Genomic DNA, 72,089 nt, shown 5'->3' with positions numbered 1-72,089 from the left:
TTATAAAAAAAAAAAAAAAAAAAAAAAAATTTAAAATAAGGAAGAAATTCTGTATCATTTAGAGACGAAAATTGTGCTTATAGATATACATGTGCTTATTCGCTTACATTTATAGTTTAATGGTTTACAGCTGTAGAAGCGAAGCAGATAGGAGACTGAGTTTCCTGTGCGAGTGTATATTTATATATATATTATGTATGTGTTTCTGTCTATATTATGTGAATGTAAACGTGTGTATATGCATATGTATACGCATCTATAATAAATTAATTTGATGGAAAATATATGTATGTGCATGTGTGTATATGCATATATCATATGTATATGTATGCAAAGTATGTGTATATTTTTTGTAAATTAATTAATTATTCTTTTATTTATAATTTTTTTTTTTTTTTTTTTTTTTTTTTTTGTTGTTTCTCTCCCGTTGTTTTTTTTACGAAATTTTAATTATATATTTAGAGTCCTGACTTAAAAGGAACGAACACATATACATACATATATGCATAAATACGTTATACACGTACATGCATTGCATTTACATATACTTTTAAGATACAAGAATATATATACGCATTTTTTAAAGTGAAATTTGAGTTCGCATTTTTATAATTTTTTTTTTTTCCTCCTTTTTTTATTGCTAATTATAAATACATATGTTTTTTATGTTTGTACATGCACTGTATATATTCATACAAATTACATTTGTACATGGGGATACTTAATAGACGCTAAACTGCATGAGGAGTGTAGATGTTCTGTTCAAATATATGAATATATAAATATTTTCCATATTTATTTATCAATATCCCTTATCCATTTAATCATTTATGCACATATACACAAACCATATAATTGGCAAGATTTTATATCAGTATATTATTGATCGCTCCACGTATTATACACCTTTTTTGTACCTTTGGGTTTACATGCATCGGTTGATAACCAAAAAGTGAAGATAGAGAAGTTACATCAACAAGAGTGCGTGTATCCAAAATATACCATTTTTCACATCGAGTGAGGATTTATCGCTTATCATATTACTTCATTAAACGTTTGTAAGAACAAATTTAGAACAAAATATATACAATGGTAGATGTTTATAAGAAACCAAAGAATATGTACTTAGGATTGTATTACGGAAAAGAGTATTATAGCAGAAGAAGAAATAATAACTATTACAGAAATAGCAACAAGTATAGAGGTTATAATTATAATTATAAGCTACATAATTATAAGAAATGGAATTGTTATAAGTTGCAAGATGAAGAGGAGCACAAACAGCAAGGAGTGTTGTTAGTAGATATACAGAAGGAAACCAAGAAAAGCGTCGTGGAAAAAGAAGAGATCAAAGAGGTGTTGAAGAATGAGATGAACAAGGAATCTATGAAAAAAGACTTGGACAAAGGAGAAAATTCGAAAAATGCAGAAAAAAAAAATGAACATAATAAACACAGGGACAGCACAATAAAAACAGAATGCAAAAAACGAAAAGCCGAAAAAGGAAATGAAAAAGATGAAATGGAAGGTAGAGAAAAGAAAAAAGAAATGAACAGGAAAAAATGTATTATAAAAATACTGAAAAGACCAATCGAAGTTGCGAAGAATGATGAAGGAAAGGAGAAATTTTCTGCGATCGAAAGTAAAAATGTTTTAGAGGGAAACCATAAAACGGGAGAGAAAAAGAGAAAAAAAAAAGGAACAGAAAAAGGAAACGAAAAAGGAGAAGGAAAAAGAGAAGAAAATACCAAACAAAGTGATATAGAAAAAAAGAACAAAACGAAAAAATCGGACAAAAATATAACCAAGGCCAAAAAAGTAAAGGAAGCATTCAAATTTACATCTACACAAGAATTGTTTAATTTACTTTTGAGAGATGTTAAGAATCATTCTGTTGACGAAGAGGAAAAAAAGATTACTACGAATAATGATACAGCAGCAGCAACACCAACTGATAGTTCAAAATTGGAGAACGAAAATGATATCCAGAGGAAAATCATCAAAAAGGGGAAAACCAATTCTAATAAGAAGAGTACAGGATGTGCAAACGCAAGTGAAAGTGAAAAGTATAATAATTTTCATGGTAATAGTGATCATGTCCAAAATCATCGAGAAGGAGATATAAGTATTGGTGGAAATGATCAAGGAAAAAGTACTAATAAGAACAAGGAACACAAGAGTAATTCTACACGGAAGAATGATAAAAACATTGTGGCAGAAGATGAATGCACAAGTGGCAACAATATGAAGAGTGTTACAATTTCTGTAACGAATAATATTTCTTTAAATACATCGGATAAACACTGCACCAATCAAACGAAGAAGAAGGGGTTACATAACAATAATAATATTAAGGAAAATTGTATAATATTAAAAAACAAAAGAATTGTCAGTAGTACAAGCAAGTACCACAATATAATGAATATTGGAAGTAATACAAGCAGAGGTAGAAAATTATTAAAAATAATTAAAAATGCAGAAAATGGGAAATGCCATTATGCTGGTAGGAAAACTCTCATGGAAGGAAGTAGTAGTAGAAATATCCCAAAAGTTTATGATTCCATCGATTATAATTTGAAATATGCCACTTCGAAGTATCCGAATTTTACAACTAGTGCTAATTTGTTAAATCACGTATATAAGGAAGAACTATGCAAATATAATAGTTTAAAAAATGACGATACTAGGAAAGCAATTAAGAAGGATGAGGAAGAAGGTTTCTTTGCGATTCCCATATACATGAGATCCCCCAAGCCCGAGCAAATTCCTATTCCTGCTTATCTGTCAGAGATAGTCAACAATAAAGAGGAAGCGAAGGATAGTAGCGATCACACAAATGACAATTCAAGCGGAAATACGAGTGGAGATAGCTCCAAAACGATTAAGACTAAGGAAACAAAGGCTCATGACAAAAAGACCATAAGTCACACAAGAAATGCAAAAGAAGTGGGAAATGAAAATATACGTAAAGAGAACGATAAAGGATCAAATTTTACAAACAGAAATGTAGAAAAAAAAAAAAAAAAAAAAAATATTTTTTTGAATAAAAGTTGTATATCTTTTAATGCAGACCAAAATAATAATGGAAAACAAAATTACGATTGGTTGAATGCAGAAAATGTTAAAAATAATAAATTTTATAATATACATTCATCTTATATGAAACCTTCGAATTATAATGGATGTAATGTGTATAGAAGCACAAAGAGTTTCAAGGTTAACAAATATTTTTACAATAGGAATTATAAAGTTAAGGCATATTTGAGTGACAATAACCAGAGGGGGAAAAATTTTAATCCCTTGAAGGAGTTAAAAATTGCTGTGTATTGATGAAGAAAAGAAATAATATACATACCACAATGCAAATTTTTTTGTAATGAATGAAGCTAATTAATAACGCTTGCAACAATTTAGAGCCTACCAGTATGTGTTATATATATGTATACGTACATGCATATGTATATGTGTATGTATATATATATATATATATATATCTATTTTGCGTTGCGTATGACTTTTTTTTTTTTTTTTTTTTATTGTAAGCCATGGGAATATTTATACGTGTAAATACAATAAGGAAAATACCGTAATGTCATGAGGAGAAAAGGAATGCCAACACAAACAGACCGACCGACCCGCCTTCAATGAATTGAAATTTTTTTTAGTTGCATGTATACCCTTATCGCATATGATAACAGAAGATGTATAGAAGAACGGACGTCAGGGAGAGAGAAGAAGACTATGGAAAGTTGAACTATTTTGAGGTGTGTGAACGATAAAACAAAACCGTTATTCATTACGTCCAGTAGGATTCACAACGTTATATACACATATATATGTTCTAGCGAAAGCAAAGAGGGAAAGAGTGTAAAAGTTTTTGTACAGCACTATTTTTCCTCCCCCAATCCGCACTTCTACCCCCCGTTGTTGCGTTTACCGGATTGCTCCCAATCTTATTCTCTATGCTCATGCGTATATACATATATATATATATATATATACATATTTTATTTTTACATCTTATTTTCGTTTTCGCGTTCGCTTTCGTGTTCGTTTTGGTTCTTGTTTTTACGCGCGCTGTTGAATTAGACCATTCGCTCATCGCACTCTCTTAGTCTCCCGTGATCTCACCTACAGCATTTCGGTTAGTGCAACCTGTGCGGATGAATTGCCAAGAGAAAAAGCTGAGGGAAGAAATAGTAGTTGCATCCATATATCTGCATGAAAAGATGACGTAGATGTTTTTCTCCCATATTGATATGAGATTAATCACATGTATTTTTGTTATAAACAGAATATATATTTTATGTGTCAGTTGCATAGCACGCACTGGTTTACACTCTTTATGAAAAACAACTTAAGACCACCGCGGTTCATATGAAAAAAAACATAATCGGAAAAAGAGCCCCATCAAAATAGGGAAGTAACGAAATGGTTTAATAACGAAATAGCTTATTATAATAGCTTATAATAACTTACTAGCTGAATGTATAACATCGTGACGAGTTATACGCGTGTGAAATGAAACTACTGGATATTACACATGTTCAATTAATTATTGTAATTTTTATAATATCGTGTGCATTTGCACATGGTGTTTTTAACTTAGAAAAAGAGAAAAAAGAATAAAAAAAAATGATAAATAAAAAAAAAAAAATAAATAAATAAAAGAAAATAATAAAATAATAACGATAATAAATAAAATACAACATTTAAACAGTTCCTCTTCTCTAACTAGAGCAAGCAAGTGACGTGGGGAAAGCTTCTATTTTGTGTGATTATATTACCTTGCAATAACTGCTCTTCTATGTGCACTTTTCTGTACCCGGAAGCTTACCAGGGATTGTACATTATATACACATATATATATATATATATATATATGTATGTATGTATATACATTTTTGTTTTTTGTTGATTTTTGCGCGCCTTCTGGAGCATCCTTTCCTTCCCCTTTACTTGTTAGACATAACACCACCCCTCGTACGTGTTGTTGTCATATCCAGTATTTTTTGCACATTATTTATATACTTGGTAATTTGTGAATTTAGAATTTCCCAATGGGTGTCATCAAAATGTCTCAAAATGGTAGTTTTCATTTGGACACTTTTATTTATTTGGTCAATTTTGGCCTCAATAACACCACTTCCAATAGCAGCAACTAGAATTTTTTCAATTTTTATAGTTGTAATGTTAAGTTGTTCAGATATATATTGTATATTTTGTACCTTGGCATCTTTAAACAGTGATATAATGGATAATAGATAAATTTTATTTTCTGCAATTTCTAGATCAATGTTATATTTTGTAAAAAACTCGACACCATAGTTATTTTTAAAAGTTAAAAATTCATGAATACTATATTTGTAAAATATTGTTAATAACTGGAAAATAGGCTGATGTTCATGAATATTTTGTAAATTCTGAATAGCGTCCAAAGTTAATAATTCATGAAAATAAATGTTATTATTTAGATTAATCGAATCCACTATTAATTCAATACTTGCATTGATTGTACTTGGATGATTTAAAAATTCCTGTCCTTCTTTTTGGAAATAATAAATGTGTTTTTTTAAATGTTTAAATGAATCTTCATACTTTTTTAACTTCTTTAATTCTTGTGCTATAATCAAATATATTTGTCTCTTTTCACGTGAACTAATATTCCACTCTTTAATCCATTGATCGATAAATTTTATATATGGTAATATAAAATGAAAAATATTATTTTGTGATGAAAATTGTAGTATAGCAATGAATGTTGGAAATCTAAAGGAAAAGTTTACACTGAATGAGTTGTATAATAGTTGTAAAATTTTTAATCTCAATTCTGGAAAAACATTAAAATTTTTAATAGCTTTGATAAAATTATTTGTTGCATTATTTAAATCTTCTACACTTTTAAATTCTAACTGCAAAATGGATATTAAAATAACAAAGTATTCTTCCACTTCCTTGTAAAACTCGTTGAAACTTTTTATGCTTTCCTTATTATCAATTATCACCTTTATCTTGTTCTTCTTTTTTGTTTCTACTAATGTCTCAAATATAAAATCGCTAGCCGATAGTAATAGTGAAAATATCTCTGATCTGTTATTACTCTCTGAGTCTTTGTCCTGCTTCTGATATATGTTCAAAAATTTCTTAAAGAACACTTCGTACTCTTGGATGTTCTTCTGCTTCAGAATCCCTAAAATCCAATCTCCAATTGTCACAGCCGTAACTGTTCCCGACAGGTCATGTGTTAGCTGAATGTACACCGACATTATTCAACTTCTCTTCGATTAATCCCTTTTCTGTTTGTTTACCTTTTCCTTTGTTGAACTTCTCAATGTGCTTCAGGCTTGGTGAGTTCAATATGTAGGCTACCCCTGGAAAGTTACCTTATTATTCTATTATTATACTGCTCTACTGTTTTACCGATTTATACCGATTTATACCGATTTATACCGATTTATCAATTTACCAATTTACCAATTTACCAATTTACTACTCTCTTTTTTCGTTTTTTATTTTTTTTCAAGGGTACTTGCAAGCGCAGAAACGCTGAGTGTGAAAATGATAATCCTTGTCAAGCACCCGAAATGCAAAGATTCTTATACATGTACGTAAAAGAATTGTAGTACACTAATTTCAGAAAAAAAAGGGAAAAAAAATTGTCAAAAATATGCTTTTCTTCGTAATCCTCCAAAAATTTAGGGGTATTATATAACTACATAACATGCTGCGGTTATACACTATTTAAACCCTTAAGTTACTTAAAAAAAAAAAAAAAAAAAAAAGAAAACTGAAAATAATCCCATCTGGTAAGGTCATCTCATATCACTTGCTAACAATGCTTATTTTTTTAATATACATATATATATATATATAATAGATATTTATGCATACTGTATGCTATATATTATATATATACATTCATATACACTATGCATTATCGTGTAAAACTGTTTCAACATTTCAACATGTCAACATCTCAACATCTCAACCTCCTTTTTAGTCACAACTCTTTTGCATAAGGGTTGATATAAATTGTAACACAGTGTACTTTTTTTAAAAGCAAAAAAAAAAATTGTTTCAGTTTTTTTTTTTTTTTTTTTTTTTCTCTAAAAATGATTTCCTTGCCCTACCCTTACTGGGTTAATTTTTATATTCGCCAAACTAGTGCAGTACCTGAGGTGTGGAAGAGTAAGAACTGAGAAATTCGTTGCGCAGGTTCAGCTTGACACAATAATGTTGCTCTATGTATTAACATAAAGATGTACAAATATATATGGGATATGTAAGCATATACCCGTACCACGCATATGAAAAGTGTATATACAATATTAATTATACCTAGCCATCCCCAACAATGCAGTTCATGGTAACTACGTATATATATATATATATAATGCACGAGAATTAAAATGGAAGATTTGTAGCTTTGAAGGTTTCTTTTATTCCTACCTCTTTTTATATTATGCTACAGTATTATCAGTTCAATAATTCTGTGTACGATGTGGTTTGTATAGCGTAGGAGGGATATAGTAAATTTATATAAGTCTGTTTAATCAGTTATAATATGGCATGAATCAAAATTACATTCATGTTATTTATATATTCTTCTTCTTCCACTCAAACTGACACATCCTTATTTTCTTCTATTCTTTCTCTTTCTCTCTTTTTTTTTTTTTTTTTTCGTTGTTTTTCTTATTTCAATTTATACGTATCAGATCATTTAGAGAAATATAGAATAAAAAATTTTATGTCATGTGATAAAAGAAAAACAAAAACGGAGGTATAGAAAAAGTTTGTAATCATTGTAAATATTGCGTTATAAGAACCTTTGAAATAATACCTAACGTCAATTTTGTTGTAAATGTAGCATTATCCAAAAAAAAAAAAAAAAAAAAAAAACTGTTGTTTTGAAGGATTGTTAGCTTCATTTATTTTGTTTTATTATATATATATATATATATATATAAATATTTTTTTTTTTCTTTTATTTTCAATGTTTTACTTTAGTAGTTTTTATGCTCATGCATGTGAATAACTAGATTTATCATGAGGTGTGTATGCAGCTGCATGTTCGAATGACTTATTGGGCTGCTCGAATTTCCGTTACGTGTGTCCTTTTGTGTTTCTCGTTGCGTGCATCCGTAAACACTTCTTCACAACCATGTTAGGTATGTTCCCAAACGCTCACGAATTTTTTATTTTTTTCACCATTTTGACAAAGAGTTCCAATTCTAACTCAGTTGTGTATAGCCCAAGCAACTGCACGGTGTATTACACGAGCAATGGTTTTTTTTTTTTTTTTTTTATATATTTATATTTTTATATATTTCGCGTTTTTTTTTTTTTTTTTTTTTTTTTTTTTCCATTTGTGTATTTTTTTTTTGTCTAATACATTTAGAGGTATAATCGTGTATATGCAGACAATTTTTTTGACACTTAAGGGATTACTTACACGTACGTGCCATTTGAATTGATTCTCTTTTATAATGTTATTCAAGTACACCTTTTTTTTTTTTTTTTTTTTTTTTTTTTTATTTCTCATTCCTCTTCTCAACAGAGAATGCCCATTTGAATGGTTTTCATTTAATGCCACCTTTTGAAGGAGGTGGGTAAACAGAGAATTTTTTATACGTACACAAATGTATGAAAATGTGTCATGGTGGTGTGTTTCTAATGTGTGCACAAAATACAACATCGTGAATATATGACTTAGGCACATATTCACACGTGCAGGTGATGTAGTTTCATCATTCCAGACATACACGTATGCATGTGCATTGATATGCCTGAATTCTGACTCAGAAAGTGAAAGAGGAAGAGAGACATTCTCTCCATATTCGTACGTTTACGAGTGCACGTTAATTTCCTCTATTCCTCATTTGATATATTTTAATGTATTCCACATTCAGTGTGAAGCAAACGGAATTCACGCATTTGAATCATAAAATGGCACAAAATAAAATAAACCAATAAAAGAAAGGATGAAATATGAATGTACTTTGTTTTACTTTATACCTTGTATTTTCTCTCATTTGTGTAACCGTCCCCTTATATGTATAAATAAATGCTCTTTGTCATATCAGTACTTCATCTCAATTATTTTGAAAATTGAGCTTCACATGTATAAATGTAAAATACACGTTTTTCCAGAGAAAAATCTTCTATAGCTTTTTGGTACTTTTCCTTTTCCTTTTTTTTTTTTTTTTTTTTTTTTTTTATAAAGGAATTGAAGTGTGTTCATGTTTACTTATTCCCCATTGAACACATCTCTTTACGCATAATAGCACTTGTACCTTTAAGCATTTGTTTTATTATCTCATTTGTTCACTCTTTTACTTTACCATTTGTTCACTCTTTTACTTTACCATTTGTTCACTCTTCTACTTTACCATTTGTTCACTATTCTACTTAACCATTTATTTAATTTTTTTTTTTTTTTTTTACCTTTACTCTTTTTTTTTTTCGTTTGTCACGTACTTTGAGTGTGCCATACGTTCATACATTTTTATTCATATGCTCTTTGTACACATAGGAGAACTAACATTTTGCAGAAAAATTAAACTCTGGATGATGTAGAGATATGCACAAAAGTTTAGTGTATGTAAAACTACCAATAAGAATTTATGAAAACAAAGAGAGAGGTGAGAACAAAAAAAAAAAAAAAAAAAAAAAAAAAAGGCATAAACAAAAATACCATCTTGTCTATGTATACATTTCCATGCTGCGTTATATTTCATCACATCCTTTCCCCCTTCTCGATTTTATTTTATTTATTTATTCATTTATTTATTCTTTTATTTATTCATTTATTTATTCATTCATTTATTCATTCGTTTATTCATTCGTTTATTCATTCATTTATTTATTTTATTTTTTATCACCCAATAGACCCCATTACCCCTGTCGTGTGTTATCCAAACGATAATTTCCTCATCCGCGTTAAATTATATAGAGAGAAGTATTTGCAAATTCTTTCATTCATAAGAAATATATAAAATAAATTGTTTCATTTGAGAAGGGGAGATGGGAAAATTGTTTTCCTAAACGGAAAATCTACATAAGATGTTTTTTTTTTTTTTTTTTTTTTTTTTTTTTCTCAAAAAAGGAAGTTACATATATGTGCATGCCCATTCGAATATTTTGACACAGGAGGTAGTTATATAATATCTCCCTCTCAGAAAAATATTTTCGAACATTTTGAATACGCTAATTTTTTTTTTGTATGAAAACAAGTTTACCGTGTGCATATTTAATTCATCCATTTTTACATCATTCGGAGATTTAAGAAGAGACTCCTTATGACATTCACAGAAATATATGCAATAGCTCCCAATTCACTTACCTGTGTGTGTAGCACAATATATATACCTACACACATACGTTCGTGAGAAGTGTGGAATTATACATGCATACTAAGCGTAATATTATACATGCGTACCCATATGGAATTTGGATCCCGAGTGAAGAGTCCCTACCTAGTAGACTTTGCTAAGGAGGTACGATCCATATACAACTGTATATGACAAGTATTTAACAAAGCATATTTTACGTGATTTGAATTGACCTTATCTGGTTTTGGCATTCTTTTCCATAAGCACTCACGCAAGAACACACACACACACACACACGTCTACAATGGACAATGGTCTCTACTGGAAACTCAAAAATGATTGCCTATCCCTGGAAGTTATTAAACATATCGAGTCGAACGATATAGAAGGTCTTTTGAATTATGAAGGTTTAATACAAGAAATAAAAACGGAAAATTGTGAATTGATTAATTTTTTAGCAAGAGAAGAGAATTTACGTAAAATAATTAAATACATAACGGAGGAATCTAATGAAAAAAATAATTATGACAAGTCTTATAAATTTCCATACAAATGTCATCAAATATTGAATTCAGAAAATAAGGTAATAATGGATTCACTAGTATATAATGAAAAATTAATGAAATTGTTTTGGAGTTTTATACTAAAAAAAAATCAACTGAACGAAGTTTTATCAGGATATTTTAGCCGATGTGCCATAACAATATATAATAAATATACAAAAGAGGTGGTAAATTTTTTAAAAAAAAAGAAAGAATTATATTTAAAAGGTTTCTTATATCATTTTTATTCCAGAAATATAACTGAATTATTTAAAGTTTTATTATTTGTAAAAATGCCATATCTATGTATATTTGATAATAAAGATATTATGTACTTTATTTTAAGTAATTTAAATGGAAATTTTTCAGATCAAATTTTTATAATATGTGATAGGGAGGATAATATAACATGTCTTATTAGAGATATATTTGTTCGAAAATCAGAAATTTATTATTTTAATTATTTCTTAATTGATTTATCATCTCAGTTATCTTTTTCATATTTAATCAAATGTGTCTTTTCAGATTGCCCATACACAATATCTGCTGCAATTACCATAATTTCAGATTTGCTTCATTACACTGTACTATCCAAATCATACAATAACATTGATTTTTATGAATGTTTAGATTTGTACAATAAAGAACAAGATCAAAAAATGAAACAGTTGAAACAGATAGAGCAATGCAAAAACACAAGGAAAAAAAAAAAAAAAAGGAAATCAAACAAAGTTATAGATGAAGAGGATGTTTACAATTCTTCCAAAGCTCATGCTAGTTGCCTTAACCAAGTACGAGAATCAGATCAATCAATTCTTTTTGGTTCATCAGGTCCTTCCTATGGCTCCTGTGATCAGTATGGTTTGTGTACATCCGATTACACAAATACATCTAATGTTCTTATTTCATCTGATATTGGAATCACATGTAGAAATTACTCTCACCCCATTGCATCTGCTGGTGGTGCAGATACCGGTGAAGAAGAAAAGAGAGAAATCGAAAAAAGTGAAATTGAGAGAGAAAAAGGAGGTGGAGGAGGAGGAAGAAGAAGAAGCAATGGGGGAGAAGTAGCTAGCCAAGGAGACTGTGAAACGGAGAATCAAGATCTACAAGGAATAGACCAAGGGCCAAGTCACATGAACAAGAAAATAGAAGATGAAACGAAGGAAATTGAGACAAATATCATTATGGATAGTGTGCAAGACAGAGAAATTCCAGATGTAGAGAAGGAGAAAATGTATAAAACTTTTCACGCAGGAACAGAAGAAGAAATTAACAAGACCAAATTCGAATCTGAAGCAAGTGCATCGTTTGGAAAAGCTTTTGACATGTGTCTCGGATTGCACCCGGATGTGCATCACCAAGGGGAATGCGATCATTCAGGGGAGAAAAATAACATGAACAAAGGCTTACCAACAAATGAAAATTGTGCAAGGGAGGATGGTGATGGGAGAGACGATGACTGGAGAGATGGTGAATGGAGAGATGGTGAATGGAGAGATGGTGATTGGAGAGATGGTGAATGGAGAGATGGTGAATGGAGAGGTGGTGATTGGAGAGATGGATACCATGAGAGAAGTGAAGAACTTCCGAATCATAACATTCCAAATTCTGAGATCACTTCCAAAGGAGGGGGAAACAATATGTTGTGCATGAACGAGAATTCTGAGGAAAATAAAAGAAACGGAGAATCGATGCATGTGCATGAAGGTTCGTTATCCTATTACTATATGTCTATGAATGCAAATCAGGGAGAAGAGACAAATGTACAAATTGGATCCAACCAAATGAATAACCATAATACACATGTAGAATCGAATTTAGATTCGTATCATTCAGAAATATCGAACATGCACATATTTAATAACAATAAACAGTGTGTCGAGAATTTGAACAATTGCTCGAAGTACAACAGTAAGGAAGCAAAAATTGAAAGAAATAGTGACAATGAGAATTGCTTATCATACGGGTCGGACGTATCTTCATCAGAATCATCAGATGATGAAAATTTCGATCATTTGAAGAAAATAAAATTCGAAGATGTGCTAAATAGAATGAAAAGAATCGCAAGCAGTAGAGTGCATGTGAAGGAAGACCAAGAAGAAATTTCTTCAGATTTACTAGTAGACGATGTATCATTACAAATGTGTGGTGTGGGAGGAATCATTAGCTGTAGTTCGTTGAACTTTGCTCAAAGTAAGGAAAAGAAAAAAATAAAAGAAGATATTTTTGGAATAGAATCGAACAGCTGCTCAGGAAATGTGATAAATGGAAATACAAACGAAGAAGACACATTTCAAATATTCGAAAAAGAAAAAGAAGGAGATATAAATATACCACTAAACAAGTGGGTAGAATATCTTGAGAATAGCACCTTTATAGATATATGTTTTTTTAATTACATAAAAGATATTATGAAACTATATATTAAAAATATAAATAAAAATAAGAATAAAAATATCCTAGGATTTACAACTTTAGAAATTATTCAATTAATAAAAACGTTGATAAAAACCAAGTCGAAAAACATTTTGACAGAAATAATTGATGAAGGGTTTTTCGATATATCCATTGATATATTTTTTAAATATAAATGGAATAATTTATTGCACATATCTGTATGTGATTTATTACAAACTATTATATTTAAAGAAAACGAATATTCCTATCTCTTATATTATATATTAGCTTTGACTACATTTTTACCCAAGTGCTTAAGATATTTTGATGCTGTAAGAAGATGTCGAAACATTAAAAATAAAAAAAAAAGAAAAAAATTCGAAAATTTAATTGATTGTGGATACAAAGCACATTTACTTCATATTTGCCAAATCTTGAGCAACAAATCTTTAGAAATTAAATGGCTTTCAAACTTCTTAGTTACTGTTTCTGGATGGAATGATATAATTATTGAAGAACTGAACCATTATTCTCTATATTTCAATGATGTTAATTATGGGGATGAAAAAAGGGCAGAAGAGGAGAGGGAGGAGGTAGCTCACCATCATCCTGATGATGATATACTGTCAAATAATTTGTGCAATCCAGCAGATAATAATCTGATGTTACATCACCATCTTAATAATACTGGAGAGTTGAACAATCGTGAGAATATTACAAATGATAATGTCAATGGAAATAGTGATAGATGTATGAATCGAAATTACCATTATGATGATGAAGAGGAGGAAGAAGAAGAAGAAGAAGAAGAGGAAGAAGATGAAGAGGAGATCCAAAACAATCACAATAGAAGAAAGGGATTAATCATCCAGAATAATGATGAAAATGAGGTAGGAATTAATAACCACGAAAATAACAATAATAACTGTTTTAGTAACTATGCAAATGTTATTGACATACTGTTTGATGAAAATAAGAATGATTACATCAAGTATGAAGATGATTACCATGAAAACAACGACAGCTATAACCTAAGTTCGAATTGCAATTTTAGCAACAATAACAATTCTGGATCAGATAATGGAAATAATTTCAAAGGTAATTATGACAATCCAAGTGAATATGACCCGAGAGACAATTACCACGGCGATTACAATGTGCATGAAGGTGAAAATTACAGTGAACATTCTAATATGCACCCGAACGAGAACCCGAACGAGAACCCGAATGAAAACCCGAATGAAAACCCGAATGAGCACCTTAATGTGCACCTTAATGTGCACTCGAATGAACATCATCAGGGAAATGACCACTTCTCAGGCCCCACGAATATTTAAATATTCAATTCATTCGATTTTGTTTCAAGTCACATGAACGATAATCCCGATTTGAAAAGCAACACTGATCAGTTCGGAACAAATTAACAATGGGCACCACAGAGGAGACAGAAAAGTGCAAAACTTGAGTGTGTGTCATCTACATACGCCGTGTGTGTATATTCGCACATCATAGGGATCATATTTGAGGGTCATAACTTTAAACGCATAATATTTGCTGCCTTATTTGTCCCCCACACACACACACCCTCTAGGTTTGAGTTGACGTTGTTAAAAGGATGAAGAGAGGTAAAACGTGTAATCTGTGCTGCATAACAAGTTTATATATGTTTGTTCCCTTCTGTGTATTACAAAACTAAATGGAACAAGTGATATTAAAAACCAATTAATAGAAAAAAAAATAATTTAAAAAATAAAATAAGCGATTACATATATAACCACTTTTGCGTTAAATAAAATTTATGAAGATCCAAATCATGTCACATCAAGTTGGTATAGAAAAAGAGTAGATCTGTTTCATATTACCCATATGTGTGCGTTCGATTTGTGATTTTTTTTTTTTTTTTTTTTTTTTTTTTACCCCCTAATCTATTATCTCTTTTTAATGTGCCTGATGATAAAAATTTCTCGTGTAGATGTATACATTTTATTTTCTCATATCTCCATTACCTTGTTATGTCTTTCATTTATTGCTACATTGTGTCTGTGTATGTGTGTATGTGTGTGTGTGTGTGTGTGTGTGTTTTTTTTTTTTTTTTTTTTCTTTTAATTTCATTTTTCTTCGTTCCCAACTTTGGGCATACACATTATCATATTTGTCCATTCCTCCCAAAAGAAAAGACCTATTTTATTTTGCTACATTTTACCATGTTTTGCTTCATTTTTTTTTTTTTTTTTTTTGTATTATTTCAAAAAATAAAACAGATAATCCATCAACACATTTAGTTAGGCCCCCCTTTTTAAGTATGTCCCACATGACACACCCCATAACGGCCCACCCAATACCTCCTTTTTCCCATTTTTCAACGTCCTAATGTTTTTTTTTCTCTTTTTTTTTAATATATATTACACATGTATTTTTCTCCACAAGTGCACTTTATTACTCACACACTTTTCTTTTCTCCCATCCAATTGAACACAAGAGGACAATTTTTTTTTTTTTTTTTTGAACTCTCCATTGTCGAAGTTGTATATGTGTCAAGTTAATGAAAAAAGGGTGGAAAAACAATTCAATATAGCGTGAAAAAAAGAGATAAAAAAAAAAAAAAAAAAAAAAAATACTATCTACCTCCGTACAGGTGAAAAGAAGGGGGGAGGAAGTGGGTAAAAAGTAGCACATATTCACGAGATCCCCGTAGGTTCTTAAAAATAGACACAATGCAACCATATTCAAGAAGTTCAAATTTTAACCATTCCTAATTTCATTCGTCGATTTTGAAATGTCTTCAATGATTATCTGGTTTTTCTTGTTAAATATGCTACTTTCTTTTTTTTCCTGTAATATATGTTTATAAGACGGATGATTCAGGACATATGATATATGCCCAAGACAGGAAACATATACACATGTAAGCGGCTTTTTTCTTTTTCTCTCTTTTTTCTCTCTTTTTCTCTCTTTTTCTCTCTTTTTATTCTATTTTTTTTTTTTTTTTTTTTTTTTTACCTTCTTAAACGAACTGAAGAGAACACTAAACTTCTTCTTGTTCTCGTTAAGGATGTCCTTTATCTTGCTATGTTCCTTCTGAGGGAAGGGAAAGGATATAGAATAATTTTTTCCCACGTCCAATTAAGTAAGAACATATTTAAAATGGAAATATCACCACCCATGTGGATGGTGTGTAAGGACGTGTAAAAGGTGAAATAAATAATTGGATAATATATACTGGGGTGTAAATATTTGTCACTTTTTATCTCGCAGCCTATTTTGGTTGGCCATCCTACCGTTACACAAAGACCTGTGGGAGAGGGTGCATAACGAGAAAAGATAATGTAAGAAAAAATATTTCTTTCTGTTTTAATTAGAAACAAAAAGGAGCTGTTAGTGGACGTAACCCCATTTTTGTTATTCCGGATGATTAAAAATTTATTATGTGTGCCATGCTTCAAGATACCCGATTTGGGTCTAACTTCATAATTCAAAATTTCCTCTTCAAAGTGATTACTACTGTTTAGTTGGTTGTAATTGACGATGTAGGCATCGAAGTATGAATCATTCGTGTGTTTGTAAAAGAGGTTAACTTTTGTTTCACCGCATAGCTTATCATCAACAAAGATGTTTAAGTGCTGCATCGACAAGTTCATGTAATTGAAAATTTCTACGCTTATGTAATTCGTGTCGATTCTTGTCTCTTCATTGTAGTACTCCTCTTGGTACTCCACTTGGCACTTCACTTCCAACTTCTCCACGTCCAACTGGGTCCTTCTTATTAAAACGTCAAAGCTACAATGGAAGGGCAAAAAGGCCAGAAGCTCTAACGCAAGAACGAGATAAGAATTAGTATCCTCCACAATATGAACATATAGATAATCATTCAGAATCTCTTCATTTATTTGAAAAAGGATATTGTTCATTTTTATATTCATCATCATATTTTCACTACCTGTAGTGACATTTAAGTTTTTTAAATTTAATAAAAATATTTTGTAATTATATTTCCCATTTTCTATATTTCTATGAAGTGTGTTATTATTTTCTCTCTTCTTTCTTTTTTCCAGTTCATGTACAAAGTTTGCATAATTTCCTTCTTCCTTCATTTTTGTCTTATCTATGTATATTTTTACATATGTCTTCTTTTTGCAAATACTTTCAATAAATACCTTTCCACTATAAGATTCTACTTCTTTGTTATCATTCCATGAGTAATTAACACATCTTTGACATTTACCTTCATTTATTTCCCTCACCAAGACATTACGATTTTTTATCACCTCTTCATCACAGACGTTCGAGTCGACTGAGTGGTGCTTTTCTTTCTCCAATTCATTCTCATTCGAATCTCCTAGTTTTAACTCTTCATAGAAAAGGTCTGATTTGCTTAATTCGCTTGCATTCAGCGTGAAGTTACTCCTTTCACTACCTGAAAAGGTGTCATCTGAAAAGCAGCTAGTTGAGGGGTAACTAGCTACCGTGTTGCTTGCTTCGGATGGATTCAAGTCGGAAAAACTAGTTCTATAATTTCCAAGCATCTGCTGTCCTGTTTCTGATTTTTCCATTCCCAAATGGCAGATGCAAGATTCATGTGTATGGATCATATTTTTGCACGTGTTTAAGAAGCTCTTATAGACACAGTTTTTGTTTTTCTCCATTTTGGACATGTTACTAGAGCAGCACTCATCAGCACTTATACTATTCTGGTGCACAGAATTATTGGATCTTAAAGTACCATTAATTAAATTTCCCTTCATCAAATTGTTAAATATAAAATCATACTCATAAGTAATAATAGGTGTAATCTCCATACATGTGGCACTGCTACAAAGTGGCTTTAGAATTATTAACAATTTTCTCCTTGAATATGGATCTTTACAAAAGTATGTAATTAGAATGGTAAAATGTTTTCTCATTTGTATTTTAAAATTCTCCCTGTTTAAAATTTTAAAATAATTCTTTTCATTATTTAGTAGAATCCTTTTTTCCTTTTTCAAATAAGCATAACGTTGTTTCCTCACTTTCGCCTTTTTCCTCATCACCTCATCATTAGGGATATTTCTTAACTTGTTATTATTACTTCCACTCATGTGGGTACTTTCTTCTCCTATAAACTTACATTTTACAGCAATTTTACAGTTAAATGGGTTAAACATATTTAGGCTAAAATTGTATAAACAACATGAGTTATACATGACTAATTTTTCTTTTATTTTTTTCTTCACTCTGTATGTTCCAATCATTCTATAAATAAAATCTCCATAACGGTTACTCCTTATAATGACATAACATTCTTGAGATGTTTTTACTGTTGGTCTATACTTAAGAACCACTTGGTTTTCACATTTATCATTATTTAAAATGCTGAAATTGGTTCTGTTACTTATGTAAATGCACTTGAGCTCGTGATTCGTCTTTCTTTTCCCCTTCATTTTTAATGCACTCTTATTACAAATTCGATTATTCCAATTTTTCGAAGATTTTCCGCTTTCCTTTTCTTTCTCCATTTTGTAATTGCACTTATGCAAACCATATGCATTTCCTGCAAGCGGGGTTCCTTCTTCATCCACATCAGCATCCGCATCTACATTAGGGTCTACATCTGCATCTACATTAGGGTCTACATATGCATCTACATTGGGGTCTACATCTGCATCTACATTAGGGTCTACATCTGCATCTACATTGGGGTCTACATCTGCATCTACATTGGGGTCTACATCAATATCAACACCCGCTTGCACATCCTCGTGAGTACTCTGCTGTCTCTCCTCCCCCTGTCGGTGCACCACCTTGGATTTTCCCACCACCCCTTCACCAATTTGGTAGTGATAATTTCCAGAGAGGTGATCCATTTTTTCCCCACACAACAGCCTCACGTACCTCTTATTCTGCATATTAAAATCGAAATGCAAATTTATGATGCAGGATTTTGACAAGGAAGCATAGAATTCTCGCACATCTAACTCATTCCTTAACTTTGCCAGCAATAGTAAAATGTAATAATTTATTCCTTCATTCTTATTATAAATGAAAAAAAAACCAATATTTTGGTTTCTATAATTAAAGTTCACATTAATATACTTTTTGCAATAGTTTATTACCTCTTCGAATATTTTTTTCTCGTTTGGAATAAAAGATTTATATTTCTGCTTTAATATTACACTTTGTTGGTCTAATACTTCTTCAGACTGATGCTCATACTCCTCTATTGTGTACTTTCTAGCTAATACACCTTTGTGATGACCCTCTTCATTCAAATTTCTCCCTTGATCCCTTTTTTCTATTTCTTCCGCTTCACAATCACATCTGTGCATCTGGTTGTTGAAATTGTCATTGAACTTGTGAAGGTTTTCATTATCATCATCATCATCTTCATTCAAGGGAAAGTAAAAATTTTGCAGTTCCTTGGAGATGTTCTCATGCTTCTTTTCAGGAGTTTCTCCTTCCACAAAGTCAGGTGAAAATGGAAAAAAACAATTCATCTGTTCATTTGGCATATGTGCATTATTCAGCTGCGTTTCCCCACTACTTGTAGTAGCACTTTCCCTTGTAAGATCAGGAAAATAATTAGGGATCTTCGGGATGTACTTGATATTATGCACATAAGTATCATTTTTAGGTATTTGAACCTGTCTTCTTTCTATATATTCATTCATGTACGTTAGCAAAAAATACTCCTCATTCTCACTTCCATTATTTTTTAACACAATATCTTTATTAATTTCATCTCCTACATTTGTTTCAAGAAATAAAATTTTTAATGGCTTATTCAACTCAACAGTGATATTTAGCTTATACCAAAAGAAGTAATTTGAAAATGGGAACGTTTGATCATGATGATGAAGAAGCTCCTCCTCTTCCTCTTCTCCTTGCTTACATTTCGAATGAATTCGTTTATAAAACTTAAATATGATACAGCCCATAAATTCTCCTATATGTGCACTTGTGACGAAGAATGTATATATCTTTCTCTGCTTGGGTTGCATTTCAATTTTTTTTGCACCAAATAGAATAAACAAATCTGAGTAAATTTTAAATTCACAATGAAAATCTAACTCATTATAGATCTCTATTTGTGCTGTTTCTTTCATTCGATTTAATAATTTCAAATGAATAGTATCCTTAGGATATGGTTTCATAACATTTGCCTGCACCTTTATTTTTATTTGTTCTTCTTCATTTTTTACATTACATAATGTAATATAACAGAAGCATGTTATTCCAATGATAGAATAGCAACTCACTTCAAAATTAATAAACTCTACATCTTTCTCTATTTCTACATTCTCTTGACAACTAAAAATGTTGTAATTTATTTTTTTATTATTCTGATCGAGTATGTCTGAGTACACGCATCTATATGTCAGATCACTGTTTGTGTAATTATAAACAGGTATAGATTTTTTAACCATTAAATATGCACTAGTATTAAACGTAATAGTATGCATATTATTACTCTCTTCATTATTCACATTTGCAACTATTTTATACATTTTGTAGAAAGGTTCGTGTGTTTTCCCTTGTTCTTTCATATGTGAATTTTTAATCTCTTCATAAGTTAATTCAGTTATACTACGGGGAAAAGTCATTCTGTTTAAAAGAAGACAATTGTATTCGAATACTCCATTACCTTGTTCTTCTATATGCAATGTGCAGAAACAGTTAATGTGCTTTTTTATTATTTCATATAAATATTCTATGTCTTCTAGGTTGTGTGAATTGGGTATATTCTTTACATATTTGTCAAAATCAAAATTTAGACAAGGTATGGAACTCCTTTCTATCTTCATTTTTTCTGTCTTATCACATATAACATAAAAATTGTTCTTTCCTTTTTGAATATCTGCTAAATAACTTTTTAAATATGTGTAAAAGAATTTTTCCTCCATTTTGTTCAAATCGCACAATATAAATTTTATACATTTAAGAAACTCTTTATTCATAGGATTTAATTGCAAATCGTATGAAAACCTATAAATTTTAGAATTCATTTTTATAACTTCTTCTTCCTTCATGTTATTTATATAAAAGAAACAGTTTACTTTGCATGGTGGCATCAAACAATTCGTTTTTTTATCATTTACAATAAATAGTAAGAAACAAAAATAATTTCCTTCTGTAAAGGGGCAAAACTTCAGCTTTATTTTCTTCTTTTCATTTTCTACACAACTGAAATGTGTTTTACTATCTGAACAAAAGCAGCTAAAAAGTTTTTCCACCTTATCGTTCAAGTGATAACTTAAATTGGCATTAACCAAAGAACAAACGGCACATTCATTATACACCCCTTGATTATTGTACCCTTCATTATCTTTACTCCAACTCTTCATTATATCAATTTCAAAGTTTTCCCTTTTTTTTCCTTCCTTTTTTAAGTCCTTTATGTATAAGTGATAAAGGTTTGGATTCACCTGTACCTTTTTCCCAGAATTATTGATCAAATTTATTTCCACGCATTTCCTTTCATATACTTTCCCCCTCAAATTAAAACATTTTATTTCACTATCATTAAGCATAATGTTTAACTGAGAAGAATTCGATGTACGCATTTTATTAATCTCACTCTTCGTTTCTCCATTGTTTACATTCACTTTTATGTCATTACTTTCATTTTGTTTATGCATCACATTGCCTCCATGGGGTCTCAATTCAATCGTTCCCTTTTCATCTCTTTCGATGAGTTTGATACAGATGTATTTCTCACTGTCCTTTTCATCAGGAATACGGTTTCTAACAAAGAGGGGAGGGGAGGAGGGGAAATAAAATAAAAATGTAATTATCTACACACTGGAGTTTGAATTAAAAACATGTTTCACTATATTGAGTACACACCAAAAAAAAAAAAAAAGTCGGAAAAGAGAATGGGAGTAAGGGGGGGGGACAATAAGGATGATACAAAAAATTGTCATTTTATAATAAATAAAATGTATGCACAAATTTGTTGGTTAAATAGACATGACTAGCTAAAATGAATTTTTTTTTTTTTTTTTTTTTTTTTTTTTTTTCGCACTTTTTAGCTAACTCAAGGTAAAAAAAAAAAAAAAAAAAAAAAAAAAAAAAAACTTGCCTTTCTGCTCGTAGAATTAGTATGGAATAATTTTCCCCTAGGTTCGTTTCATTCTCATCATTAAATCTGTCGTCTATTTTTTCATTCTCATCAGAGGTACACTCACAGCTTTCAGAGGAACACGGTGAAACGGAATAATTTTCCTCAAAATGGGATTCTTTTTCATAATGCAGATCATTTTTCTGCTTTTTTTTCTTAAGAGCTGAAAATTTAATGCAAGTATAGCAACTATACTTCACGAAATTTTTGTCATATTCTTTGTCTATTTTCAATTTTATTTGTTCAGACTTGAGGGGATCAACACTGATGCAATTTTTATCGATTTTATACTTGCTACATCCAATTAAAAAAACTTCATATTTGCATTTATAGCTATTTAAATTGTATACAGTTATAACTCTTTCATCCATCTTAGTTTGGCTGTTCCTGAAGCCCGTTCTTTCATTCTCTCCATCCGTTTGTGCGCTTGTTTTATTTGGAAGAGTATCCTTATTTGACACGTTCGTCTTGTTTAGCACGTTCGTCTTGTTTAGCACGTTCGTCTTGTTTAGCACATTCGTCTTGTTTATCGTTTGCTCCTTAGTTGGAGACGGGCCCTTATTTGCCAGTTTGTGCTTGATTTTCTCCCTAGTATTCACCACTTGTTCATTTATCAGAATTCTGTCACTTTTGTAAGCGGGAAAATCATCCACAATTAAGTAGTAGGTTGGTAAATAATTCGGCAGTATAAAATACATTGAAGCCAAGAAGAGGAATATGTGGATGTAGTTGAAATGCACAAGGACCCTTTTATTTACTAGGTTACTCAATTTCATTTCGTTCAGCATCATTAACAAAATGTTCATGTTGTTATTGTAGTCCTTTCTGGATTTACATTTCAATTTGATTTTGTTTTTAAAAAATAGATAATGTGGAATGTGCGAAATTATGGTGTATAGAATCATTACTAGGTCTTTCAAGTCGTTTATACTTTTTATTTTGCTTTTTTTTTCCGTATTCCTTTTCTTCCTTTTTATTTCGACATTGAAGTTCATTTTGCTCAACTGCCTTATGTTCTGCTTGGACACCACATCGTTATTTGGGACGATGCTCCTTCCACGGTTCATGTCTCTTGGGCTCTCACTACTATTACTGTTGCCACTACTATGATTGTTGCCACTACTATGATTGTTGCCACTACTATGATTGTTGCCACTTCTATTACTGCTGCCACTTCTATTTCTGCTACGCCATTCCTCCTTGTTCCTATTGAGAACCCCATTCAGTTTCTGCAATTTAGTCTCTTTTTTCCTCTGGATGTCCTTAAATACATACCTTTTATTTTCCACTTTTGCGTAATGAACATTGTTATAGTGAAAATAGAGCCATTCGAATAATATACATTCAGCGCTCTTGAAATGATGGAGACCATGAGATGGTTCTTTGGTCATTTTTACTTTATAAAACATTTTCATTTGTTCTTCCTTTGTTATATGATCATCTCCCTTATGAGTTTCTCCATTCGTGTACCCATTTTGAGTATATCCATTTATTCCATTTTGCTGATATTTTTCTAGCAGCATTTCTTCTTTGACTTTTTCTCCCTCTTGTACTTCTTCGGAGTAACTAAAACTGTTAATTTTGTTGATTATTTTTTTCAAATCAATGAAATTATTTTCATAAAAATTGAAGTAGTTGAGATTATAGCTGTGTTTATCTGTGTTTTTCTTTTTCTTAACAGAGTTATATATACATTTGTCATTTCTTTGTGGAATTTTTTTATCCCCAACTGTGTTGTTATTAGTAATACTACAAATAGTATTTCCCCTCATATTTGGAATACTACTATTGTTACTACTAGTACTTTTTGGATAATTCTTCATTAAATTAATGTATTCACTTTTCCTGGATTTCCCATTTTTGTTATTTAAAAATAGGATGTGTTTTCTTAATTCTCTGTCTTGTTTGTTTAAAATAATGAGGTATTTTATTTTATGAATTTTAATATTTTCTTTCAGTTTGTTTTCTATGTTGCATAATTTAATTCCTCTCAATTTATTTAACGAGTTTATATTGATACCGCTAAATATTTTTATATTCAAAATTTCTAAAAATATGGTAATCCAAGAATAGCTGAACAGCTTTATGTGCGTTTTGAAAATTCGATCAAAATAAAATATTTTTTCATTTCCATTTTCCACAAAGGATTCTAGATCGTGAATTTTGACTCTTTTCTCCTTCCCATCACTGTCCTTTCCAGGTTTATCATTGTCCTGTTTGTCTCTCTCAGGTCTATCTTCGTCTTGTTCTCCTCTGTCGATTTTTTGACATCTTTCTCTGTCTCCTCTATGTTCTCCATCGGATTCATCTGATTCATCGGATTCATCTGCTTCATCATCTTCCACATCTCCCTTTTTTATGTAAAAATAGTCTGGTATTTTGTCTAAAATATTCGAAACGTACAAATCTATAGGCAATAAGTTTTCATAAATAATATGATCTATTAACAGGTTTTCCTGTGGGAAAAGGGAAAATGGGCAAAATGGTTAGAAGTGATTTGCAATCATAAAAAATTGGTGAAAGTGTTGTTATCTTCTCTGGGAAAGTTCACACATGTGCAGTGTCGAGGCTCCATTTGGAAACAAGTAAGCACATTAATGAAAAATATACAGGAATGTATGAAAGGAGAAGCGCAAAATGGAGTGATAGAGAAATAGAGAGATGGTGAAGTAGAAAGATGGCAAAGTAGAAAGATGGCAAAGTAGAAAGATGGTGAAGTAGAAAGATGGTGAAGTAGAAAGATGGCAAAGTAGAAAGATGGCAAAGTAGAAAGATGGCAAAGTGGGGAAGGGACAAAATCACAATTCGGATGAAAGAAAAAATGAACAATAAAAAAAAAGAAAAAAAAAGGTACACTCTCACCTGTTTTAAGCATTTGCAAAGTAACTTAATATTTTTCATAAAATTTTCAATCAGAAAACTATGTTTCTCGAAATCTTTCATTGCAATATTTTGATAAGTTCTAATTTCATTAATTACGTTTTGTAAATTTCTATTAGGATATAAAGAAGAAAACATATCAAATAGTAGGTCAGCAAAAAACAGAAATAAATCATTAGTGTTTTCAACAATAGAAGGTGAATAACTTTTACTTAATAAAATGTTTTGGATAAATAGAAAAACATAATCTTCAATTATTTCTCCCAAACTATGTATATGTTCTTCTTTATTATAATAAACATTCCTGATGTCATTAATTTTTAATTCTTTATATATGTCTCCTTCTTTCTTTCCCCACTTTCCCTGTCTCACATTTTTACAGAAAAAGGAAAGAATAGAATTTCCTTTTTCTTGTTTTTCGTTTTTTTCATAAAATTCAATGTCTTGTATGTCCATAAGCTCGTGTAATCCTCCTTCTTCTTTTATTTCCTTTTGTAAATTACCCTCCTGGTAGTTCTTCTCAACCCTTAGATCTGAGTGATCTGAAGCATCATATAATACCTCATTAGATACATCATTCAATGTCTCGTTTGATATTTTGTAATATATTTCTTTCATCTCTCCATTGGATGCCTCATTGGATGCCTTGTTTAGCAGATAATCAATACCCTCGTCTATGTTAACAAAAATCGGTATGATGTATTTGTCATGATCTAGTACACTCAAAACGATGTGTGACTTGAATTTCAAATTCTGGGATGATTTGCATCTTAAAGAAACGCATATTTTTTTTATTTTTTCATTTATTTCATTCCCGTTGATAAAATCGAGAGAAATTGAAAAAAATTCAGCATGCACATTGTTGAAATGGTAATTAACCCTAACATAATTATACCCATTATTGTATATACAAAATGGAAAGGTGAAATATTCATTTAATTTGTTATGAACTATGTTTATATATGTAACATCAAACTGAAGCTTTGGAATTTCACAATTTATCAACATATAAACAGAGAAATTATTTCCCGTTTTTTCTTCATTTTTACATGTCATTATTTCGTTGTCCTTATTCCTTTTTTCATAATTATTACCATCAAAGATGCACGACGAAATGTCTAACACGTCCATATACCTCCCACAAAGTTTTAAATTGTTTAACTTTATGTCTATTGTTATTTCTGAGTTCGGTTCTAGAACTCCTTGATCTCTATTTAATTGCACTTGGTATTTCCTTTCATGCCTTGTATAACCCAGTTCTGATTGTTTCTTTGTTTCTTCTGTTTCTTCACTGCCACCTTTGATTGCAAATCCTTTGGTGTGATTCCTCAAGTCTCTTTTTTTTTCTGCACTTTTTCTCTGTACACCTACTAAGCCAATTTCTTTGCTTGGATTTGCTTCATTTGGATCCCTTCCACTGGGGACACAATCTGACGAAGATTCAGTGAAATGAAATTCCCTTCGCTTCTCATTATTCACTCTTATTTTCCATAGGATTTTTTGATGAAATACATTTTTTATTGTTAGACTTTTGGTTTGTTCTCTTGCAAAGTACGAAATGTAGAATTCATCGGATTTTTGAGGTAGTAAATCCGTGAAGTAAAGAATAGGTGGGGATATTTCTAAGAAGCTTTCTTCAATTTCGATTTTTATTGAATCCTGGACTTTATCATATATAATATTGTTGCTATTAAACAAACTGTTGAAAGTAATTTCTTTCTTTATTGTTTTAGAAGAATAACATTGGATGTATAATGAAAGGAAACATTTGGACGGCACACTTATTTTGTATATATTTTTTAATTTACTTTTTTTTTTTTTTTCTCTAAAAATTATACGACCTTTATTTTTAAAATAGGTACAAACAAAATTGTATAAATTAATGAAATTATTGTAATGGTATTTTATACATTCATCTGTCAACATGTCATCATATTCTAGAATGGAAACCTTTTCCATTGTTAAGAAGTCTTCTTTTTCATTCGCATCTTTGTATTCTTTACTATTGCATGTTAAGGAATTTCTCTCTTTTTTGTTATTTATTTCGAAACTTACAAAGTCTACTCTCGATGTGTTTAAAAGGATAGTTTCATCACATCCTCCTTTGTTTATGATTTGCAGCTCATAGGATTTCCATTCTCCTCTTCTTTGCTTCAAATGTAATTCATTGCATAGTAGTGTTTTGGAAGGAGTGCCCTGAATGTTCGATGTTGACAGGGATATAAAGTTACATAGTGAAGCGGTAGGTAGTAAAGCAGCTTAACGGAGCTGTATGTAGATATCATGACAGAAGAGGGAAAAGGGCAATTCTCTACTTTAACATAGTTCTAAATGGTATCATCAATAACTCAAGAGATGTCCATTTTTTCGTATGTCTCATCTAACCTTGGCACTCACGGGAAGAACTAATTGTGCACATCCTCTAACGGAAAAAACAAGTTTGTCCTTTATTTTTTTATTTTCCTTTAAATTTATCTGCACTACAATTTTTATCTTTTCATTTCTGTTCACATAATTAAATTTAGAAAGTATATTCACACAGCTAGGTTTGTGTATGCATCTGAATACTAGTGGGCTGTCACCTGCACAGGGAAAAAAGGGAGCGGCGATAAAAAAAAAAAAAAAAAAAAAAAAAAATCAAATAACGAACCAAATAAATAGCGAACCAAATAAATAACGAACCAAATAAATAACGAACCAAATAAATAACGAACCAAATAAATAACGAACCAAATAAATAGCGAACCAAATAAATAGCGAACCAAATAAATAACGAACCAAAAGTAACAAAACGAATGAATCATTCCATCACAGTTTTGAAGAAATTTTTTGTCTAGACACTTTTGAATTGTTGCTACAATTATGAACCGACGCGCACTCAATTGATTGCACGTTTGAGGCAAAAGTGCAGAAAAGGAGAATATCCATATAACTCTCTTATGGTCGAATTCCGACCGTTCTCTCTGTAAAAGGTTCTATACTTATTGCAGTGATGAATTTTTGATCACTTGCCCTGGCTCATACCTGTATTGATTAAGAAAAATTCTTTCACATAATTCTTATTTAGCAGAACATTATCAAAGTTTATTTCACTGGGATTAACTTTGTAGGAGCATTTATTTGCAATCCATTTGCATTTTATGCTGCACAGGTATGAGTAGACGGGAATAAAAATGTGTATGAATTTTCTCTTGCAAAACATTGTGCACATTTTCGCGCACTCAACAGGTGTTCTAGTCCCTCAGAACTATCACCCCTTCCGACCCCTATGTGTGATACTTCATACAAATCTGCCACCTCAGATGATACTTTTTAAAAAAAAAAAAAAAAAAAAAAGGAATTTGTAACTCTCTGCAGGGAGAGAGAGAGATATTCCAACATATGCATACATACATACATGCGTATATGCATCTATACATATCCACTCTCCCATAGAGAAAACTACATGCAAGTGTAACCTTTTGTAAAATCTACTTCCATCCAAGAACACTCGAATGGAATCCTCTACATTTTTGGTATTTTCTGTGGCGACAAATTTTATGGGTACTATTTTGTGCTCATATGGCCGTACCTAAAGTGGGGAAAAAATAGGAAGGAAAGGATTGCGAGACCACTTATCGACACTCTAAGTTTGGTTTTTTTTTTTTTTTTTTTTTTTTTTTTTTTTTTTTTTTTTTTTTGTGTGCACACGTTTTAACACTCGTGTAACCCCACAAAACATTTCACCCCCTCTCACTTCTAATCAGAACTGACGCGAGGAATCCTTACTGTAATGTCTGGGACTAGTGAAAACATATCTCTGTTGTATCCCATATGCAATCGAAGAGAAGTGTTGAATGGATTATACAAAATCAGATTGTTCTCGCAAAACATCTGAATGTCTTCATTTTGGAATTGGAAATATAGAATGTCATGATTCACGAGGATATTGAAGAGGATGAGTGTTGCTCTAAGAGTTACTTCCCTTTCGTGTAAGTCATTAATTTTTAAAAATATTTTTTCTCTGTACATTTGAAGGTGAAAAAAATCGTTGGTTGTGTTTATAAAAGATAGTGTAAACGTGTCAGCATCATGTGATGAATTAATTTGATACGAATTTTTATTTTCTTCAATTTTATGATAAAAATCGACTTTGGAATTTTCATTTGAAGTGTTATCATTGTGAACACAGAAAGAATATCCATTTTTTTCATTGAAATGTTTTTGCATTTTGGAAAAATCCTCTAACTTAAAGTTGATGTTGGCTATTTTTTTTGAACCCCTTTCAACAATTAGCATGTTATTTATATCGTTCGTAACATTATCACTATGCATTAATGCAATTTTAACGTTGCAATTTTTGTTTCCATTAAATACAGAAAATTTATTTGTGTAAAGATTATTCAGTAAGACATAATTGAACTTTATATTTTTTGTGAATTTCACATTTTTCAATTCCTTCTCATCTAACATGTCAAACTGCAACAAGTAGGGCTCTTCTTCCAAACCTTCTTTTACTTTTCCATTCTTTATTTTCAAATCTCGATTCTTTATTTCGATATACATCTTTTTCTTCTGTTCATACAATGTTTTATGAATACAAGTGTTTTTAATTCTCTCCATGAATGGATCATCATTAGGATATATATTTTTGTCATCTACAATTTTTGCAACTCTATCTTTTGTTTTTATCTTTTCATTTGTGCGTGACTGTTCCTCAGTTAAGATTGTTCTTTTCTCCAATTTTTTCCGTTTCTCATACATAAATTTTAATATATTGTTATATTTCTTTTTATTTTCTTTTAAAAAATTCATAAAACCTTCATTGTATTTGTACTTGTCTAACTGCCCATCGATCTGATATAAGTTCCTATTCACTTTTTCAAGTTCCAAATTTTTTATGACTTGTTCATAAATTTCATCATTTTTTATTTTCCTAGATGGGGAAAGAAAAGTATTATTGCTAATATTACCATGTGTAAGTTTATTCTTATTCATATGTTCCTTTGCGTCAAGTAAAATAGAAGAAGAAGAAAACTCCTGTCTTAATGTGTGTGTCGAGGTAATATTTCCATTCATTAGTATAACAAAGAAATATAAATTATTGCAAAAAAATAGATATATATACTCGTTCATTCTTTTAATACTATCACAGTGCAATTTAAGCGAAATTATTTCTTTGCATTGGGAATTTATAACTCCTTCCTGTTTATTCATTGTTAAGTGTGGAATTTTCGAAAAACTGTAGTTTACTTTTAGAAATTTATTTCTGTTTATTAATTCTATTATCAAAGTTTTTCCCTCGTTCACTGTTACATTCTCATAGTTAAGAAAATAAGTACTAGGAATAATGCATGGGAATGTCAGAAAAAAAATTAAGAAAAGTTTTATCTCTTCATCCGATTTGTCAAGATCTGCTTGAAGTTGAAGGGTAGATGTCATGGTTTGAACTATCTTTCCGTTTTTACCCTCTGATTTGTCTTCTTGTCTTTTAACATGAAGTGACATTTCCACCACTACTGGGAAGTTTAATAGGTAAGATGTATTCCTATTAATCTTACACAGCAAATTCACGTCACTTTTGGATTGAATTTCAAAGGAAACATCGTGATAAGATAACATTTCGACAGCATAACCGTCTTTCTTGCATAAATTGACACTTATGTTTTCACTACCCTTAAGTCTCTTCTTTGTAATTGTGAATAATTTCTCTTTTTCTTTTTTTTCTTCTTCGCTCAGTTGGTCTTCCACATTCTGGAAGACATCTGTGATGGAGGGGAGAAAACCAGTGCGAGTGTGTGGGTGAGAATTGAAATGTGAGTGTTCATGTGTGTGCGTAGTGACGATGCCTCTGCCTCAGCTTCTGTTGCCTCTCCTTCTGAGGAATGAAATCGTCCTATGTTAGAAAAACTGTAACTGTGTGTCTATAACTCCTCCCCACGATGAGGTAAACACACATGAACATCCTTCTTTTTCTCGTTCCGCCCAATGAATCTATGAGCGATGATAAGAGAAGGAAACTTTTTATGAAGCACCACACCATTCCCTCGTGCGAGCAAATCTTGCTGTGCATGCACTTGAATACTATATTTTGCATATGTGTCAATTTTGTTCACTATGCTTTGCATATATTTTTTTTTTTAGACACATTTTTTTCTTGGTTTCTACTGTCAGTGTACTTACCTCTACCAATCTGACTCATATCAAACTCATTAGCAGAGGCATATGCTTGAAAATCTTTCAGAGAATAAAAGATATTCACTTTATTTATTTCAGGAATGCATAAGACAGGGTAATTGTTTTCGTTTTTTATTTTTCCCTGGAATTTTTTTTTGCTTCCATAATACATGTAATCTAGATTTATATGATTAATTTTCATGTCTTGGTAAATAAAATATGTTTGGCTGTTGGTAAAGATGGCAAATATGGTAATATTATCTGGTTTCTTGGTAAAATAACTATATTGTTCTGAAATTACATTAAATTCTTGTTGATATTTACCTTCTGCTTTATTGCTAATAGTGATGTTGATTATTTTTGTTTCGTTCATATTCAGATCGAGGGAGGATTTATCAATCTTAACACACAGGTTATTTGTTTCGACAATGTTGTAGTTGCCATTCTTATGTCTGATTTTCTTTTTATTATCAGCATCTTTCCCTAAATTTTTGTCTGTATTTCTACATCCATATGAGGCCCCAATTTTAATGTCCCCTTTACCCATTTCTCCAACTTGACAATTTCCCAAAGCAATCTTAAAGGTTCCCCTTTTTTTTCCAACATTTTTTACTTTCAGTGGAAAATGGTAAGTCAAATTATTTTTGCAAATTCCAAAATTTACTATACTATCGTAAACAAATATGGGTACTTTTTTTTTTATATATATTGGAATTTTCAGTGTTGTGTATTCACTTTGTATTTTTACATATATAATAGATTCCACATTATTTAACACATTCAATACATCATATTTTTTTTCACATTTATACTTTTTAAAATCAATGTTACAGAAGGAGAATTCTACTAATATATGTTCGCTCGTTCCTGGAGCCAATTTTTTTTTTTTTATTCCTTTTATTTTTAGATATTTTGAATCAGATTCGAAGATTTTTATATTTTGTGTTTTTGTGCATACATTTTTTATTTTCAACGTCTTCTTTTCAATCACCTTATCTTTATTTTCAAGAAAACTCTCTATGTTTTCTGTGCATTCGTAATAAAATTCAAGAACTGGGGGTTCTACATCTACGAGATCGAATTTGTTTTCTACCTCATCGATCATCATTTTCCGTTTTTTCATGTTGCAAAAGGAGAAAACGAGAAAATGGGAAAACGAGAATACAAGAATACAAGAAAACGAGCGTGCCTTTTTTTATCTCATTCTTTTATAACCAAAACATGGCTCACAATCGATGCCCATATATTTTTTCCCCTATCACCCCACTCTTCCTTTTTCTTTTTCTTTTTGGCACTTCTTCTAAGTCAATTGTTTCGTTTTGTCTGACAACATAGGTTAATATGTACAGGACAGTGGTAGTCAAGCATGTACAAGAGAATGCTACTTATTTTTTTTTTTTTTTTTTTTTTTTTTTATACCATGTATGGTCTTTTTGATCGAATTGTTTGACACTACCTTACAGTGAAGAGCAATTTTTTTTTTATGTCTTTTATTCCTCTATTATTCCTCTATTATTCCTCTATTATTCCTCTATTATTCCTCTTTTATTCCTCTTTTATTCCTCTTTTATTCCTCTTTTATTCCTCTTTTATTTCTCTTTTATTTCTCTTTTTTTTTTTTTTTTTTTTATCGCACCTTTGCATTTTTCAAAAAAGTTTCTAGTATGGCTGTGCTCATTTGAAAAAAAAAAAAAAAAAAAAAAAAAAGTAGCGGATGGAACACCCTTCAACTGCCCTCGAGGGAGAAAAAAATGGTTCTTATATACATAGGCTTAAAATAAAGGTAAAATGTGTGTTCGGATTTTTTTTTTTTTTTTTTTTTTTTTTTTTTTTTTTTTTTTTTTTCCTTCCTCATATGTAATCAATTGAATAGGCAAAGAAAAAACGAGCCATATTTATAAACTCTTGAATGTGCATCCATGAGACGATTTTATATGTTCACAGGTTTTGCTGTGCAATGTTTTTTTTTTTTTTTTTTTTTTTTTTTTAAAATCCATTCTTGCAAAAAAGAAAAAAAAAAAAAGAAGCTTAACATGTTATGCACACACCGGAGGATTAAAAACAAATTAGGGAGAAACAAAAAGATAGACGGGAATTTTTATAATGTCATCTGCCTTACTGACATTTTTATATCTGAAAATGACATTGACAAATCCGAATTTTTCCCCTTGTTTGGTCTTGTCCACTTGCAAATAAATGGTATATTTTGAACTAATACAAAATAGTTTATCCTTAAAAATAGCTAATAGTGGAAGGTCAGGATCAATATGAACATCGACACTTATGTTATATTTTGTATGATTATAAATCTCCACTTTATATTTTTTATTTTCCTTTTGAACGATTCCAAAATTTATACATGTGTCTTCTCTTATTTTCCAATATTTCTTTCTATAACAATAATTTTTAAATATATAATCAAATATATATTGGTTCAAAAGACTATTTTCTTTTTTATTTTCATCGCTTAACTTGTTCATGACATTAAAATCGCTAGTCAATTCAGACGTCTGCACAAAATCGGTAGCATGGTAGTTACATATAGCATCTTCATTATGTTCCTCTTCCTTGGGCTTAACTTTATCCTTTGATGTGTTAACAGGATGTACTGTTGTTTCATCTTTGTTATCAATATCTAACTGATCGAAAACCTGTGCTTTTCCATCTTCCTTCAAAGTGGTAGAATTTTTATTTTCTCTTTTGCAAATATTTTTAAGCCTGACCAAGTCACCAACATCATTATCATCTTTTACATTTAAAATTTTATTAATATTATAAAATGAAAATTTGTGACAAAAAATTTTTCTTTTTCTATAATCTTCTATTTCATTTCTCCCTTTAAAATTTTGATAAAAGGTTAAATATTTGTCTTTATATATATTTGTTAACGTTTCGATTGTTTTTTTCTTTTCATATAAATTTAGGAAAAAGAAAAAACTTCTCACTTTTTTTATATCATCTGTAATGGATTTTATTTTTCTTGAGCTCGTTTTGATAATATAAATTAATACATATACAAAGACGAAAAAGTTCACCTTTCTAAACATAATTGCATTTTTCTTTTCGTGCAAGTTTTCATAAATATATTCTTTTATGTTGTACATTTCTTCAACATTTCCAAAACCACCAATTTTTCTTCCTTCCTCACTTTCTTCCATTACTCCATTTGTTTCATTTTTCCAATCCCCTTTGTCTAATTTTTCGGTAGTATCATTTTTTTTTTTCTCTCCCTCTTGTGTATATTCCTTGCATTTGTTAACTTTCCCTCTGCACCGTTTATTTCCATTTTCTGCAGCGTTCATCATGTTCACTGAGATAGGTGGGTCTGTTGAACTAGGTGAATCAGCTGTTGCTTCCTTGAGATTAGCACTAAGATTGACAGAGTTCATATTTACTTCTTTTCTTTCCTTTACAGGGAAGTTCTTCCTGTACACCACATCTATTTTATGCTTGTATGTCTCAAAAACGTTGAGATTAACTCTATCAAAATAGTTAACTGTAAGGATCCAGATGAGTTCACACTCCTTTTTCGAATTCAGAAAGGTTTTTATAATTTTTAAATCCTCACATAGGTTAATAATATCAAACATGGATATATAATTAGTGTACAAATTGACATCTCTAAACAAATTTACGTTACTATTACTAGTGTTATTTTGTATATTTTCCACGTCTTCTTTTAACTTTTCAAATAAATTTACGTAAAAATTGTATAATATTTTAACTGTCCCTATCATTTTAAAAGACTTGGTTTCTTTGACCATATCATACCGTTGACTTTCGTTTGTCGATTTTGAATTGGCGTTTTTCACATCTCCTTTTTCGCATACTCGTGAATCTCCTTCCTTTGCTGATTCTTCCTGAAAGATAACTTCTTCCCTACTTGGATCATTTTTCTGAGTCCAGTTTGTTACATTGTCTTTGGTTGCTATTCCTGCGTTTTGTTTCTTTACTCGATGGTTCCTTTCTTTTCCTTGTATTTTTATTTTATCGTTTCCATATTCTTCACCTTTTTCATCGCTTTCATACTTTTCACCTTTTTCATCGTTTCCATATTTTCCACCTTTTTCATCGCTTTCATACTTTTCACCTTTTTCATCGTTTCCATATTTTTCACCTTTTTCATGGCTTTCATATTTTTCACCTTTTCCCTTCTTACTTCTAACATGCTGTTCATCCTTTGGCTCCTGTTTATTTGTTTTACTAGGTTCATCCGTTTCTCTTTTTTTTTCCTTGAAGGGTCTGTGTTCTCCAATTGTGGAAACACTACCATAGCTACTATCTGAGTCGCTGTTCATTTGATTTTTCCCTTTACATTGTACATATTCATAAATATGTATTTTTACATTTGTGTTATTAAGTTCGACTTGGTTCTTTTTCTTGGCATCTAAAAAGTCTTTATACAATTTGGTGTCTATGTCTAGGTTTAATTCTTCCCTTTTCTTGATCCTTATGACATCATATATTGGTTTAAATGCAGGAGCTTTCATTTTATTATTATTATTATTATTATTATTTTTTTTACTCAAATGCAGGAAATCTATATCGAATGGAAAGACTGGAGCGAGGGAGAGAGAAAGAGAAAGAAAAAAAATCTGCTCAACGTGGGTTCAATAAAAGAATTACAATTTTTTTAACGATTCTTATGAATCCCTCGAATAGCTTGAGTCACCTCTTCTGGCAAGAAGACTAACTATTCGTCATTCCTTGCACAGGCTCAAGGGTTTCAAAGCTTAGACAAATTTAAATGAATATAAAAAATAAAACTCTAACAGTAGTGAGTAGTATCACTAGCATTGTCCAGAAGCAATTAAGCATGTTCAAAAAGGGACATATACATTTTTACGCATAAAAATCCTTCATTCCTCTCTTCGCCCAGACAATACCATTTTTGTAAAGATACAATTTGTGCACGAAAAAAAAAAAAAAAAAAAAAAAAAAAAAGTTCCGCTTGCTTATGCCTCCCTTACTTACATATATATATATATATATATATATATATATATATATATATATATATATATATATATATATATATGCATTAAAACATTTATGGGGCTACTTCGTTCCCCTATCTGTTCCACTTCTAAACCACGTGACTACAAGTGTCCGCTTGGAAAATATAGACATGAACGTTAAGTCATTAAATATAAATGGACTGTAGTAAAATGTTATGTGTATACAGACGCAGGAAGAAAAATATCATTTTTTAAAATATTTCATTTTTTTTTTTTTTTTTTTTTTTTTTTCCCCTTTATATTTGTACTACTATCCATATGTGTAAACTAAACTCATATGTGTTATGATGAGGAGAAAAAAAAAAAATTCACTTCGACCTTAACAATGGTTAGTTTCATCTGATGGTAAACTTTGTGGATTGAAACATGTCTATACTTGTGTAATCACATGTACACAATTATTTTATTATTATTATTATTTTTTTTTTTCATTTGATGTCATTTTTGCATAAGGAACCTTTCGAAATAGTAGAAAATAACCATTTGAAAAAAAAAAAAAAAAAAAAAAAAAAAAAAAAAAACAAATTGTTAGAAGTACACCAAAGATTACATTTAATGACTCTCTTTTTTTTTTTTTTTTTTTTCCCCTTCGTCTCATGCTAGAATACACCCCTTTGTCCATATAAACGTTGCACGTTGCTAATTCTTTTCTACCAATTGGTATCTGCAAATTTGTGTGACGACGAGGAAACAATCCAGCAGTTGCATTTCGCTCTATTCACTTCCAGTGAGAAAAGGTCTTCAATGAGTGTAGACAAAAATATCTGGGATGAAAAATAGATAAAAAAATAAAACATTCCAAACCCTTTTTTCCTTTTCATAACTTTCACACAAATATCTCATAAAAAAATACTAAGGATAAATAAAACGTCCACTTTTTCTAACTTTTATGTCGAAAAAATATATACACACAAATTAAATAAAAAAAAAAAAAAAAGTTAAATATATTGTCATTTTACGATAAAAAAAAAAAAAAAAAAAAAAAAAATATATCGTTATAGGGATTGTTTTGTCCTTAGCCTCGAATGGATGGAGAGTACAGGAAGAGTTGTGTCTTGGAATATTTCTTCTCTAGTGTGAACAATTTTTCCTATTTTAATGGAAATGGTGCAATGTGTGGAGAGGCGACAAAAAGGAGGAAAAAACGGAGGAATAAATAAAGAATTAGTAAATGACCTAAAAATAACCTAAGTGCGCTAACAGAAGTTACAACTTAGCAACATAAACCATGACGAAGTTCTAATTGGGGATGGGAAGGGGAAAGGGGAATGATTCAACTTTAACATAATAGATGAACTTCATTCTGTGCATATTTAATGATGGAAAGAAGAATTTGTCATATCGTGGGAAAACCCCATATCATATCTCCGATCTTCACTATCAAGTAGGTATACAAACAGGAGAGTGATAGCAGTTCCCACATATATACATATGTACATATATATATATATATATATATACATACATACGTTTGTGCACATTCTCATAAATGCGAATAATAAGCACAGCATACCGTCCAACGTAGACATTACATATGTACTCCACGTTTACGAAAATTAAGATCAAGTGAAAAAAAAAAAAAAAAAAAAAAAATTTTACACGTACAAACTAAGTCACAACTCCATAAAATTGTTGTTCATAATTGCAGATACGAATTTTACAAAAGTTAAATACAAAACGAAAGAATAATGAGATCCAATTTTTACATAACGGAGAGGGGGAAAAAAAAAAAAAAAAAAAAAAAAAGGTGAACATAAAATATTTAAATCCCTTTTTAAGTAAATTACAAAATGGAAAAAAGGAGTTCACAAAAACGAGGAAAATTGTACAAATGTGACCGTAGGGATGGTAACTCTGACTATTGTGATGATTTCTCAAGCAGAAGCCATTGGTATGGTCCTCACGATAATTTTGAGAAAAACCAAAAAAATCGTAGAAATTTCCATTCGGAAAAGGAAGGTTCAAGTAGTAACAATAAATTCGTAGGAACTCGATGGAATAATGAAATGGAGAAATGTCGAGAAAAACGAAAATATAAAAATTCTTCAGAAATGTACGACGAAACAAGAGATAATAAAAAAGAAAAAGAAAAAAAGGACCAATTTGAAAAATCGCGTTATCATTACTATAATAGACGAACAGATGAAAACAGCTATTTTGATGAATCGAAACAATTTCTTAGAAAAAGTGATAAAAGAAAGCATTCCATGGACAGAACTACAAAACCCAGTTATCCTAGTTATAGGGATAAAAGGACAAAGGATTGTTCAAACGAGAACCATAACAAAGATTTAAGCAGGAAGGACGATGATCATGCGGACATATTTAAATCAGAACAGCCATCACACCCGCATGAAAATTGCCCTGCTGATAAACTGGAGGGGGGAAAAAAAAAAGAAAAAAAGAGTGACAATTCTGAGCAGCACATAATGCAACGCAAGGAAGGTGAAAACAAGGATGGTCAGAACGAAATGGGAACCACGACACGTAAAGGTGGTGGAAGCGACGAATGCAGAAGTGACGAATTTAGGAGTGATGAATGCAGAAGTGACGAATTTAGGAGTGACGAATTTAGGAGTGACGAATTTAGGAGTGACGAATTCCCCAGCGACAGTGAGGCGAACAAAGCACGTGGCCTCATGAGCGGGTGCCGAAGCATAAGAAATTACAAAAGGCTAAACAAAATAAGCGAAGGGACATATGGAGCAGTATTTCGCGCTCAGAATAGAAGAACGAAGAGGATAGTTGCTTTGAAACAATTAAAGCACTTTTCAAGTATGCGACATGAAGGATTTGCAATAACATCCCTGCGTGAAATAAACATATTGCTGCAATTGCAGCATGAAAATATTTTATCAATTAAGGAAGTCGTGATAGGAAAAGACTTAAATGATATTTATTTAGTGATGGAATATGTAGAGCATGAATTAAAAATGCTCTTGGACAATAAGACTCCGAGTTTTACCATATCTGAATTAAAATGCTTACTTAAACAGTTACTAAGCGGCGTTGATTACTTACACACGAATTGGGTCATGCACAGAGATTTAAAAACAACAAATTTGTTGTACAGCAACAAAGGAGTACTAAAAATTTGTGATTTCGGTATGGCAAGAAAATTTGGACATGTAAATAGTCATAATATTACAAAAAATGTTGTAACTTTATGGTATAGGGCACCTGAATTATTACTAGGAGAAAGATGCTACACAAATAAAATCGATATATGGAGTGTTGGGTGCATTTTTGCTGAAATGATTTTGAAAAAACCATTATTTGTAGGTGATAATGAAATTGATCAAATTTTGAAAATATTAAGTTTGTTAGGGTTACCAGATAGAGAAACTTACCCAGAATTTTATGAATATTCTTTTATTTCAAAAAATAAAGAACTTTTTAAAAAAAAAAAAATAAAAATGAATGTCACCAAAATACGTTCCCATTTCCCAAATGTTGCTAACCAATTTTCAGGTTTATATTTATCAGATAATGGGCTTGATTTATTGCAACAGTTGTTACATTTTAATCCCAAAAATAGAATATCTGCTTCGGACGCTTTAAAACATCCTTACTTTAAGGAATTTCCTAAACCATTGGACATTGGTGATATGCCCTTTATTCCAGACACCAATAAGGTTATTCGGTCGAACAAAATGGCTAACCAGTTTAAGTTTATCGGTCAGAATAACATCCGGTTCCATTCGTAAAAAAAAAAACAAAAAAACATAGCTATCAAGTTTGAGCTAGCCAAATTAGTGACACTATTACCTGAACAGTTCATAAAAAATGAAAAAAAATTTGTACAAGGAAGCACACATCTTTTTTTTATTTTGAATTGTACCCATAAATCTCGAACTATACCAATGTATTATATTAGAAATGAGAGACTTACCATCAGCATATAGAAGAGGAGAACGTGCAAAAAAGGGAAAAATATATTTTAAATGCTTCTTAATCTTTTCTTGTTATTTTTTCACTCTACATGCTTGCACATTTGATTATGTATGATCATATATGATTGTCACGTGCCTGTTTATACAGGCGACTGTGGGGTATTCTTTTTGCGCCCCACTCCATTCCCCAATTTTGACACATTCTGTCATATTAGAAGCACGGCCTTTTTTTTTCAAGCATTTCTCCCGAATTTTGCAGTGTCTAATGTGCGAATAAAAATGCGTACAACTTTTGAATTATACCTGGACCAAACCCACATAAAAATGCACACATAGATTTACACCTTTGTGTGAATTGTTATGGAGCAGGGTGGGTATGATCATTTTGTGATGATGAATGTGCGCCAGCACAATTTTTTGTTTTTAAAAAATTGGGAAAGAAAAGACGAAGGAAAAAAAAAAAAAAGAAAGAAGCATATTTATAAAATACATCAAACCATTTAACGAAGTCAATATATTTTTTTTTATACATGAACACATGCAGGTTACAAAATGAAAGACAAAAAAATGTGCATGTTTGTGTTTGTGTTTGCGTTTGTGTAGGGGTCAACAAACGGGAGCGAAAAATTTCCATCGAGACGCAAAAATGTGTGCACTTTTTTTTTTTTTATAATACACGTGATTTTATCCAAGTAGGAATTACATTATAAATTTTCGTGAAAAAGATGATCAATTTTTACCTTTATGCAATTATTGTTATGTATTCCGTTGTATGTATACAACAAATTGCTGCATTCGTGACTGAAGTGATGATGCGTATTTATTTTACCTACATTCTGGTAACTCCCATGAGGGATATTCTCCAACGAACCTACTGGTATATGATGACTTAATTTACCGCTTTCATGATAATAAATATTATCACCAATTTTGTCATCAAACATATGAAAATTGTTCACACTTTTTTTTTTTTTTAATTCCATGTTTATATTCCACAAATCGTCACTGTTACCATGCACAAAGCACTTGTTCGAGTCTTTTTTCTTTGCATTCAAATGTTCTCCACCATTACTCATGGGCATATTCAACTGCATCTTCATGTTTGTGTTGTTTGGTGAATGTCTATCATTTGAACAATTATAATCCCATTTATATCTATCAAAAGCAGTTTGTTTATTCTTCGCACCATTTAACATACCAAAGTCGATATACTCATTATTTGTCATTACAACTGAATTATCATTACGAAAATTTTCTACACCCCTGGGGACAAATTTCGCACATTTCTCGAATGGTACACTAGTTTTGTTTATACTACTTAGATTTGCCAAATGAGGGGAAATTTTTCTTGAGTTTTGCTTCTCTACTACTTTATTATTAAATGTATTTTTCTCCTTTTCATTTAGGACATTTCTCATGCATTTTCTTCTAATTACACTTGTGTGTAACAACTCCTCCTTGTCATCATTACACCTAAGCTTTTCTGCACTCCTCAGGTGCAATTTTCCACAATTGATGGTGATTAATTTGTTACCTATATTGGTGGTAGTAGTAGTAGTATTACTACTACTACTAAAAGCAGCAGCAGCAGTGGTAATGGGAACAGGTTTTGTCTTAGGTGCAACATAACTCCGCGTATCATTCTGATGGTTCCAGTACTTTATTTTTAAATTGAATTGATTTTTAATAAATTTCCAACTTTTTTCCTTATCTTTATTTTTCAGAATGCAGCATTCTTCACATATATAGGATTTTATTTTGCTAAAGTTGTTGTAGCAAGAGAGACTATTCTCTTCATCTTTATAGCTTTCACAACAACAACACATAGTTTGTTTTTTTGTTTTGAATTTTGAGTGGTTGAAATTCTGGCAAGAGGGGGGATGAGTTGGTGAGCAATAGCAAATCAATATCACATCATGTCACGTCTTTTTTTTTTTTTTTTTTTCCTTTTTTCACTTTTTTGTATTCCCTTTTTTTCTTCCACTTTTTTTTTTTTTTTTTTAACCTCCACCCTGGGTGTACAAAGCAAAACCTCTTCTCCTACGAAATTTGAAAAAATGTGAACATAATAAAAATGAGGATTGGAAATCTTCACACAGAGATTGGTGCATTGTTGAAATATGACTGTAATTCGAATGGCGTATATGTTTGACACACGAATGAAAGACACAACTGTGATCCATCTTTATTTGAATCATCGCGTTTAGTTTACCTTCTTGATTCTTCCTTAACAAATTGATCAACTTGTTTTTAATTCCTTTGGAAGCATTTTTATGAATATATGGCTTAAGTCTTAAGTCCACTCCATGTAATTTTAGCTGTGTATCCGTTTGGGGTTATTTCATAAAGAAGAAAAAAAAAAAAAAAAAAAAAAAAGTATCATTCACCATTTAGTATGTAATAGTTTATGAAAATGAGAAAGAAAAAAGAGTTATCAAAGGTACTATAAAAACGGTGTAGAGATTATTTTATATATTATATCATTTTACAGTTAATACGCCTGACAGAGTTATGAAACTTATGTTAATTCTTTCTATTTTCAAATAAACTATTTCTATATCTATATTTTTACTCTTGGAGGGAGAAAAGGGAATAATTATCTTGTGAATAATTACTTTTTTAGGGAAGGAGAGATGGTTTTTTGCATGCACCTTAAAAATGCAGAAGTTTGATAGAAAAAAAAAAAGAAAAAAAAAAAGACGCTAGTAACAACGTCAGCAATAGCGTCAGCTATAACGTTTGCAGGAAAAAGTGATAACTTTTAAAAAATTGTTAATTTCGTCGTTTTTTATTATGATGTTTCGAATTTCAATCCCCGCTTTCATGTTCATGGTTACGAAGTTGTTGTCACCTGCTATAAACGTGAAAATCGAGCAAGTGTAAATTATAAGTTGGTGCATAATGATGTCTTTTTCACCACTACACATTCATGAGTGTAGAGATTTGGAGAAAGCTCGTTCTAATTGTTCATTTTGTTTAACGTATTTTTGCGTAATTCTAGTTTATTTTATTAAATTTTTTCCACTCATTCATGTGCTCATTCATGTGCTCATTCCTGTACTCATTCTTGTACTCATTTTTCTACTCATTCTACTCTTCATTTTTCCCCTCCTTTTGTGAATGGTATTTGGATTTACATTCAAAATATTTCCCTAGAAGCATTTTCAGGATCATGTCTATCATTTTATTGCGAAATTTGCATAGAAGAGACACTTCCAGAATGAGTAAATATCATTAGTACATCCAAAATTGGAAAAATATGAACAAGCTAAGGTATGCAAAAGGATGGGCGTAAGCTTCTAAATTATTTTTTTTCGATACTTAAACTCAGATGTTTTGGGGGTAAAGTAGGCTTGACACTCACAAAAGGCATATGGATATATCTGTGCATGCAAGTTTGAACATATATATATGTATATGCGCTTATTTTTATTTTATTTTATTTTTTGGAATACTTCGTAAAAAGTGTGCAAGCATAAGAGGCCATTTAATGTCATTACTATGTATACTCATGTGTGGATTGGTTAAGAGCGTTTTTAAGGTTTTTTTTTTTTTTTTTTTCATTTTTCCTACTCTGCTAAATTCACATAAGCAGTAAAAACATAGAAGAAACAGACGCTTATATTATTCAAAAAAATAAAAGAAAAATGAAATATAATAAAAATAAAAGTAAAATTAAAGTAAAATTAAAGTAAAATTAAAATAAAATTAAAATAAAATTAAAATAAAAACGAAGAATACACATAGGGATATGATATAAAACAAATTTGTCTATTTTTTACGCTACGGGCTTCTTCCTATCATATGGGCTTGTACGAGTGTGACAAATGATACAAATCTGAAAAAAAAAAAAAAAAAAAAAAAAAAAAAAAAAAAAGTATATAGTAAAAAAAATAAAGTAAAATAACTAGAGAGGAAAAAATAGAACTGAAATGGAAAGACCGATATAAATTCATAAATTTTCTTATATCCTCTTCCTTTGCATGCTTGAGAAAATATAAACTATTATTTTTTCTTAATTTTACTTTATCTTGTATCATTTCTCTTTTTTTCAGCGTGTGTGTTTGAGAATGTAACCCATTATTTGTTTCGCACTTTTAGAGAGTTCATTTTTTAGAACTGCAAAAGTTTTGAAAAATACCAAGAGATGGGCTAACCTTTAAAAGTCCTTTTTTCTGATTTATAAATTTATTTTTCTTTTATTAGGAATTATTAACTGTACACACGTGGGGTGGAAGGGATATGCATGCATATGTACAAGTGTGTACGTATTGGTGTATATGTGTATAGGCTTATGCTCAACGTGAGTTTCATATATTGTAAAAGGATACAGACATACATTCACCACCGTGTTAATCGATACTTCTAATGAACTTCCCCACTTCATAACAAAATATATAAAAAACAGGGATAACTCTTAACCTACAAAAAAGAAAAAGAAAATGAAAAAATGAACATGTCTGAAAGGAAGCCGTCTTTGAGGTACTCTTCCAAAAAGAGTTTTTCGTACGAGAAGGAAGCATCGTCTACAAGTACTGCACCCAGGCAAAAATATGCCTTTTCTTTTATTTATTTATTTTATTTATTTCTTTTATTTATTTATTTTATTTATTTCTTTTATTTATTTATTTTATTTATTTATTTTATTTATTTATTTTTATTTTTTTTTTTTTTTTTTCTACTTCTTTATTGCTTCTTTTGCGTATTTTATTTTATTATATTTTTTTTTATTATGTTTGTAAAATGCCTGACATGTTTAGGCGTAACTACACTGTGACGCCTTTTTCTCGCCCAAGTGAGATAAAACAGATTAAACTTCTCCCCCATTTTTCAGCTCTTCAAATAACCAAAAACCGAGATGAGATAATAAAAAATAAAGTTTACTGCCCTATCGAATTAAAAAATGTTTATAAGTTTCTAGAAGAGAGTGACCAATTATTGAAGAATGTAATATATATATATATAATGCATGATATAGTAATGTGTTTTATATATGCAATATTTCACCTGAACATGCATACAGCTGAGTGCACAAGTAGGCAAAGTGTGGTGAATAGGTACAAAGTATATTTGTTTCCAATAGGATCGTGGTCCCGCAGTATGTACATTCGTATGTACATGTTCATATTTTCGTGAGCAAAACGTATACATACATACATGCATACATACATGTGTGTGTGTGTGTGTGTACACACTCATTCCGCTTTGCCTCAGAATGACCTCAGTGAAATGTACCTCGTCGATCATAACAAAAGAATAAACGAATTAACGTCGTTGTGTGAAAATTACAAAGTAAATGTGAACAATCAGATCAGGCCAGAATTAAAGAAAACATACAATTCAATTGAAAGTAATATTCACTACTTAAATAAACACATAGAAACGGCTAAAAAAGACAGCTTGCTTTTAAAAAAAAAATTAAAAAAATCAACTGATCCTTTATATATTTCTACACTAGAACAGAAATATAAACAAATCTGTTTAGACATAGAAAATAGAAAAAAGGAAATAAAATTTTTAAAAGATAGCATACGAAAAAATGAAAAATTATTAGATTCAAATAAAAGAAAACCTAACCAAAATGCGTTAGAAAAGGAATATAAAAATCTGTTGAATCAGCAATCAACGCTGTGTTCTCGTCTAATCCAATTGAACAATGGAAACAAACTCTATGAAGATAACATTTCCAAGTAAGAACACTTCCCCCTCGATGAGAAATATTCAATAGAAATGTTTTCCCTCTCTATTATTTAAGTACAGATATCCATAATTTGCATCGCGAATCAACATTCACTGATCGTTTTTCCTCATTTCTGAGCATAATTATTTGCAATTTTTACCCATTCTTCTTTTTTCATTTTTCCCTTTTCCTTCTTCTTTTTCCATTTTTCATTTCCCCTTTCCCTTCTTTTCATTACATCTCCATGCAACGAATATACCCAGAATAGAAACCCAGCTTGAGGAGATAAAAAAAAAAATGAATGAACTAAATATAGACAAAAAAAAAGATGAAGACATTCTGGTCGGATGTGAAAATGACACATCGAAGGAAAATCTAGAACGGCGCATTTTTCTCCTTAACACAAAAAGAGATGAACTGAAAAAAGAAAAAAATAGCTTTATAAATAATTTAAGTAACACATTAATGAAATTAAAGAAACAAATTTCCACTTTGGAAGATGAAAAAAGGAATTTGTTAAATGAAGAAAAAATTAATCTAGACAAATATAACATATTGAAAAGGGCGCTAAACATTAAGTTGCAAAAAGGTAATAAAAATGAAGTCAAGCCAAAATACCTAACTAAGAGGAATGTTGCAGAAAAGGTGGAACACAATAAAGAGCGTTTTGATTCCCATCCCGATGCCCGTTCTGATGCTCATTCTAATGCACATGAAAGCAGGAGCACAAATGATTGCACAAATGATCACACAAATGATCGCACAAATGATCGCACAAATGATCGCACAAATTCGAAGCATCACACAAAAAAAGGAGGAGAAAATATTTCCAGAAATGACTATCCAACTGAAGAAAACAATTTTATAGAAAATTTATTAGAATCTGGAAATGAGGACGAGTTCACAGATAAGCAAATCCTGAACAAGACACAGGAACCTGAACGAGGTGCAATGCATATGACACTCTACCACCATGAAGACGAACAAAAAATATCACCCCAGGAAGCAAAGGAAGATAATTGTGAAGATCATCTTACAATTCCATCGAGGTCCAACATATTGACAGCACAAGTTAACAATGAAAATGATTTGAAAAAGACAAAGAAAAAAAAAAAAAAAATCTTCCTTCCCCAATTTGAAGCCCATATGCTTTTGAAGCTTGAAAAGCAGCTCACACAAAAGGTCAGGGATAGTGACGAGCACGAGCGCGAGAAGGAGAAAGAGAAAGTGGAAGTCGAAGAAAAGGAAAAAGAAGAAGAGACAGAAAAAGGGGTGCAAGAAGGGGTGATGGAAGAAGAGGTGAATGAAGAGATAGATGAGGACGTGGTGAAAGAAATCGAGATTGAAGAAGAGGTGAAAGAGGATGTGGTGATAGAAGAAGGGGTGATAGAAGAAGAGGTGAATGAAGAGATAGATGAGGACGTGGTGAAAGAGGATGAAATTGAAGAAGTGGTGAAAGAGGATGAAATTGAAGAAGTGGTGAAAGAAGAAGAGATTGAAGAAGTGATGAAGGAAGAAGAGATTGAAGAAGTGATGAAGGAAGAAGAGATTGAAGACGTGGTGAAAGAAGAGATAGATGAAGACGTGGTGAAAGAAGAGATAGATGAAGACGTGGTGAAAGAAGAGATAGATGAGGACGTGGTGAAAGAAGAGATAGATGAGGACGTGGTGAAAGAAGAGATAGATGAGGACGTGGTGAAAGAAGACTTAGATGAGGACGTGGTGAAAGAAGACATAGATGAAGACGTGGTGAAAGAAGACATAGATGAGGACGTGGCGAAAGAAGACATAGATGAAGACGTGGTGAAAGAAGAGATATATGAGGACGTGATGAAAGGCCCGGAAGAGGAAGAAAAAGAAATTCCATATGATGCGAGCAATGGCAATGCACGGGAAAATGTGAATGTGGTGGGGGAAAGTATAACCGGAGGAGCTGAATATGAAGTTGGAAATGACAAATTAAGTTGCAACATTAGCAGCGAACCGCATGAAAATCCCCTATGTGAGTCTCAGGCAAGGGATAACAAATCTACGGAAATTGAAACACCATATTCGACAGAAAAGAAAATCTATAATAAAAGCAACAACGAAATTCCAAAAATGTCGGAGGGTAAAGAGACATTTGAATGTGCTAAGAGGAATGAAAGCGATAATTTATATGATGATACGGAAACACAGAACTTTAATGGCTCACATAATGATAGCTAAACTAGTGATAAACATGGAAAATAGGAAGTTGGGAAATTATATCAAGGGAAAGTAGAAGAAGAAAATCACAAATTGTGAGTAATTGCCAAAAAAAAAAAAAAAAAAAAAAACACATAACACGAACAATGCTCATAATACACCTGATGTGGAAAGCGGACACATTTCACTGTAATGAAACACAATCATATTCCGTTAAGAGGGGATATAGGAAAAATGGGGGAAAAAAAAAGAATAATAATAAATAAAACAAAACAAAATAAACATATAATACTGAACAGGTAATACACACAACACATGATATACATTCAACAGGAAGAACATTCGTTCCTACACAGAGATGAAACATTTTTTGGAAGATGAGAATGCATCTATCAGGGAGATACATCTATATGTGATTAATCCAAACGTGTGATTGGGCAGAAACATATTTTTATTACGAATGAACGCGTAAAATTTTTTTTTTTTTTTTTTTTTTTTTTCCACACACTCATTTTCTGTTTCTATAAAAGAGTATTAAAAAAGGGAAAGTTCAAGGCATCCTTTGGAAATGTCTTTTCCTGCATTTATGCATAACATAAAGTGCTTTCATATACCCATATGTATATTCAATATAGCTGAAGTTCTCCTTTTATTTTATTTTATTTTTTTTTTTTTTTTTTCATGTGTGTAGATGATGGAGGAGTTGCTGTTACGGCATCATCTACAGTGATAAGTATGACGAAATTTTAAAAGTGTAAATTTATTTTACATTCTCCTTTTATTGCACATATTTTTTGTAAGTTTTGTGTGGATGAATGTGCACGTATATATATCGGGGTAAAAAGGATGAAACGTTTTTTTTATATATTGGGTATACCAAACTTTAAGCACTCTCTCCTTTACATTTTTTCAAAACGTAATAAATTTGTAAGTGTATGCAGATGGAGAAGATATTTTTCGATATAGTCTGACAATTCTGTGAATTTTCTTAAAATAAAGCAGCGAATAAAAAATGCAAATAAAAAATAAAGTCGAGGAATGGATCTAATTGAGTGAATCCTGTTTAAATTTACTGAAACATATCCTGAGGCTCTTCTCACCTTCATTCGAATTTTCTCTTTCCTTACAACCGACATTTACACACAGTAGCAGTTCTAAATAAACTACGCCATAAGGTTTTTGAGAAAAGCCAACTACAACTTGGTGAGCGGGGGTAAATTTGTAGAGAGAACGTTGGCTCGAAGCATAATTTCAAAATTGAAAATTATAAATCTCTAAAAATTGAAAATTATGAATCTCTAAAAATTCCAAATTATGAATCTCTAAAAATTCCAAATTATGAATCTCTAAAAATTGAAAACCATAAATCTCTAAAAATTACAAATCATAAATCTCTAAAAATTACAAATCTTAAACCTATAAAAATTTCAAAATTTGCGGACCCTGTTTACCATGGGGAACTACCGAAGGGCACATCATGCAGGATCTTGGTATTCCAGCAATTGTAATGCTGCACTTTCACATTGAGTAGAAGAAGAGACATGACTTTATCATGCTGTACAGCTATAGATGGTTCTCGTCACCCCCACCCCCTTTCCTCAATGTCACCATTTAGAAGAAAATTTAACATTCCCCTTTCCACCACACATTTGATTTTCAGGCACTGAATTGAAGAATTCAATAGATACCCTTTTCAAGAGAATAAACTTCAAAAAGCAAAACATTAAAGCGGCCATTTGCCCGTAATATTTACTGAACCATTTAATCCACATTATTCTCTCCTTCATTTTGAACACGTGTCTGTACATGTACAGATCAATAAGTAATAATTTTTTTTTTTTTTTTTTTTTTTTTTTTTTTTTTTTTTGTTCCCCATTTTTACATTTCCAAATTAGGCATGCAGGATATGATTATGCACTCCAAACAAATTCCCATGTCTATGCTTGTATCAGCGTGGAGAATATGTAAGCCCAACTTTGAGTGTTCTCCTTATGATTCATCCGTTCGGTGTGGATAGTGTAAACCAGTGAGAGAAAATAAAATTTCCCACCTTGTAACACCTGTACAATTCACATTCTCCTTGAACAACAGAAAGAACATCTTCATTCTAGGCCCGAACCACCACATTTACAACAAAGGGTGTCTATTCCCCAGAGTAGAAAAATACGAGACACCATTCGGCTTCTTAGAAATAAATGAGGAAGGTATTCCCACCGTTATCAAAGCCTCGCAATGCTTTTGCAAGGTTTTCTCAAATAATTTTTTGTCCAATTTTTTGCTCAATTTTTTGCTCAATTTTTTGCTCAATTTTTTGCTCAATTTTTTGTTCAATTTTGCGTGATATTGCTTGTACCATTTCTTATGCACACCCTTGTCGTCATCACAACATACCTATGATTGATCCAACCACACTAGTCATCTCAGACATTATGCAAAATGGCACTAAGAACTTATTCGGATTTATTGGAGATGTAGACGACGAAGAAGAACATTCCATAGAAATGCAATTGCCACTGATCAAATATTTAATTAAGGAGTAACCTTTTTTTTTTTTTTTTTTTTTCTTAAAACACCTGCACGGAATGGGGAAAAATATGAACGTGCAAAAAAATTCTTCCGTTCCCCCATAGTGTTGTTATCAACTAGGATCAATTTCTTTCCTCATTTTTTGCAGAAAGAACATAAAAATAATACCCATCTATGTGGGATGCATCGGAAATGACATTAAAAAAATTGAACTTTTTTGTAGGACACAGAGAAAAAATAAAATAAAACCCTTGCGTGCATATGCGAAAAAGAGAGTCCATTGGTGCATCTGATCAGAATAGTCCACTTGCGCATCTGAGCAGAAGATTCCATTTGCGCATCTGAGCAGAAGATTCCATTTGTGCATCTGAGCAGAAGATTCCATTTGTGCACGTAAATTTCTTTTCTTCGACAAGTAACTGTTTTGTTGTTACCTGTGTGCAATCAAAAAGGTCAATATTTGGAAATTTTTTTTTTTTTAATTGTAGGTAAACCATTAAAAAAGTATTTTCAAGATGAAGGAAATTTGTTCTTGTTTTCCTCTGATTTTTGCCACTATGGACCAAGGTTACTCATCAAAAATATATCTCTTATAAGTCGTGCACCCCACGCGAGGGCTAAAATAAAGGAGTTGAGATTCTCCTTCTGTATCTAAACAGCATCTCTAACCGCATCCTTAACACAGTCTCCACATCGATTCCATTTTTCCTCTCATTTCAGATTTAGTTTTACCAACATTCTGCAAAAATACAACGACACACATATCTACAAGCAGGTTGAGGTATACTAATCGCACAATGTGCAAATTTGAACTGTTTGAAAATGCACAATTGTGTAAAGAGTAAAGTGTAAATACAATTTTGACATTTGGCCCTTCCCCCTTTCACTTTTTTTTTTTTTTTTTTTTTTTCTCTTCTCTACCTTTCTATAAAAATACTTGCAGAACATGGATAGAGATGCTGCTGAAATAATCAGTAGACATGATATAACAGGTTAGTATATATATATATATATATATTCATCGTGTTTTCTACAAAAAATGAGTTAACTCAAAATTAAGTACTTGTATCTGCTTTTTTCCCCTCCCTTTACTAAGAGGGGAAAGGAGATATATATCAAAGTTTGATCATCCTACTTATTATACAGTTCTATTTCATTATATTAAGCATATCCATTCCTCTTCACTTTTTCAAATACATCATTTATAATTACAGACTTTATTGATTACCTAAGCAAAACACACAACACGATATGTGGCTCAAATCCGATAAAAATTATGCTTCAAGTAAAATTCCATATCAATTGTAATACTTTTTGTGTATGTGCGTTTGTGTGTGTGCTTCCATTTGGATAACCGTATCAAGAATGGTACATAACAAATGGTTTTATTAGTATATCCATTTTCTTTCCCTTTGATTTTTTTTTTTTTTTTTTTTCACTCGTTTAGTTGCTTCAAGAATTTTCAGGAAATGTGTCTACCAAGTTGATGCACTATTCTCAGGTCGGTTCCCACGCACATTTGTACACACATTTGTACACACATTTGTACACACATTTGTACACACATTTGTACAGACATTTAAACACACATTTGTACACACATTTGTACAGACATTTAAACACACATTTGTACACACATTTGTACACACATTTAAACACATTTGCACAGTCCAACAGAGCAAAAAGCACGAATGACTCATCTGTCTCCTACGCTGGAATAGTTTCGTTTATTGATTAATTTAGTCTCCCCTCAGAGTTTTTTAATGAATATAAAAGAATCAAAGGAATAATTTCCACATCAGTAGATGGAAAAAAAGTTGAACTCAACACATTCACATTTGCGATATAACAATGTTTTTCCTTATGTACATACATTTGTGTATGTGTTGGGTATACAAATAAGAGTACCTATTTTTAAACGGATTTTTTTTTTTACGCACCCGTAAAGTTTATTTCATGCATTATGTATACATGTGTGAACACTTTTTGGGGTTTTACCCAGCGAGTCTAACTGTGAGGCAAAATCTCCACGTACAGTATTCATCCAACTAAAACAAACATACCTTTTTTTTGACGAATGGGAGGCAAATGAATTGAGTTTATATGATATTCGGAAAAAAAAAAAAAAAAAAAAATCATTTATTTCAATGAAACAAAATTAAACAAATTAAGCCTCGGGTTCGAGTCGAATCGTACAAATTATACACACACACATATGTGGGTGGAATAGTGAAAAGTGAAGCTGTGAAATGATGAAAAAGTAAATATGCATATATATATCAACATAATGAATTATGTTTTCCAGAAAAACGGAGGCATAAAAAAATGGAAAAAGTAATTCTTGTACGAATGCACCTTGGTAATACTTCCTCAGCATAGACTATTCTTTCCAGAGGTGTCACACCATGTATGCTGCTTTCCATCAATTTAAGGAGGGTTTCGATTGTGGTTTCTTATTCCAGCTTGTTCTATCTGGTTATATCTCATTCCGTCCCACTATACCTGTTTGTGCTGCCTTTTTTTTTTTTTTTTTTTGCTTCTACATCGCTTTACTTTGATATGCTCAGATTGTGCGTAAAGGATATATGTGTTATATTCTGAACGTCTTTTTTTTTTTTTTTTTTTTTTTTTTTTTTTTCTCTTTTTTTTTTTTTTTTTTTTTTTTTTTTTTTTTTTTTTTTTTTTTTTTTATTTGCATTTTTTTTTTTTTTTTTTTTTTTTTTTTTTTTTTTTTTTTTTTTTTTTTTTTTTTTTTCCCTCTTCTTCTTCTTCTTTTCGTGCTCCGGCATTTGGTGTACGTATTTTTTTTTCCTTAAGAGCGATTGGTACTCAGTTGCATATGGAGCAGAGGAATTCAGTATGTTCATGATGTCAGATTTTGAAATGCTTGTGTCTGAATCCACCTGCTTAGCAACTCTATGATAAAGCTGGTTTTGCTCAATTTTCATTAGATTATTATTATTTGTAATATCCTCCTCTCTTCTCATCCATTCCATGTTGTGATGTGGTTCTTTCTCGGTCGCCTTTCTTATTACATCATGATACATAATTTGTCCTTTCATGGGAATGGGTGCTGGTTGAACGACTCTAGAGAATTCAGATGCTCCAGAGTCTACCTGATTCTCAGCCTCGATAAAAGAACTTGCAAGGACGTGTTTTAAAAACAAAGTGGGATAACTAAAAGAAAAGAAATTTTTTAAATAAGCACTTGTTCGCGTTTCTCCTTGGTCAGAATGAAATGCATGATGTCTAGATGAAATTAAGAAGGAGTGGTTATTTTCCACGTTAAGAAAAGCATTTATATTTTTATTTCTAGAATAATTATTTTCTTGATTAATTTTTGCAGCTGTTTTATTTCTGTTGTCGAGTTCATATTCACACTTGTGTCTCAAAGTTACTACAAGGCTGTATATATTGTTGAAGGGAGATAATAACTGTAAATTATTTTTTAAACAATTCTCTAGAAAGGTCAATAAATTTAGAGTAGTGTATGATGAATGCTCTGATATGTTAATATTTTTAAGAAGGTAAAAAAATATACTGATATAATTATAAAAATATATTTTTTTAATTTTTTTTAATATATATTGCATATCTTTTTTTTTTTTATTTTTTATTTTTATTGCTGATATGTTCATCAGGAAGTTTTTCGTTAATAATAATTTTAATATATAATTTACATTAATATAAATTTTCGTTTTCTTAATATCTAAGTTGTAAATATACAGAAGAAACTTCTTCTCTCTTTTCTTTGCGTTTATATATAAATTTTGCGAACAGAAATATCTTTCGAATTTTATTAAACTTTCTCTTTCCTCTTCATCACTCATTTCGACATTTCTACACACAAGTCTCTCCAGAAGGTTCTCACCACTCATATTGCCAACCCAAGCATTATTCTCTTCTTCCCCATGTGAATCCTTTATCTTATCTATAAAGTTATAGTATAACCACTTTTTACATACATATGAATAGCACAATGGAATAATATTAATAAAGTAGTTATAGTCCAATGTGAGGCTAAGACTAGCTATTTCAATGAACAGATTTTTTATTATTTCCTTTTGTATCCTTTGAAATTTCTGCTTCTTAATATGTTCGATGAATTGCACAATGTTGTTTATTTGATAATGTTGATCGGACAAACCACGAGACGTGTAACAATTATTATGATATCCATACATAGTATGAACATCAAAATTGTTTATTCCTTTCTTATAAAAATAGTAAGCATTGTACAATATCGCGTGTGCTTTATTCCTTGTGAAGTTATTCGAATTGATGATACGTGTTGTCGTATTATTTATTTTGGAAAATGTAACTTTTCTCTTTTTCTTCCCTTTGTCTGACTCACCAGCACGTGGCTTCCCTTTGGTTAGTTTTCTACTCGGGGCATTCCTCGCATTCTTCAGATTCTTCGAGTTTGATTCCATGGAAAAACTAGCCAAATCGATAGCTTCAGAGGAGATATCCCTTCTGTTTCTATTTCGGTTGCTACTGCCTCTGCCTATGTTACTCCTGCACCTCCGAAGTGTTTCTCCACCATGGGACATCTCTAACTGAGAGCATGCGTGCACAATATTCAAAGTGTTATAGATGTGCTTGTATTTCATGACTCTCTGCTTAAGCATGTCTATATCCACGTTAATAAAATTTCCTTGGTTATTATGTTTGGTCAAAATGGTATCATTGTTATTTTCAAAATTCTTCTTTTCATACATATCTTCCACTTTCGTTATACTTACATTATCTATTAATATGTGTATTTTTTCATAAAACTCAGAGAAATTAAGACTAACTACATGTATTCTACCTTTTAATATTTCAAAAAGATGTCTATACAGATGTATGTTCTTCATGTAATTTCTGAATATATAACAATTATATTGTGAATATATCTTATTTTTTAGCAACATGTATATGTTATATATGTTCGAACTTGTTCTCCTTTTGGACATGACACAATCTCTTCCTCTCAGATGAATGAGAACAACACTGTTTCTTGTGCTTACTGTGTCTACACTACTTCCTCTGTCAAATTTTACAATACTTTTACTTTTTCTTAATTGGCCTTCGTTCCATTTGTCCGACATTTTTTTCATCAATGATGATGATTTCATTTTAGATTGTGCTAATATTTCTGCCTCTGGATCATTTTTCCTTTTCTTTTTCTTCCTATTTTCCCATCTTTGTTTACATTTTGTAAAGATACTATCCGAGTTAGAACATCCAGCATCCCAGCGAGGCGGAGTGGTGGCAATAGAGGTACTACTCCTTCTTTCATGATCTACCATCAGTTTGCCATGATCATCTGAATCATTTCTGATATTTCCTGTGCTGATGTTGGATGAATGGTCTTTATGTATACTCCTTTTTTTCCCGCTTTCAGGTGTACAAATGGATTTTTTCGAAAAAAAATTAATTTTTTTTTTTTGGACTTTCTGCATCTTGCATTCTTTCTTCCGTTGTATTTTTTTTTTTTTTATCCCCATCTTGTGATCATAAAATTGTATGCACCTCTTTTTCCTCATTAATAATTTACTGTTGAAACATTGAAAAGTGTAGAAATTAAGAAAAATTTTACTAAGATAAATTTTCTGTTGCATATTCTGAACGCCATTGTCATCTCGTGATATGTCTTCAAAATTGAGCAATATATTTATACTTTTAATAAAAATTTTCATATTAATAAGATCGTTCTCACTGAGGTCGTACAGGTTGTTAATGTAAATTATTCCCTTAGTGTTATTTCTGTTGCGTTCAATGTGGTATGTGCCATTTGGCTTGGTTATCATACTTTGGTGTGCGCATGGTTCTTCTTCTCCTTCTTCTTCTCCTTCTCCTTCTTCTTCTCCTTCTTCTTCTCCTTCTTCTTCTACTTCTTCTTCTACTATACATCTATCCCATTTCAGAAAACTGAAAAAGTACTCAAGCGATATGATATTCTTCACAAACTTGGACTCTTTAGACCCATTCACAATTATGTTTACTTGATTGTTTTTATTAAGCACTATGTCACAGTAATACTTCACCAAGTGCAGCTCGTAGTATATCATTTCTCCTTCTCTCTGGCAGAAATCCTTTCCACCAATTGGATTGTTCATTAAAAAACATTCGCCCCTAGGAACTCTCCTCTTTTTAAACAGAAAAAATGAAAAGGAAAAGGAAGAGATCAAGTTGCAAACTAGGCTGAATTTCATTATGTGATAGTTTGGATTCATTTCCTTCTGTTTCAATAAGTGAACGTAATTTCTAATTGGGTCATATTTGTACAGACTTTTTTTATTATCTCCCCCCACACCTTTGAGCAGCAATTCTAATTTTCTATCATCCATTAATATAAATTTTGGAAAATGAAAAAAAATACATTTCTCATCCTTGAAATGGACATATTTCGTTTTTACAAAAAGAAGATACTTACTTTGGGATGGGTTAATGAAAAAAGGAATCTCCAAATTGTTATATATATGTATGCTTCCATTTTTGTTTGTCTGATCTATTATCTTTTCCTTGTAGTTGTCAAAAATGAGATTCATTCTTCTCTTCTTCATAAATGGAATCATGTCAACGTTTCTATTTTTTAAATGGCTGTGCATATGCATCGAACTCTCGTATTCGTCTGTCTCTACTTCTTTATGTGGCACTTCATTGAGTAATTTTTCTCCACAAACATAATTAGATCTCATATGTGTATCAACATTCGTAGTAATTTGCCCACATTGCTTTCCACAGATATTCCGTTTGTTGGTTCTTTTTCCTGAAGCCAATTGTGAAGACAATTGTTTTCGCAGGTTGGGTATTTTTTCCTGTTGATCTTTGATTCCCTTAAGCTGATTTCTACAAACCATGGAATTTCCAACTTTCGAATATTTTCCATACACAGAAAAGAGTGGAATTCTTTTAATAAAAAGGTAATATGTTTTTTCCTTTTCTATTGTGAAGATATAAAAAAGCTTTTCCTTCACTAGTGTCATATGGTGATTATTCTTCGTTATCACTTCAACATATTTGTGCGTATAAAAATAGGTATTACAATTTTTCTGTATCTTAATGTACTTTCCTCTTACATTTTTTCTTTTCAAAATTCTATGATCCCTTTTTTTCCTGTATATTGGATTCACTCTCTCCGCTAAAATTTTTAACGCAGATGTGTAGTTCACAACTTGGCATTCTTGACTCACTTTCCTTGTGTCGGAGTTCTCGTTTGATTCGAGCTGTACCAGTGTCTTAGGCAGGTCGTCCTCCTCCTCCCCGGACAATTTCCACTCTAAGCCAGCTTCATCAACAGCATCTTTTTTCTCGTCTTCCTCCTCTTCCTCCTCTTCCCCTTCTTCCCATATTTTGAAACTGATAAAATCCCACGCACTTTTGTTCTTTATTTTCAATTCTTGCACATTCATGGATTTCAAAATGTTCATGTTGTCCGCTTGGTGGAGGTTTGCTTTCTGCTCTTCTTCAAACAGTGAGACGATTTTCTTTACGTAAGGATTTTTTCTTCTTCCTCTTCCTCTTCGTCTTTCGTTTCTGCACCCATCTGAAGAGCTTTTCTGATCTGACAAGCAGTTTTCTTCGCTAGTTGGTGAAAAACAAGAGTGTTCACTAAAATTCAAATTATCATTTTCGATCGAATCGTAGGTATTCATAAGTGACGAGGACTGAATACCATTATGAGTGTCAAACGATATTCCTTTTTCCTCTTGAACTTGTCGCGCTTCCTTCTTTTCTCTTGCCTCCCTACATTCCTGTTCCCTCTTCTTCATTGTCAGGTAGTTTTTTTCCATGGATTCATAATTCTTTAGCTTTACCTTGAAGTTATACTTGGTCAAGTTGACTAGAACAAGGTAAGGAAAAAATTGAATGAATGAAACACTGAAGGAGTGGAAATACAGATGATCAACGTGAATGGTTATGTATTCTTCATTTATTAATATCACTTTGGTGTATGATTTGTCTATCTCATAACATAAGGAGTCATTATTCATAGTTTTGTTATGACAGTTAAGAACGAAGCGATGGTTGAAGCAATAATTTTTAATGCAATGGGCATTTTCTTTTTCCTCCGTATGTTCCGTTTGTTCCGCTTGCTCCGTTTGTTTCTTCCCTTTCTTCCCTCTCTTTCCTTCCTTTTCATTTTTATTATATTTTTTTATCTTTATCATATCATTATTTAGTGTAATTATTCTATTTCCAAGCAATGGATACAAAAGAAGAAAATCCTCTTTCAATTTTATGAAACTTTCTTTTAAATTATGCTTCTTAATTTCACACTCAAATTTTAAATCATCTACGCAATCTTCCTCTTCATTAACCACCACGTACTGCAATACATTCCTCGTGTAGTTGTAAATATTGTATTTGCTAACAATGGTTATATGATAATTATTTTCATACATGTAAATATAAACAATAAAGTAAAGCTTATGGAATTTCACGATTTCATAGAATATTATTTTTATGTTACAGTTCGATCTTCCATGGTTTTTCATCTCGTTTAGATTCTGCCTTCCATTTTCTGCTCTTTCTGTTCTTCCACTCTCCTTACCCATTTTATTTGTGCCTCCATTTGTGGGTTCCCACTCTGCTTCTCCCCCTTCACCTTCAAGGTTCATGTAGAAATTGTGCTCAGTTTTGGCTCGTGAAAAGTATTCCTCATTGTTCACTTTGAGAAATTTCATCCATTGTCGATAGATAGATAAACTAAAATTCAAGATGAGATTATCAAGGAAGCAAAAGTGATACACATTAACATAGTCAAAACTTTTTATGCTGTATGTTTTAATACTTCCCTTTTCTTTTTTCAGCAATACATTAATATTGAATGGGGTGAGGTTAATTATTTTCATGCATTTCTGGATAGAAATAACATGTATATTATTTTTTAAAATCTGAGTAACGCTGAAGATTTTGGAGTATTTCCCTCCTCTTTCTGCATCTGTTCTATTACCACTGTTCTTTTTCTCATGGCTCAGCATCTGAATTTTTCTCTCATCGTTTATAAAGGCATCCATAGCGACACCCATCGTGGCACCCTTCATGGCATCATCTATTCGGTTGATTCTTTTCTCTGTTGTGCTTCCATCTAATTCTTTTTCATCTTTTATTTTCACTCTTGCTTCACATCTTGGTGACGATTCTCTACCTTTCCATGCATACGTGTCCCCAACTGGGGCGATTTGTCTCGAACTCATCTCTTGAATGTCCTCATAATTCAAGTGCTTCTTCTTCTTCACCAAGAAGAAAAAATTGCAAAAAAATACATTTAGATTGTCATATATATCTTTAAAGACAAATGTTCTTAGTTTCAAAAATTGAGAATACCTCATTTTGTTGCTTACATAAAGCTTATCCGGATGCATCCGGACGATTAGTTGAATGTATTCACATCTTTTTATGAAATGAAATGGAACACTGCAAATCATTTCATTTTCCTTTATCACCCATGTGTTGATCATATTAGCTTTGCCAAATTTAAGTTTCATATAAAGAAATTTATTTCTTTTCTCTTCCCTTCTTTCTCTGCTTCTTCCTCTGCTTCTTTCTTCGCTTCTTTCTCTGCTTCTTTCTCCGCTTCTTTCTCTGCTTCTTTCTCCGCTTCTTTCTCTGCTTCTTTCCCTTGAACATTCAGCATTCATCGAAGTGTCGTCCATATGTAGAGTACTTTTTGCGTTCCTCTTAATATACTTGTCAAATAGAATATGAATAAAAAAATACGGGTACACATAAACACACTTTTTATTTTTATGAATCCCTATGTCGATGTGGAAATAATTTTTCTCAGTAAGTTTTTTTTTCTGGTATGCACCAGGGTGGGCATATACACATGGATATGCAGTAGCACACGGATGCATGTTAGAACACGAATATGCATTAGCATACTGTTTGGGGCTGAGATAAGGATGGTCATAGATATATTGGTGCTGATTAGAATGTTGACTAAAGTGGTGGTGGTTACCACTGGTGAGGTAGTTCCTTCCCTTGAGAAAAATTTTTCTCTTCAAATTGTTATTTTCAGCACTATATATATGAAGAAAAAACAAATTGGGTGATACAATAATATTCTCGTGATTCTTTTTTACATAACCAATATTTTCCTCATATTCATAAACTAAATTGTAACATGTGTAATTTTTAATTAGTACATACTCTTTATATAAACAGTTTTGGTATGAAAATATATTTCTCAAATCTCTCAATGTTCTTATCTTTTCCTTATTTACCTGATTATATATATTGTATTCATTGTACACAAAATAATTATGTCCAAAATGATACTTGAAAAGGAACAAAAAATTTATTATTCTTTTCTGTATATTCACATGTATGTCATCTTTTATATATATCCAAAACTTTTTTTTTTTATTTTCATCCACGTTGTAATGAAAACATATGTCAAAAGATTCTACAAATGGTATTCTCCTAGACTTATTAAATAAAAAATTCTTAAAATCGTTTATATCTATGGGAAGTATATTCACCTGTCTCAGATTTATTATAACTTGCATTTTTTTAACTTTTTCTCTTATATACATATTTCTCATTAACATTTGGTTGTTGAAACTGCTCATTGAACATATTTCGTGAACATATCCCAATGTAATGAAAAATATCTTAAGCATATCCACATTCACAAGTATTTTATTCGTCCTTTTTGTCAACAAGACCTTATCTTTCGTCTTTGCAAAATGTTTGTTGCCCATGTGTTTAATACCAGGTTCGTTAGCTGATTTTATAAAAGACTTCTTACGTGTGTTATTATCACATGATTTATGATTTGGATAATCTTCTACCCCACGGATAATTTTTCTGAATTTCGATGATATCACTACATCTTTATAGATGTAACTGCATTTGTAAACTTTTCTCTCCCGTAATTTCCTCATGTGGAATTCCAAATCATTAATGATAATCTTCAAAATAAGTAAATCGTTATTATTAATCCCTACGGATATGTTACTCACAAATAAACTCACGGAATTTTTTACCATATCTACTTGTGTGTATCTATTGATTCGTTTCTTTTCCCTCTTTTTTTTGGCTCCTATAAAATCGATATTCCTCAAACGGGTTCTGCTTTCTTCGTCCTCCACTTCTCTTTCGAACGGGTTCAGTGGATCATTCATGCTACTTCTTAACGTGGACTTAGCGACATTTTTCGAAGAAGACTTACGATTGAATGTTTCAGTTCTAAGATGCATCGGGACTACATCCTCATTCTTTTTGGAAATTGAAGAAAGGAGATTTCTTCTGTTCATCCCCTTGGTTGTTGCAAGTCCTTCTTGGTGTTTTCTATTCTCTAATGCTTCAGATAAATAATCCTTATCAATAGATACTAAATTGTTCATATAAAAATTGGGTGATGATATTTCTTTTTTCTCTTTCCTATCAGATTTAATGAACAAATGTTCACCTGGATTCAAAAGATAGTTAATCCTTGTGTAGAAACATAAAATATTCAGCATTTCAATAACGTCATATATACAGAACTCACGCAGAGTAATCACATTAAGTTGTCTTTCTCTTCCATCATGCAGCTGAAGAATTATACTTCTCTTTGTTTCATGTTCTATGTCAAATTTTTTTTTTTCACTACATTCTGTTAAGTGCATCTCATTATGCTGCAGACAAAATTTACGAACATAAGTCATACTTAAATACACTTTACAATTTTTTATTCGATTTGAAAATTTCTCCATCTTTTTTTCTACCCTAATAATATTTATTGCTGTGTGTGCAGTTGTTACAGCATAAAGAAGACCCCATCTAATTTTCAGACTCTCCATCGATATGTTAAAATTGTTTTTTTTTCCAAAAACGAGTCTATTTGGGGAGATTATTTTGTATTTTGCTTGACCTTCCATATAAGAAAAATTTTTCCAATTAGTGTCTTTTTCACGTTGCATATAGGAACTACTACTATGACTATCCTTTCGAATGATTTTTTTCCTGTTTTTTTTTTTCTTCTCTATGTCCAATTTCACACTAGCATTAACCACCAAATCGTAGAGATATATTCTCTTCTTTGCATTTTTATTTATTTTATTTTTTTTTTTATTATCATTTTTTTTTTTCCACATGTACACATTTCTTTTTTCAATTCCTCTTTCGTCCCCTAAGTATGCTGGGTAATACTTCATCTCATTCTGATTTATGTGCGTTAATTTTTTTCCTTCTTTAGTTTTCTTCGCTGACATTATGAATAGCGACTCTCGATTTCGTTTATGCGTGTCGCTTCGTCCCTTCGCCTTCATCGCCCTCTCACTGTTGCTGCTGCTTCTGTTTCTTCTGCTTCCTCTTCTGCTTCTACTTCTTCTGCTTCTGCTTCTACCTTTGCTTCTACTTCTTCTGCTTCTACCTTTGCTGCTTACCTTCGCGTGTGTGTCCCAGCTTGCTTCTCCCTTGTGGGTTCCACATTCTGCACCTAGACTGATATAGGTGCTTGTTGATTTTTTCTTTACGAGACTCATTTCATTTATCACAGTATCACACTTATTCTTTAAGTTGGTCACATGATATGTGGATGGAGACAACACATGGATATTTGAATTAACAAAATATATTTTAAAATGATAAAAGAGGAAAAACTGCTTTTTTTTTTTCACCTCATCATTCCAGACGAATTTGTGCTTATCCCTATGAATTTCATCTAGTGGATGTGAGTGAAGGAGTTTCCACATTTTGGATGTGCTTAAAATTTTATATAACTGGATAAGTGAATGTAATGGAATGTAAAAACAAATATTCCTGTATGTGTACTTTGTGGATATACTTAATGAAGCATCCTTTTTCATGACATATTTTATGAACACATTCATTTTTTTTTTTTTTTTTTTTCTTATTCCCCTCCTGATTTTCTCATTTTTATTAATTTGCTTTTCTGCACACACCCTTTTGATTTTCTTATAGATTAACTCTATGTCATCACCCCATTTGGAATGATTCATCATCTCTTCATCAATATCTCCCCATTTTGAAATAAAAAAAAAGGCACTTTTTTGTATTTTTGTAAAATTTCTTTCTTTACAAGTTACATTCGCATAGTATGCACTAAGCATCTCTTTGCTGCTTCTAGTCAATTTCTTTAAAACGTTTCTCGCATCGAAAGCAGTTTTATTTCTTCTCCTTCTCACTCTGCTCACTCTGCTCACTCTGCTCGTTCGATAAGGATGGCTAGCCTCTGAACGCATCTTCCTCTTTACGCATGACAACTTGTGGGAACTCTCTTGATCATCCCTTGTGGTACTTTTACTTTTTAACTTTCTCACCATTATTATTTGTTTGTTGTTATCTTGTCTATCGACTCTTGCATGTCGAATAAAAAAATTCTTCACAGTGCAATCACCTTCTTTCTGGATCATTTGCTGTCGCCCGTTGGTGTTCCCTGTACCCATAGGGATGGAACTATATATTATTTTTGTCTTCTTTTTTGCATTCTTTAAAAAAAATATGAACGTGTTCATACAAACAAGGTAATTTTTTTTTGATAGAGTATTAAATATTTCGAAAATATACATTCTTTTGCTCAAATCAAAATAGTTGTTATTGCTACTAAAAATTAGCATTTCTTTCAGCCCGTGTACATACTTCACGTTGTAATCTATTTTTTGTTTACTTTTTACATGTTCCTTCTCAGTTAGTTTACCCTCTAAACTGTTTATGTATGCACCTATGAAAAATTTCATATTGCATGTGTAGAATAATATAAAAACGTTCTTCAGTTTGAACTTGAACCATTTGAGAAAAGCTATCATAATGTCTTCAGTGTTCCATTTACTAATCATCAATTTCATCCCTTTTTCTATCCTTCTATTCTTCCTTTTATGTATTAATATATTTTCCCTCTTCTTTAGCACTCTACGATTGAAACGTGAAATTTGTAGATGGTGGCTTAAGCCACTTTTCATTTTCCCCAGTTTCATCATTTCTGAGAATCGTTTTTTTTCCAATATATGTTTAGAATTGATTGTTCTAATTGTGTGAGTCAGTCTTTCACTGTTATTCCTTTGACGTTTGTCAGATGTGCATTTCAATAAATCATTACATCTATGAGATTTATGAGTTTTGTAACTTGTACCAAATTTATATCGCCGCTGAAGGGATTGAAATTGGACACTAATCTCTCTCATACAAAAGTACAAATTTATCAATGATATAATATTTTCATTGCTTAAGAAAATATTAAAAGAGGAGTTAGGTTCAGGAGGATTGTTATTCGATTCTTTCTCATCTTGCTTTTCCTCATTCCATTTGTTGCTTCTGTATGATTTTAGAACCGTTTTTACATCTAAAAGTTGGGATCCTCGCCCTTTCTCCGTGCCACCAATAGTATTCCCCCCAATCACTCTTCCTCGTCTCTCGATTCTTCCACTTCTACACCATCCAATCATGCATCGTCCTCTCTGGATTTTTCCGATTCCACTTCTACTCCACCCAATCATGCATCGTCCTCTCTGGATTTTTCCGATTCTACTTCTACACCACCCAATCATGCATCCTTTTGCACCCCTCCTATCCTCATCTCTGAAACGGCATAAATCATCCTTACCCATGGGTGCGTTAAACTTGATCTGATTACACAAATGCAAATAATTCGATTGAAAAATGAGATTTTTTTTTCCATTTCTAACCCCTTTTATGTGAAAACGAGCGTCAAACATTTTGTTATGCAGACGATATGTCATTTGGAGAAATTGTCTACTACACACTGTGGTTTTTTTACAATTCAGAACTATAACAGATGTTACTTTTTTTATGGTAAAGATGAACTTTTCTTTATTCTTTCCTATTTTTGCTTTGTTCACTACTCCATATAAACATTCATCTTTTTGTTTGATGCCTCCATTCAACCATGGTGGACTTACAAAAAAGCATAAACTGCATGTGACATTATGGATGGTAATGTACACCCTTCGAATCTGGAAAAACAATTTATTTATAGATTGATACCAAAGGTTTTTTCCCTTATCGTTGGTAGAGACTAATTGCCTAAGGAAGTCTCCGTTTATGGAGTGTGTTACTACACCCTTTTTGCAAATCCGATGTGCATACTTTTTTTTCCTTTTAATATATTTTTTAATATCTTCAATTGGGGTTTCTTCAATTGGGTTTTCTTCAACTGGGTTTTCTTCAACTAGGTTTTCTTTAACTCTGTTTTCTTTAACTCCTTTTTTTTCATCTAGAGTAAATTCGTAAATAGGAAAATATATTCTTAAGAAGGGGTCCTCAAAACTTTCTTTAATTGCTCTAATGTAATTTTCTAATGTATCCAAGCAGCTTACGGAAGAATATATTCTTACCCTATCACTGTTCAAATAAATCAACGTGTTCCATATATCTGATAGAATTATACTAATTTTTTCAATTTTTAAAAGAATTTTTTTTTTTTTTTTTTTCAAAACTATAGACACATTTCCTTCTCTATTTGTATTCTCTACATCTTTGTTTTCTAAGACTATGTTTTGTGCATCTTTTCGCTTCCTCATTCTTCGTTCCTCCCTGTGGTTATAGCGACGAATGGCAGCCCTAGATGCAAGAGTAGTATTAGTATCGTCTTGCTTATTTTGAGAATCCCCTCCTATCCCCTTATCTGAATTGCCAAGACAATTTGGATTCCATTCACACTTCCCTCTCTTCTCCACTTGGATTATCTCAATTGAATATCTCAGAAAAATTATATCTTTTACAAAAATGTGGAAGAAAAATTTACATACATAGAAAAGCTGCTTACTCAGTTTAACGCACCTTGGGCTGTTTTTTACAACTCTTTTTTTTTTCTTTCCATGTGTTTTTCTTCCGATAACGTTTTGTTTAATTTGCGAAGGATTGGTTCTTTCGCTGGGTGCATCTACTCCAACATGAGCTTCGCCCACTCGGTTCATTCGGTTCACTTCTTCCGTTTCTTCCACCTCTTCCACTTTCACCCCTTGATGCTGCTTGAAATGGATAGCTGCTTGTTTCAACCAGCCAAAGATATCTAACTCCTTTGATGTGACTATACTCATAAGTTGGCTTTTCGATTTGAGAACCAAAAAATTAATCTGTATTTTAAAATGCTTCTTCTCTTCATTCATCATAGTGGTGCATTCCGAACTATTCAGATCCCTTTTGTCAAGGAAAAGGTAAGAAAAAGTAATTCTTTTTGCTATGAAATAAGGGATGAATCTATATATATTCTTCATAAGGGTTCTCAAAAATGTGTTGTTATTTTTTCGAACTTGCAATATTTTTTCTTCCGATGCATAAATCTTTCTGTTGATAATTCCATTTGAAGATGATTTTTTTTTGTATATTATTCCATTTCTTATATCGCTTATCTCTTGATAGGAATCTTCTCCATTCCTCATTTTCTTGAAATGCATGTATGTATAATATGCCACGTTAAGGAAAAAATCATAAAAGTATACATCCATCTTTCTAATGTAGCACGCGATCAAATGTGTGCTTTTAGAATTATATTTTTTGGGATTCTCTAAATAGATTACTTGACATCTGTATCTAAGGGTGAGTGCGCGTTGCTTTGCCTGAGAATTCAGATTACCATTCAGTTCACGTTTTGCACAAAATCTCCCACAATTCGGTATTCCATTTGCAGCTCCATTTGTAGCCCCATTTGCTTCTGTCACCTTCGGGTAATCGTCCTCCTCATAACACGGTTTCAACTTTAATATTTTTTTTTCTCCCTCATGGTCGACAAGTTTATACAGCCGAATCCCTTCTCGTGTTTCAAAAAGTAAAGATATCAAACGGAAGTTAAAATCACAAAAGGAAAAGAAATTCCCTACATGCAATTTGGTCTTAAGGAGGTACGTGATTTTTTTCTCTCTCCCCTTCTTCATCTGCTTCGTCTGCTTCGTCTGCTTCATCTGCTTCGTCTGCTTCATCTGCTTCGTCTGCTTCGTCTGCTTCGTCAGTTTAGTCTGCCCCCGCCGCTCCTCCTCCTTGCTGGCAGAAAAGTGAAACGTTGCGTTTTCTGATTTACATTTTATGTAAAATACTTGTACATGCTTAGTTGCTACTCTTGATTTATCCAATCGGTGGGTTGTCGTCTCACTAATGTCATGGAAGTTCAAAAGGTTGAATATTTTTCTCTTCGTCTGTTTCGTTTGCTGCATCTGCTTCTTCTGCTGCTTCTGCTGCATCTGCTTCTTCTGCTTCTTCTGCTGCATCTGCTTCTTCTGGCTGCCTACATTTAGGATCTCTCTATTATGTAAGAAAAAGAAAAAGTTCATATGACGACAGGAAAGTTTCACCTTGGCATTGGTAAAAGAATTCAACAAATATGTAACACTGAAGGAGGTGCTTACATAATCGTCTTGTTCTTTTGTTTCATTCCATGTTTCATTATTTTCAAAAAACACTTCAAGGGATCCGAATAACAAATTAAGTTCATTCTGCGTGGATATATCGTCCTCTTGTGTATAACTTGCCATTACAAATGGTCTTCCTTTTCTCTCATTTTTTTCATTTTTCCGATTGAATAAAAGCATTGTTGCATCTAGTGGGAAATATTTAGAACTATTCCTTGGTGAGAAGTACGCTACTTGATCGTTGGTTCCCTTAAAGTGCTCAGATTCAGAAGCAAGAATGTCTTGTTTCTCACTAAAAAATAAAATCCTTAGCATATTCAGAATATAGCTGTTTAGTTCTATAACTAGCGAAATGATGGATATTTTCACCCTATAGTATTTTATTTTATCAAGCGTGAAAAATAAACAAAATGGAAATATCAATATATGTGTACATTTGTTATACTTCACAAAGGAATATATATTTGTTATTTTGCACGAAATGTTAACATGGTTATTAAGACATTTCCAATTCTTCTTTATTTTTTTCAACAAAAAAAAATTTTTATTCGGAAAAATTTTGTTTATCGCTTTTTTTTTTATTACATCAACTAAATTTTCATTTGTCAAATGTAAAATCATATGGTCTAGACAAAGAAAAATGGTAGGAGAGTACTTCTTCTTCAGCTCTATTTTAATTCTTTTAATCTGTGTGCTAATCCTGATCACAGTATTTGGATTGTTCTTTTCTCCTTTCATAATGCACCTTATACATTCATTATCACTTGCACCATCGCTATTATTCCCCATGTTAATTATATGATGCAGCACAAACATATCTCGTTCGGTCATGTTATATATTAACATGTAGAACTTATCGATGTGTTCTATAATTAAATTGATGTATTCAATCTGTATACCTATAGTGTACATGTTTTTATTTATCACATAGGAGTTCCTTTTTCCTTTTTTCTGTATCCGTACGTAGAAACATAATCTGTTTTTTCCTTTTGAAGTTGTATTTAATCCGTATCTACTAGCCATAGCGACAGTAGTTACACTTCTGTAGTATTCTACAGATGTAATATTTAAGAGATTGTTATAAATCACCTTCTTCAATTCGGAATTTTTTTTATTGTTGAAGCGAAGAAGTTCTTCCTTAACGGTGCTTACAGTGAGTAATAAATTGGATAATGATTCTGTTATAGAAAATGAATCGATAGAAAAAATCAAATCCTGCATTGTGTAGGTTTGCATCTGTTTATTTTTCTTCATTAAAACCCAATTTTCCTCTTTCATTAAAACAAAAATGTTCATCTTTTTATAACAGCAGGTGAGATAATCTTTACTTGCACTGTAGAGGTACTCGATTTGGAAAATTTCTACTTGTACATGGAATTCAAAGAATTTACTCCCTTTTGTAAAATATTTACATTTTCTTCTTCGATGATTAAGAAAATTTTTCTTCTTGTTTGCATTTTTTCCTTGTGTAATATTCTTTGATTTGAAATATGTCGTCTTATGGATTTCCTCTTCACTGAATATCTTTGCGCCAGAGGTAACTTTTACATGTGTGTGCAGCAATTGATTTAACCGTACAATGTACAAATATTTATAAAAGAACAAATACAATTTATACAATTCATCATTGGAAAGATTGATATGAATGCACGGGATGTTAAAATTGAAGTAGTATTTTTCCCCCTTTCTTTCTTGCGATACAATACAAGAAATGTTTGTTTCCTGCAGTAAGCATTTCCTCTTATGAATAATATTCATATTGTGAAAGAAAAAAAATTTATACTTATATTTGTCAATAGACATGTTGCTTCTATTAATGTGTTGCTTTCTGTCGTCATGATATATGCTTAGTTGTGTTATAACAATTTGGAGTATGTCAAAATTTTGATATGTTTTTTGTATATTCGTTTCATTATGAATTAATTTGCTTTTATTTGAAAGTGGATAATCCAGATTGAAACCTATGATTTCATTTTCCTCTTTCTTCTTATTTTTAATATGACTAAAATTGTTTAGATGCATATTCTTAATATGAAAAGAGAGAAAAATATTTTTCTCTCCATTCAATAATCTGTCTTCTAACACAATGTTGATGCTTTTGATGTCAATACAAATGACATATTCCATCACGATTTTAAAAATAATTTTTTTAAAAAAATTAATAAAAACACGTTTTATGATAATCTGTAAAATGTAATTCAAGAATAAATACACTATGCTACAAAATTTCGTTTTTAAAACATTCAGGTAAAAAATAAGAAGAAAAAAAATGACAAAAAGTACGTGTGTGCTCTTTCTTCCATCCTCCTGAAGAAATGGAACTCCTGTCTCTCGATCGTTATTCCTTCGATTACTGTTGCTATCACTACTGCTTTGGGGACTCGATTCATTTTTGCAACTTTTTTTCCCAATTTTTTGCTTCGCCATTTGCTTCGCCATTCGATTCGCCATTTTTTTCTCCATTCTTTCTGATTCATCTATAACACTGTCTTGAAAAACTGTTTCATCCCGTTCATCTAATTTTAGGCTTATAAAAATATTTTCAATCTGTGCAATAAGACCACTGTAAATGCTAGAACTGCTGCTGCTCTTCCATTCCACATCCACCTTATCGAAGTAACATATGTCGAATGTGATTTTATGTTTCCTTTTACTTAACGATTTTAAGTACAATAAATATTCATTAAACATTTCTTTTTCTCTATTTTGACGTTTTTTCCTTTTTCTAAAGTTTTTCCCACAGGTGTTCTTATTTCTATTTCTTTTCTTCACCTTGGGTTCATTTGTCTCACCATCATGCAGGTTAATTGTGAATGAGCTTAGTTCGAGTTCTTCCAAAATAAGGTGTTTAATGCTGTTAATGCAAACTCTTTTCACACTCTTTACATATTTATTAATTATGTATTTTTCCAGAAAATATTTTACTAGTTGTAGTTGGGGGAGCATTGTGCTTTAGTTTGTTGTGAGGCGTATGAAATACGTTTTCTTCTTTGTTTACTCCTTTGAACTCCCTTTCACTTCTTTTCACTCCTTTCCACCCCTTTTTTTTACTTCTTCTCTTTCTTGTATTAAACCCTTTGATTGCACTTCAACTAATTGTTTATCTGTTTATCTTCTTCTCTCTAACTCTGAAATTCGTCGACTTGACCCCTCATATGGATGTTGGGCATTGGGGAGGATTTCGGTTGGCTTTCTCGTGTGCATTTGTTTTCACAAAGGAGGGAAAAAGAAAAAAAAAAAAAAAAAATAAAAATAAAAAAAAAGAGGAAATGAATTTTATTTCTTCTAGGGATATTGTGTATTACTGTTCTGTTTTTATTGGATATGCAGTGCATACGTCCACGTGCACATGTCTGCAAATTGTTCCCTTTGCCCACTTGATGTTTTTCCCGCTTTATGTTTTCTGCCTTTTATTTGCTACTTTTGCGTCCTATTTTTTTGACCTATTCTTGTGACCTATTTTTTTGGCCTATTCTTGTGACCTATTTTTTTGGCTTATTTTTTTGGCCTATTCTTGTGACCTATTTTTTTTTTGGCCTACTTTATTTGCTTTTCTTGTTCGCCCTCTCTCGAGCCCTGTTCATGTTACTCCTACAATTCTTCTTATCCTCTCTGTGTTGTTTATTTTTTGTTGAAAAGAAAAAATCCAATGCAAAATAGACATTACAAATAAAAGGTAAATTGGCATACTTTTTTTTTTTTTTTTTTTATAACTTGTAACTTTTTAGAAAACATTTTGTTTTTATCGATTGTGCTGTCTCTTCCCACTTTAAGTTCTTATCGATATGTATTCTGTAAAGTGGAGAAGAAACTTCAGATTTACACGATTTGTTTGATATATATGTTGAATCTGCAGAAACACATTCCACTCAGTTTCTTAATTAATCGTTTTTATTTTTATTTTATTTATTTTATTTTTTTCTCATGTACGGATTCAAATTTATGGCACATGAATGTGTGTTTAAACGTGTGCTCCCCCCACTTTGTAAATGCACATTTGTGTGGACCGTGGTAACAAAAAAAAAAAAAAAGTAAAATAAAATAACTTAAAAAAGGATAAACAAATAAATTAAAAAAGG

At 31.4% G+C, this 72,089-nt stretch overlaps 10 protein-coding genes across 10 annotated transcripts; 5 read left to right on the top strand and 5 right to left on the bottom strand.

Moving 5' to 3' along the window:
- Positions 1–1,089: 1,089 nt before the first annotated feature.
- On the top strand, positions 1,090–3,330 carry PGO_052170 (hypothetical protein; the record flags this gene model as incomplete). Its single annotated transcript, XM_028686595.1, has 1 exon — positions 1,090–3,330. The coding sequence occupies one exon, from the start codon at positions 1,090–1,092 to the stop codon at positions 3,328–3,330; it is 2,241 nt and encodes a 746-aa protein (XP_028542396.1).
- Positions 3,331–4,955: 1,625 nt separating this feature from the next.
- On the bottom strand, positions 4,956–6,266 carry PGO_052160 (hypothetical protein, conserved; the record flags this gene model as incomplete). Its single annotated transcript, XM_028686594.1, has 1 exon — positions 4,956–6,266. The coding sequence occupies one exon, from the start codon at positions 6,264–6,266 to the stop codon at positions 4,956–4,958; it is 1,311 nt and encodes a 436-aa protein (XP_028542395.1).
- Positions 6,267–10,635: 4,369 nt separating this feature from the next.
- PGO_052150 (hypothetical protein, conserved) lies at positions 10,636–14,610 on the top strand (the record flags this gene model as incomplete). Its single annotated transcript, XM_028686593.1, has 1 exon — positions 10,636–14,610. One exon carries the CDS (start codon positions 10,636–10,638, stop codon positions 14,608–14,610), a length of 3,975 nt encoding a protein of 1,324 aa, XP_028542394.1.
- Positions 14,611–16,015: 1,405 nt separating this feature from the next.
- On the bottom strand, positions 16,016–32,508 carry PGO_052140 (hypothetical protein, conserved; the record flags this gene model as incomplete). The annotated part of the gene is made up of 10 exons (XM_028686592.1): positions 16,016–16,105; positions 16,274–16,351; positions 16,552–21,991; positions 22,329–24,823; positions 25,230–27,443; positions 27,633–27,829; positions 28,272–28,390; positions 28,706–28,818; positions 29,016–30,991; positions 31,410–32,508. The coding sequence occupies 10 exons, from the start codon at positions 32,506–32,508 to the stop codon at positions 16,016–16,018; spliced, it is 13,821 nt and encodes a 4,606-aa protein (XP_028542393.1).
- Positions 32,509–33,469: 961 nt separating this feature from the next.
- Positions 33,470–35,893, bottom strand: PGO_052130 (hypothetical protein, conserved; the record flags this gene model as incomplete). The annotated part of the gene is made up of 1 exon (XM_028686591.1): positions 33,470–35,893. One exon carries the CDS (start codon positions 35,891–35,893, stop codon positions 33,470–33,472), a length of 2,424 nt encoding a protein of 807 aa, XP_028542392.1.
- Positions 35,894–38,211: 2,318 nt separating this feature from the next.
- On the top strand, positions 38,212–40,128 carry PGO_052120 (cdc2-related protein kinase 1; the record flags this gene model as incomplete). The annotated part of the gene is made up of 1 exon (XM_028686590.1): positions 38,212–40,128. One exon carries the CDS (start codon positions 38,212–38,214, stop codon positions 40,126–40,128), a length of 1,917 nt encoding a protein of 638 aa, XP_028542391.1.
- Positions 40,129–41,018: 890 nt separating this feature from the next.
- PGO_052110 (hypothetical protein, conserved) lies at positions 41,019–43,497 on the bottom strand (the record flags this gene model as incomplete). Its single annotated transcript, XM_028686589.1, has 6 exons — positions 41,019–42,179; positions 42,320–42,354; positions 42,527–42,632; positions 42,804–42,887; positions 43,074–43,168; positions 43,452–43,497. 6 exons carry the CDS (start codon positions 43,495–43,497, stop codon positions 41,019–41,021), a joined length of 1,527 nt encoding a protein of 508 aa, XP_028542390.1.
- A 1,267-nt stretch (positions 43,498–44,764) lies between these two features.
- On the top strand, positions 44,765–48,202 carry PGO_052100 (conserved Plasmodium protein, unknown function; the record flags this gene model as incomplete). Its single annotated transcript, XM_028686588.1, has 4 exons — positions 44,765–44,846; positions 45,149–45,261; positions 45,529–46,004; positions 46,258–48,202. The coding sequence occupies 4 exons, from the start codon at positions 44,765–44,767 to the stop codon at positions 48,200–48,202; spliced, it is 2,616 nt and encodes an 871-aa protein (XP_028542389.1).
- Positions 48,203–49,633: 1,431 nt separating this feature from the next.
- PGO_052090 (hypothetical protein, conserved) lies at positions 49,634–52,445 on the top strand (the record flags this gene model as incomplete). Its single annotated transcript, XM_028686587.1, has 12 exons — positions 49,634–49,685; positions 49,842–49,923; positions 50,077–50,145; positions 50,273–50,385; positions 50,597–50,717; positions 50,856–50,926; positions 51,196–51,274; positions 51,428–51,488; positions 51,651–51,699; positions 51,922–51,992; positions 52,155–52,208; positions 52,377–52,445. 12 exons carry the CDS (start codon positions 49,634–49,636, stop codon positions 52,443–52,445), a joined length of 891 nt encoding a protein of 296 aa, XP_028542388.1.
- An 811-nt stretch (positions 52,446–53,256) lies between these two features.
- PGO_052080 (hypothetical protein, conserved) lies at positions 53,257–70,956 on the bottom strand (the record flags this gene model as incomplete). The annotated part of the gene is made up of 1 exon (XM_028686586.1): positions 53,257–70,956. The coding sequence occupies one exon, from the start codon at positions 70,954–70,956 to the stop codon at positions 53,257–53,259; it is 17,700 nt and encodes a 5,899-aa protein (XP_028542387.1).
- Between the last annotated feature and the right edge of the window lie 1,133 nt (positions 70,957–72,089).

This window comes from Plasmodium gonderi (assembly GCF_002157705.1).
Source record: "Plasmodium gonderi DNA, contig: Chr05, whole genome shotgun sequence".
Lineage (NCBI taxonomy): Eukaryota > Apicomplexa > Aconoidasida > Haemosporida > Plasmodiidae > Plasmodium > Plasmodium gonderi.
This window is presented reverse-complemented; position numbering and strand designations above follow the sequence as displayed.